Raw genomic sequence first — 72,089 nt, 5'->3', positions numbered from 1 at the left:
AAGGATGCTATGTTGTGAAGGAGCTCCGTGACATCTGGGAGGAGTAAAGAGTTCCAGGTGGCGTTGTTTTTGGGAGAGCGGCCCAAAAGGGAGGATATTGTCAAGGATTCTGCCAGCTCCACTGATCCTGTGGGAAGTTTCTTAGGTAACAAAGTTGGGGTGACCAGTAGTAGCTCCAACTCTATTTTAATTGTTTTTTCAGTGAAGTGAGCTGTGAAATCATCACTAGTGAGCAGGGATATCGGAGTAGAGATCTGGTTGGAAGACTGGTTAGATTGTTCCTTAATGATTTCATGAGTTTTTTGGGTCTATTTGTAGCTCCATTCAATTGAGTTCTGAAGTGGTTTGTTTTAGGCTGGCAGATGTGTTTGTTGTAGGAGCTTCTCACTTTTCTAAGTTGAGTGAGATTTGTGATGGAGGGCGTGTTTCTCCAGAGTCTCTCAGATAGTGTAAGATTGCGCCATTCATCATTTAGGGAACCATTGAACCAAGGTTTGGAAAGTTTGACAGGAATCCTTTTGAGCTGCTTTGCTGCCATAGAATCAAGAATGTTAGATAGAGTGTTAATGTAATAATCAGAGAGAATGTCAATGTTGGTCATATTAGGGGGGCTGTAGTCTATTTGTTGTGATTGAAGTTAGCACATTGATGTTGAGGTCTCTCATATTACGAGTCAGTTGTTTTGCTTTAAGGGGTTGACCCTGTCTACCCTTAACTCAGATGAGGAAGGTAATTTGGAAATGATCGGACCAGTCACAGGGTAAGATGTTGCCTAATTGTATGATGTTGTCTTTGGCAATGATAAGGTCTAGAGGGGTGTGAGAGGTTAAGATCAGAGAGGAAAGTCTTAAAGGAACAGACAATAGGATCATTTGTGTCACTCCAATGAAGGTTAAAGTCTCAGAGGAATGTGTGGCAGAGTTGATCCGAGCTTGAGCTAATGACCTCCATGATTTGCTCTATGAAGACCAGATTGTCACCAGGAGGGTGATAGATCGAGTGGAAAACACAGATCTTTAGTCCAGATTTAAGTGACTAGCTGTTCACAGGATAATAACACAGCACATATAGATTGTTTTACTGAGAGGTTGGAGCGATGAATGCAAGCAATGCCGCCCCTGTTTTACCAAGTCGATCACTTCTGAGAATGGAGTAGTCAGGGGGGATTAAGATTTCAAGAACTGGGGAAGAGGTTTCATTGAGCCAGGTTTCAGTGATGATCAGAAGGTCCAGTTTTTGCGCAATGCTGAGTTCTGAAATATCAGCTGCATGTTTCACCGCTGATCTACAGTTGAGTAGCATCGATTTGACGTGTTGATTGGAGGTGACCACTTCTTGAGGAGAGGTAGATATGTGAAGTAGGTTTTCTTTGTTCACTGTTCTGTGCTTAAGACTCGGATCCCTGTCAGGGTCCGCAATGATAGAGGGGATGTTGAGAGTAGAGTTAGAAGAGGAGACTGTCCTCAAGTCAGTGTAAGAGAAAAGAAGAGCGAGAATGTCCTCTTCAGATAGCTGAGGTAAGGGTCTGTGGGGCCTAGAGTTATGATTAGGTAGAGGTATGATAAGGGCTAGAGGTATGATAAGGCCTAGAGCTCCAGCTGGAACTAAGAGAGGAACAGCAAGAGAGATGGTCGATAGCTGAGTAGAACAGATTCTGTGAGTTCTAAATATCATTCCTCTGAGCGGGGGTGAGACCCAATGCTTCTCCATCTTCAAGGAGAACTGAAGTATGCTTTGCACCATCTCTTTGACAACCAATAGATCATGCTTGAGGTCTGCAATCTTCTCCTCAAGGCAGGGGATTACTCATGCACCTATTGGCAGAACTAACAAGCGATGGTAGGACTGGTTAAGCAGTGAGGGGGGTAATACCGTGTTGCAAAAGACCATTGGCCCAGTTACAGAGGGAGATAGAATGATGCTCGAGACAGGAATCAGAACCTGGATTGGGAATAGGGAGAGGCACAGTGGAATTAAGAGAGATAGAGGGTGAGGAAAGTAATGAGACTGTGTGTGAGTGACAGTTATTGGTCAATGGACTGGAGACGTCAACTAGGCTCCGGGCCCTGCAGTTGGAGTATCCAGGTCCTAAGGGAAGAACATCTGAGCCAACCTGGTTGTTAGAATTGGTAGGGTGCCCAGCATCTCCTTTATTGGAGCAAGCAGTAAGTGACGAAGGGGACTGTGGATAAGAGGGCGGGCAAGGTGAGGGAAGAACAGTGGTGGGGACAGCCACAAGGTGGGTGCTACTCAGGTCAGTTAAACCCTCGCCTACGCGAGGCAGAAAGTGGTTGTTTAGATTTGTAGTGTGGAAAATAAGAAAATCCTCTGTTAAGTTGGGTAGATCTGTGGGGTGCATGTTTACAGATTAGAGTGCGGGATAAGGTGGGGAGGGGCAGTCTATCACCTTGGGAGCAGAAAGTGTGGGTGACCCGGTCTAACAACGGGTGAATGGGTTAGATTTAGTTAGTGTGTTCTTAATCCTCAAGAAGGCATAGCTAAATCGCTTGAGGTTCAGGTACTAGGCTTGAATAAGAACATTAGCATTATTGTAAAGGGAGACAGTCAGCTCAGCCTTAAGGACTGGGCATGGAAGCACGGTTAAACGAAAGCCATGCAGAGTGTTGGTCAGCTGTTTAGAACGAAGCATAGAAGTGAGGGCCTTTCTCCACTGTGCGTTTCTGCGGGTGTAGAAGATGAGGTCTGTCACTATAATGCCCTTATTAGAGATATATGTGTCAGATATAAGCGTTTCAGGCCAACGTTTGAGGAGATTGTGTTTAAAGGTCTTCTTTGCATTAATCGATAAGTTGGGGGGTAGATGATCTTAAAAGAGTTCATGCCTGATTGAGCTAATAGATTAGAGGCCTGGTAAGTTTTTTGTGCCATGATGAGTACGGCGCGCAGGAGGAAGTGGTTAAGGGAGCAAAAAGGTTCAGGATGTAGATGTAAGAGATTGGGGGAGGAAAGGTAGACCCATTAAGAAGAGGGCCTGGTAAAAGGAAGGGGAGCGAGAGTCAGCTTGCCAATGCGTATTTATAACACAACTGCAAGGGTGAAACAGTAAGCGGAGGGGCGGTACATTGGGTATGGGGAGCACATTAAGTGATAGGGAATTAAAGCTGAGGAGGGTAAAACCCCAAAAAGGGAGTAGCCTTGGAAGAGTAGTCAAGTACCTCGTTCTTAAGTGAAGCATCCTACGAGAGCCCTAACAACGTAGGCAAAAGACTAGCAGAAAAGAAAGAAAGGAGGAAATAGGCACAAAAAGACCAGTACCATAAAGTTGACTGTGGGCTTCTGTTTTTTTTAATACTTTCTTCCCCCCTTTTTTCTTCCTTTTTCCCTTCCCTTCCTCTTCTTCTTTTCCTCCTCTTTCTTATCCTTTCTCTCTCATTTCGCCTCTCTTTCTCATTTTTCCACGTTTTGTTGAACAGGAATATGTATTGGCAGAAGTTTCAAGATGTGTCCAGATGGCAACTTCTTCGCACTCTAGGCCCCTCTAGGCTAGCAGTCCTCTTTCCCTTTCCAATCAAGACTGCCAGTCCTCTTTCTCTTTTCATTATTTCCCTACAGTGAAGCATAAATCGTCCATTTTGGTTCTCGACCATACCATACCAAAATCAAAAGCAAAAATAAATATATAGACATATTGGTGCAACGAGCCTGAACAGCAACTGTGCTGTCTGTTCCTGTAGGCTGAGTGCTGCCACGCCCTGAGCACTACTGTGTATGAAGTAGTAGGACCTCTCCAATAGAAGTCCAGAAACACAGATAGACTGAGTTGTCTCTGCGCTCTGTACGAGGGGGCTGCAGCCTCTACAACCGGCCTAGAAAACACTCCCTCCACTCCCGGCTGTTGTGGCAACCGCTGTTGGGGTCGGAGAAAACCCCAAAGTGTCAGTGGGTCTCCAGACCCGAATGGAGCACACCTAGAGAGCCCGCCTGCACCGCACTCACTTCAGCGCTATCCTCACCATTGGTAGAAGGTAGGCAAAGTAGGAGGGCTCCCTAGGCTGTGCAACATCCTTTCAGCTCGTAAAACATGGCACATGAGTATTTGAGAGGCTCCATAATAGCTATGTACAGAAGACATCAGAAGCTGTGCGACCGAATGACAGAGCAGAACTAAGAGATTTATCCACTGGTAGCCAAACCATCCAGGTTTTCAAGCTACCAGTTTCAGATAAATAAGACATGAGACAATAGATGTAGAAGTAGACACATACTTCACTTTCAAAAGCATGTAGAGGTATAAAATTGACCATGAAAAAACTGTATAATTTAAAGGAAAGAGAAAAGAGGAAATTAGATGAAGTGCAAAATTAACACTGAAGAAAAAGAATTCTGGTGAGAGAAGTAAAGAATTCATTAAAAGACTTTTACAGAATGTTAAGCAATTTAAAAATGTTGGAAAGAAAAAGAAAAATTCAACAACAAATCAGAAGGAAAGGAAAAAAGGAGATGATAAAAGAAAATCATGTTATGGGAAAACAATGCATGAAAAAAGCTGAAAGAACAAAAATAAATAAGGAAGAGAATGTATAGAAGTAGAGTACTAAAAAATGTATTGAAAGATTTTCAAAACTATAAAAGAAGATCAGCAGCTTATAAGAAAAAGAAACAGATTGAAAGTATAGTAGATAATGCTTTTGGAATTAAAAGAATATTATTTATTTTAATATTGAAGAGAATGAAAATATTGAATAAAATAATGCTGTATATGAAGGAGAAAAGCAAACAAAAAAGACTGGTTAATTGAAGTAACTTTTGTAAAACTTTTACTGGTGAATGGAAGCACACCTCTAGCACTGAGCATTTCTTTAATAAAGAAAGCTATTTTCAACAGAACATATTAGTTCATGCAGTTGACACTACTGGTAGATGCCATGAGATGAAAGATGGTTGTCCCATTGCAAAAGAAACAATGGTTCCTAGGAATGTGGAAGAAGTAATAGCTGAAGAAGTTCAAGGGAGGCATACACAAGCTCTGGTATATAAGTGGGATTGTAGTGGCATGCGCAGTATTTGACAGGAATCTATTGACATACTATGAATTGCTTTACGAGAATATGCCAAAAAAAGCCTTAAACAGAAGATTAAGATGTTACAAAGACTAGATCCTAGTAAAGTAAGAAAATACACTGAGTTGCAAGGTCATTCTCTGGCTTGTCTTTCAAGAAAAGTGTGTCAAAGTACTTTTCATCATTTAAGAATGTTAGCAGTACACCACTCAGAAATGCAAAAGTTAGTCAAGAGAATACTATGTAAAAAGTCCTAAATTATGTTTAAGTGAAATGAACACAGCTCTTTTGCACAGTTCAGTATCAGATGTAAAACAGTTTGTAATGATATAATGTTTCATTTTTTTGGGTTCACAAGAGGAGTGTATAGAAAGTGAGAGCCTAATAAATCTAGGTTTTGAAGAACAGGTGGAAGATATTAGTATTGATGAGTTTGCAGAGGATATTACAAAGTTTGACAGTTTCATCTGAAAACCAAACTATATTTGTATTTGTTGTCGACGTACTCACTATAGAAATCAAACTAGGAATGATAATTTATATTTAAAAATTTTAAATTGGGCAATGATAAGTGACAGCAATTTGGTGCTCATTTGTTGGTTTAAGGTCAGTTTGAGTCGAACACTGATTAACTTATTTGTAAATATTGTTACAACAAATTAGAAGAGAACAAAATGTCAGCTAGAGCAGTACATAACAAGTTAGAGTTGGTAGCTATTCCTCAGGAACTGGCAGATTTGAATGCATATGAGTCCATTCCTATTCAATCTGTGCACCAGTTTCAGGCTATAGTGCGTATGGAGCCTAAACAGGTAAGCTGCCACCAACAGATTTACAAAGAGGTCTCAAAGGAAGAGTTGTGTTCTTACCTTTAGATTTTAAGAAAAATATTGAAACTGTTGGTGTAGACAGGGAGGAAAAGGAGGCAGCAGTTATTCTAGTTAATGGTGTACCAACAAAGAGTTGAACAATATGGCAGGAGTTTGTTGATGTTAATAAACTTCAAAAGGCTACATTATTTCTGGGACAGAATAGCATTTATTATAAGAACGTAAATGTTGATGAACAGGTAAGATGCTTAGAAGATGAAACAGAAATTTCAAGAGGCCAAATAGAAAAATAGAAAAAGTAGAAGAGTCCAGGAGTGAAGAGATTTATGAACATTACACTATACATCCTCTACACTCAAAAGAAGTGATAGGAAATAGTATTGAAGTATTTCAAATGAAGAAAGCAAACGGAACTCCCATGATTGTATGGGAAAAAAGTTTAGAAGCTTCTTATTTTCCACAGCTATTCCCCACTGGAGAAGGTGGACGATTTGATGAGAGAGCTGTACAGATTTCAGCTTCAGAATACCGCTCAACACGATTTTATTCTGAAGATACAAAATTTCAACAGCGCATTCCATATATATTTCATTTTCTGTTTGAAAGTGACTTGTCTGCACTTTCATATGCAGTGAACCATATATTAAAACAGGAGTTCATCTTCCACATGTTTCTACAAAGGAATTCATGGACAAAGTTCAACAAAGAGAGGGACATTTAGAATTTCAGTTAATTATTTTGATGGCGTGTCAATGTGGTACCAATGAGTATTGGAATCATCGTCACAGAGAATTTAAATGTATGTTAAGAAACTTAGGTACTCCTACATGGTTTGTAATACTCGTGGGACAATTTACTTGAATTTCTACGAGAATGCAAATTCAAATGTTAAAAACATTGATTTGAAGACAGCTGGAGAACTCGGTTTCCTGGATCCTGTAAATGTCTGCAGGTATTTTAACAATAGGTTTCAAGCTATGATGTAATTTATCTGCAATAAAAATATTCCACCTCTTGGGGAGATAATAGATGAAGAAAGGGGTACCAAGCCAGAGTTGCTCCTCATATACACATGCTAATATTGATCAAGAATGCTCCAAAATTTGGAACTGATACTGATCAAAGTGTTTTGTCGTTTATCATACAGGATGTTACCTGTGCCATTCCAAGATAAGGAGGAGAAAAAAGTTTGAGACAACAAGTTTTACGGTTTCAAAGTCATCAATGTGGAAAATACTGTAGATGAAATACAAATCTAAAGGGAAATTTTATACGATATATCGTTTTGGATTCCCATGTCCAATAATTTCGAATGGAAGAGTAAATAGTTTTATGTCAGCAGTAAGGCATATAATAACTCAGAAATCACTGAAGAATACATACAACTTAAAAAGAGCCATAGATATAGATTCAAAGTATATTAATGACTACAATCCAGTGATTTTGAAAATGTGGAATGCACACATGGATATTCAGTATGTTGCAGATAATTCAATTACTGTTGCTCACTCTGTTACATCATTTATAACCAAATCTGAAAAGACAGAGATTAAAGAAATGTGGGTAGAAATTTCACAAGAAAAGAGTATCAGCAAGAAATTGCACGCTTCAGCTTGAAAATGCTTTCTCATCGCGAGATTGGATCCTATGACTATTCGGATCGCTTGAGCTCTGCCAGTTTATATTCAAACTCAAGAGGAATCATTCGGGTAAATCTAGGTCTTGCTGCCACATGAAATAGAGTATTGAAAACATTGCAAGAAATTGAATACATAGCACTGAATGAACCAGAAAGTACTGATATTATTAAAACTAATATGTTGGATACATACTATCCCAAAAGGAGTCCACATTTCAAAAATCTATGTCAGTATGAAATACTTCACCATTACAGCTTTAAAAGAAAAGTTACAGAAAATATAAAAGAAGAAAAATATGAAGTAATTGGATGTGACGGATGTTTGGTAAAACATGCCAAAGGAAATCTTATTACCACAGAAAACTGAGTTGTGAAAGTCTAGATAAGAGGGAATTTTTCAATTTAGCACTTCTGCAACTCTTTAAGGTTTAGCGTAGTGAAACAGAATTACTTGGAGATTTCACCTGCTATGAAGATTCTTTTAATACAAGTAAAGATAGTATTCAGTGCACAATTTTCTTCTATATATCTACAAATGTTAAATGATGAGATTGAACAAGAAAGTACTATTGCATCGGAAATAGCTAGAGAAAGCTTTCAAGATAGTCAAAGTTGTGGTCCACTAAGTCAAGATCCACTGGGATAACCAATAATTGAAAATGAATCAGCAATAGCCATGAATGAGGTAGAAACTGCAATGCAACAAGCAGTTAGGATAGTATTCAGTTGGAAAAGTTAGAAGAACAACTAAAAATTTAACAGAAATAAATATATCTACAAGTTAAAGAACAGATACAGCATGGTTTGCTACATGAACATAAAGAATGCCAATGTTCATCATTTAAACCTATTCTAATTTAATGTACATCAGTTGTCAAGCTGGAACAGGAAAACATTTCTTAATTAAAGGTTTGACCAGGTATCTACACAAAACTACAGAATCACATTTATCTTGTGTTGTAACAGTTCCAACTGGATTAGCAGCACACAACATTAAAAGGATTAGTTTACATCGATCACTTATGCTACCAGTTAAACATGATAATACATTGGAATATCAGAAGCTATCTGGAGAAACATCTTAAGAATTCTCAAAGAGTACTGAAGAAAATGAAACTTTTAATCATTGATGAGGTGAGCATGGTCTCAAATGTAATGCTTGCCTTTGTACATTTAAGAATGCAACAGATTTTATAAACAGATTACGATGTTCTGTTTAGAGGAAAACATTCAATTGTGTTCGGAGATCTACTACAACTTACTCCTGTAAAAGGACAACCTGTTTTTAAAAAACTTGTCTATGAAGACACTAGGAAAGCTTTGGGAAGTATTGGAAATGTGAACATTTGGTTACATTTTGAATATAAAGAACTTGTTAAGAATATGCTACAAGCAAGAGATGAAGGTTATGGAAATGTTCCTCAAGACATAAGACTTGGTGTTTTGATGAAAAATGGTAAACAAGCTTTAGAAAGTTGGCTACTAAGGAACTTGTTTACAACTGGAAACACAGTGGCTGAAGTAATGTACAATAAGCTTGGAGAAAAGAAGTCTATAATTTGCCTAATGCCTATGCTGCAAGAGTGTTCTACATTTAATCAAGAACTTTTGAAACTGGAAAAACAATAAATAATGGAAATTGAAGCTATTGATGAAATTGAACACCAGAGAGTGACTATTCTTCTTACAGAGAATCTACAGGCTAAATTACATTCTTTGGAAATGTCTGTATCTAAAACTGCAGGCTTAGAAAAGACTTTACATGTATGTATAAATTGTCGGGTAATTTTAAAGCATAATTTGAATGTAGAAGAAGGTTTAGTAAATGGAGTAAAAGGAAAAGTTGTTAATTTTGTAAAATTTCACAACAGAGATGGAGTAGAATCTTTGATGATAAAATTTGATCAGATTGGGCATTGTGTTGTATGTTTTCTGCTTGTAAATGACTTGTATCCTTGCAGAAAACAGTTTCCTCTGTCTTTAGCACATGCAGAAACTATTTATAAATCTCATAGTTTAAGTATAGACACTGCTTTTGTAAATATCAGAAGTACAGTGTTCAAAGCTGGAATGACATATGTTGCATTGTCTCGAGTAAGAATATTGTGTGGTTTGTATTTGATAGTTTTTGAAGTGAAAAGGATTAGTGTTGATACAAATTGTGTAAGAGAGTACAATCGTTTAAGAAGATTTTATGGTCCTGATTCAGGTGAATATCCCATATATGAGAAACATGTGTTGTGTCCAAAACGGAAATATGTCAAAGATGCAATTGAGGTTAAAAAAAGAGAACAAATTAAGATAAATTTGAATGTGTAAAGAAAAAGAAAATAGAATGTTTTAAGGACATTATGAGATACCAGTTAGAAAATAGTTCAGGTATCAAGTGTTATTCTAATGTGATTCTAAATGTTGTGTTTTATCTACGAGCTCTTCATCATGAAATCATGTAAAATTGTGAAAAAAGATTCAGTTCTTTACTATATTATGTATTTCAACAGTTGGTAACTGACAGAAGTTAAATTCATACTGCTTCTGGCATTCGGCATCTTTTAGATATTTGTAGTGATTTACTCTTAATATACAACAAGATGCACAAGAATTTCCAACCCTTATGATTGGAGTATTAGAACATGGAGGAATACAGATTGAAGAAATTTTTTGGACTAAGTTATCGATCGGATCATACATGTGAAGAGTGTTCATTTACTTCTACAACTAAAAGACAAACAGAACGATTCATATACTTGACGATACCAGACTGGAAATCAGTACCTTTTAACAAATTGATAAAAATAGCTAATCAGGACATGAGATGCTCACATTGTAGATGAGAGATGTTGTTTACATTACATATGGAAAGTTTTGGAAAATATCTAATTTTATTGCTACATCGCTGTGAAACAAATGGAAGAAAACTGGAAACAAAATTTAAAATTTTAATACAAAACAAATATTTATTTCAGGAAGAACTTTTATAGCAGTGGGTATTATTTTCCATGATGGACCTACTACATCTGAACACTATACTGTTTATTTAGAGTGTAATAAAGGATGGACACATTGCAATGATGTCCACTTGGAATTCAAAACTAGATTGCCTTATGAATTACCAAATTCATATTTTTAATTTTGAAGCCAAAGTTTTGAGTACATCATTGGGCCTATTGGGAAGATCGGAACAGAAAGTAGACAGGACTGTAAACTATTAGTATTTATAATTAGTGTTTGGAATATTATTTGTGCAAATTGATAATGCATTTGGAAAATTGTGTTTAAAAGAAAATACTTTATATATTTGTTTTCTATAATGTACCAGATGTAAATGAGAGTCTACATTTTGGAAAATGTATTTGAAAACATTCAGAGAGTTAATGTAGATGAAGGAAGTCATTAACAAAAGTGTAGATAGGAAAACACATAGCTACACATATTGATGTGGAAGCTCTACACTTATTTTTGTTTTCTACAATCAATTTGATTGTTTTTTTCCCCCGCTGTTCAATGATGATACTACATCAAAGTTACTGTGTATGGTGAAGTTAAGTGGAATATGAGAACAACAAAAGAGGGAATCGGAAAATGTTATGTAATTCTAAATTTATGTTGAGTTCTGAAAAATATAATATTATAATTTCGGTAATATATTATAAATAAATAACAGTTTTTCTTTTTCTTCTTTATAGTAGGTACAGTTGAAGTTTCAAAAGTGTTTTAATGATGTTTAGGAGAATACTATTCTAGAATAGTTCTTCTGAGTAATGTATCTAAATTACTTAAAAAGTAAGAATTCATAATATAATATGCATGATGACATGACATTTTTTGTAAAGTTTAATTGTTTGTTTTTTGTTTCTACTATAAATAATGTTAAACATTTACACTATTTGCAAACTATCATCATGTTGCTGATGTAATCAGCCAGGCAGTCATGCTTTCACACAAACACTACCTGTGCTCTCATCTATTCTCAGTAGCACAGCTATTTCACTAATAGGATAACCCAGGCATTATCCTTGCATTCTTCCTTTCAGACAGGCACAACCAATGCACTTATCCAATCATCCTGGCAGTACCCCTTTACTCATACATTCACTCAGGCACTACTCTTGCACTGAACATTTCACTCAGATGCAATCCATGCACTCATCCATTCTCGCAGGTACTAGACATGTACTCATGCAATCATCAAGGAATTTCTCTTTGTTGCACTTGGCCCTTTGGCAGGTTCACCCCTAAACTTTTTGCCTCTTCTGTGACCTGATATTACAAGTTTTTGGCCACTGCGCACTATAGCACTGTGTTCCAGTGTAAAGTGTGTGCGCACTATGAGTGCGTGTGGTGAGTTTGGCCTGCCCTCCCATAGGAATGCGTGGGGGAGATGTGTGTCCCTGATAATTCCTGGTATGAGAGGAGTGCAGGGGCGAGTTTAGTATGTGCGAACTCGTGAGAATAAATACTGCGCAATGGTGTGCGCAGATTTATGGTGACTGGTGGAGAAATGCCACTTTTAGAAGTTGGCATTTCTGTGTACTATGTGTCTGCCTGCCTGATGTGAATTGCATGTCTGGCTTGTGATTGACAGGTGCTGGATGGTGTGGTTGGCTCCAGGAGCCAGGATGAGTTTGCCCAGTGATGAATTGGGAGATCTGCATGTAGATGGGAGCAAGGAGTTGCACCTGGGATCTGAATAGGGCTGTGCCTTCCCTCCACAATACTTTCTCTGCCCCTTGTGGTGCATCTGAGCACCTAGCCCCCACCTGACAAAGGAGCGAAGAGCTGAGCACAACAAAGTGCTCCAAAGCTCCCCTATACCAGTTCTAACTGGTATCCCTAAACCCTGTGCTGTGACACAAAGAGGATATGTGCATTAATGGAGGGGCTGTGACCCCAGGGTTCTGTTGTGCATGTACTTACTTGGAGGGGACCCTCTGCCCGGAGGAACCGCTGTGGGACCCAGCTGCTGTTTCCTGGGGGTCCCTGCGTGCTGGCCTGCCTGGCTGCGCTTTGCTGGGGTCCCCCAGCACCAAGGAATCTTCCTTCTTGCCTTGCCAAGGACTTTGTGGCCTCTAGCGCCTGGGAGCGTTGTTGTGGTTTGGATTTCTCCAGGGGAGAGAGTAGCGCGGGCTTGGCAGTGCTGGGACTGCGATCATCCCCGAGGGAAACCTGATGTGGGAATTCCCCCAGGGCGTGGGTGGAGCCTACCCCGCGTTATACATTTGTGGACAGAAGCAGGAGCCCACCCCACAGTTGGGGAGAGAGAGAGAGAGCGGGTGCCCACCCCGCTCCCTGAATACTTAAAGGAAGCGGGTGCCCACTGCGCAGTTTTGTGCAATTCTGGTGGGTGCCTACCCCGCCTTGATTATTTAGGTGACGAGCGGGTGCCCACCCCGCATCACCACCAAAACCAAAGAAAAAACACCGCCACAGCCCAGGAGTGGTACAAACATGGCCGGGCTGCTGCCGTCGCGACCCAGAAACCAGGCGGCCCTGCCTAATTGTGGGTGGGGCCGCGTGGCGAAGACGAAGTTGCCAGCCAGTGATGATAGGGAGGAGGGGAGCCGACCCCACCTCCCAGGATGTCCCCGAGCCAGAAGAAGAGTCCAGGCGGGAGTCCACCCCACACTGGACGGTGCCTGAGGAAGCCTGCAATTAAGCGTGGCTCCCGTGTGGAGAAGAGAGCCCCGACGGCGAAGAGGAAGACCGGAGGAGCATCCCCGAGCCCGGTGACTGAGTGCTGGGGCAGATACTCTGACAGGCAGCTCGTTTCTATGAGCGGGCCCGCCATTGTGGGGCGCTCCAACGTCGTGTGCACAGTTGTCCCTAGGGCCAGTGGTGCCCGTGCTGGTTGAATGTGGAGGACCCTGCTCCTGCTGACAGAGCGGCCCAGCGGGCCGCTCCAACAGTCCCCGAATTGCTCTCAGAGCCCGTGGGGCTCCAACAAGGGGGGAAGAGGTAATTGAGGAGCCCCAGCAAGACCCGGAGGGCCAGTGGTGCCTAGGCCTATTTGCCTTTTTCTCCTGCTTCCCCGTTTGGCAGTGGGCAGCTGCAACAGTTCGGAACATTTGCAGGAACCACGTGAGGGTTCCCAGGGCACCATAGTGCCAAGGCATTTCCCCCCAGCTGCCCCGCGTGATAGAAGGCAGCTGCAATGTTGCGCAGTTCTGCTACATGGGGCACAGAGGGTGCCAGTGCCTATCTTGGTGATTACACAGCTGCCCAGCAAGGAGTGGGCAGCTGCCATGTTTAGGCTTGAGTCATTGCGCCTTCTGCTTTTGCTGCATGCGCAGCCAGCCCGGACATTCTGGACATTGGGCAATTGATCCCCTTTGAGAGGCCAGTTGGCCTGGGGCCAGGTTCAGTGCATTGCGCCCCCGATTGGGGCACAATGTTTTTATGCTAAATGTATTGCCTAAGGTGTTTACGCTTGTGATGCCTAATGTGATGCTATGGTGCTTATGCATAATGTATTTATGCCTCTGAGGCTTATGCAGGATACGCTTTATTTATTTATAAAGTTTTATATAGCGTGAACATGACCCAAGAGGGTATCAGAGCGCTTTACATTTAGGATTGTTGCGTTACAAGTTACATCAGATACAAGAGCATAGTAAGGTACAGTGCACATAAACAATGTTTCAATAATTCGTAGGAGGGAGGGGAGGAAGGAGTAAAAGCGGGGAGACGAAGAGGAACTATGGCCAATGTCCGGCTGGGTAGTTGACGGTCAAGGGGGAATCCAGGGCCAATCTCCTCATTAGCTGTCAAGCAGCTCCACCGGTAATCAGCCATGTTACTCAGGTCTCAGAGTTCAGGAAAAAACAGTTTTTAGTTTATTTGATTTGCGACGGTTATATAGCGCTTCTCTAGACCCGGAGGTATCAGAGCGCTTAACCAGGGGAACGTTGCTTTAGAAGGTACATCAAAAAGATTATAGAGCGCTGGCTAGAACCGTAGATATCAGAGCCCTATAACAGAGGAACATTGCGTTACAAATTACATCAGTTGCAATAACGTAATGCACAGTAAACAAACAACGCGGTTGAGTAAATTCCTAGGAAAGGGGGGAGGAAGGCGCCATAGCAGGGAAACGAGGAAGAACTGTGTCCAATGTCTGGCTAGGTAGGTGACGGTTGAGGGGGAAACCAGGGCCAATCTCCTCATTAGTTGTCTAGCAACTCCATCAGGCATCACCCATGTTGCTCAGGTCTCAACATTCGGGAAAACAGTTTATAATAGATGTATAGGCTACAAGGATAGAAATAAGAGAAGAAGGTAGGGGGGTATAGAAACAAGCCAGAGAGGGAGCTGAAGAGACAGCGGGGAGACAAGAGGAACTATGTCCAATGTCCAGGTGATGGTCAAGGGGGTGAAGCCCAGACCAATCTCCTCTACAGCTATCTATCAGCCATGTTGCTCAGGTCTCCTCGGTAGAGAAAAAACAAGAATAATCAATTTGGAGTAGGTCGATTAGCTAAAGGGGCATACACAGCAGGGAGACAGGGAGAAACAGTGCTAATGTGATAAAGCTGAAGTCATTATTGCGACAGAAATTACTGGTTGTGCTCTACATCTATAATTTGTGCTACAGTTAGTATATGTTCTACATTTGCTAATTTCTACTAAGTGATGATTCTGACGGTGGTCCATGTGGCCCTATTATGTGTATATAATCCCCTGTGAATATTGCCCGTTCCGGTTGGTGCAGTGTAAATGTGTGATTAGGTTTCTAATGTGTTTCTTATAATACAAAGGCTATTTTTTATATAACCTTGTGTGGAGTTCCTTTTGTAGTGTGCCTAATGTGTTGCTGTTGTGTGTGTGTGTTGCGCAAACGCTTTACACATTGCCTCCGGGATAAGCCTGACTGCTCGTGCCAAGCTACCAAGGGGATGAGCATGGATTATCTTGGTGTGTAACTCCCTTGCCCTGACTAGAGTGGTGGTCTCTGCCTGGCTTTGTCGCAAGCCTTAGCCAACCAGAGATCCCATTTCTAACACTCTTGTAGTCATCCTTTTATAAAGACACTACCCTTGCACTGATCTAAGCACCCACACATTACTCTTGTAGTTATGCAATCAACCAGACAGTATCTCTGCACTTAAAGAATTACCCATGCACTGCCCATGTACTCATCTTCTTTGCCACGTCGTTCTTACGTCATAAAGAGGAAACGGAAGTTTATTCCGCTTCCTCTCTTATGACACTGTTTTTTTCGGCACGGCGGGATCGTTTTTTTATGGGGGGGAGACCCCCCCAACCCCCTTTTTAATCCTTCGGTTTTTTTTTTCGTGGTAAATACGATCGTTGAAGGCATACGCGTTGGAAAGACGTTTACGTGGTAAGTGCCTCGTTGTAAACGTTACGCGTAGTACTGCCTTCGTTGTTAATGATGTTTCCCCTCTACAACTGCGGCTCCTGGCACGCTCTTGGTTGGGGAATGAAGTCCCCTCTGATGCTGAGGAGCCTTAGGGACCAACTAGCCCACCTGTTACCTTCAATAAGCCCCACACAGTGCATTTGAGGTGGTTAGAGGCCATGCCCTTTTTTACACCATTCTGCAAACGCACCTCTTGGCGCACTGCTGTGGGACGATGTGGCCGCCCTTGTGTCCTGAGGACCTCAAAACTAAGGTGGCCTTTAGCCCCCAAACAGCATTGCACCAGGATGGAACATTTGTTCATGTCATGATGTTCCTCCTCACCCTCAAAAGTTTCAATAAATACCATATTACACCCTGACGAACTGTATATGATTTGTGTAAATATATAGTTTAGGCAGATGTTTGTTTGTCTTAAAACAGTGTTTAAGCAAAGCTAGGATGCTGGGATTACATTTGAGTAGTAAACTAAAATCACTAAAAAACGAAGAGACCTCCTGACTTTGTGCTTCTACAGGTAAAGTAATTTTAACATGTACTATGTGATGCAATAAACATTGGTGCCTCATATCAGTTTGCTTTACTATATAATAAACTGCTATTTGATCTTTGCACATTAATAAATGCGTGAATGTGCATTTATTAGTAGATTTGCTCTAAATAAGATGTGTCATTGTGTGACCTTTATTTTTATTACAATGGCATAAGTATACACCAATAACCGAAATGTTCCCCCTGCAATCAGCCCATCTGAAAAGACTTCAAGTTTCATTGTAGTGGCTGTGAGGTTCAGAGACATAGTATCCTATTGCACTGTTTCGCAGTCTGTAGGCATCATTTCTGGTCTTTTACACAGCATGTGATAGTGCATCCACCTACACTTAGGCACTGCATCCTACAGAGTATAAGATTGTTCTCAGTGTTCTAATAAGTATATTTATGCAATAATATCTCTTTAAATAATATTTTACTTTGTTCCAAAAAAGTGTTTGTTTTTTGCAAAGTATTTCTTGTAATTTTAACCAGTGCCTTTCCTCACTGTCTTTCTCAAAAATTCAACCATAGCACCAGATTTATACTGACAGTAGTAGGAAAACCACTGGGATATTCTCAACGATGATCACTAGCAGGGAAAAATATTACTCAAGAATTGGCTTTATTAGGTTTAGTTTCTCTCAATGGCAGATCTGGAATAGGTATACCAGCATAAATCATGCAGAAGCCCAATTCTTGATTATATATGTCCAAGTGATTCTTTTTCATCACTGTGCAAACTTTCAGGTCATCCTTAGCCCCGAAAGAAACCAGCATCTTCTCAAGACTGCATTAAGTGGCATGGGTTCTTGACTTTCAATCACCCTGCTATCTTTCAAATGGGGATTTACTGTTGAAAACAAATGAGAAACATTTGGCCCAATCATGAACTTGGTCTTGCTATAGCATTATAATAGATTCAAAATTATTACTCCTTGCTCAGACTGATTTCAGAGCTAATTGCTCTACTGAAGATAATATTGCCTTGATTATTTTACTAACTCATGAGCCCATTAATAGGACTTTTCAAGCCTATATATCTGAAATATCTACTACACATCGATCTTTCATCTTTTTGACTGATCAAGACTCGGGTTAAAATAAAAAAAGCAATTGAGTATTCACACAATCTTTCTCCATATGTGTTTTTTTTCATGCAGACATATGAGGAGATTTTGGAATGCGACCTTTCATTGATCTTGTGTCATATTTAGGAATGCAGAATGGATGAATTAACATATCTTACTGTAAAGGACCCAGTTAGGCTTCTTCCCAGACTACTGACTATGTTGTGACAACCTAGCGGTATAGCATGAGAGAAGTAATGTGTTCCCTCCTGACTGGTATGCTTGAATTGTGGACTGGGATATGGGGCGAAGCCTCCAAAACTACCTAGACTCTCTAGGGTACCTTCTGTGAGTCGTCAGACCTTAGCTGTTGGTAGATGATGTGAATGCAGAGATTATATACAGCAAAACTTTATCAATAGGTAAGAAACTTTATTTCGGTCAATTTGACCATTAAAGTATATATACAATAACATACATTTAATTTGATTCAAAAATAAAACTTTATCATTACTTGCAATGAATATTAAATGTTCAGCCTTGGGTGTTACTTTGATAAATACAAATATTTTAATAACAATGTAAAGATTATCACACAGTCAAATGTAAAACAAACAATAACAATTACAAGTCATAATTTGCACACAACCAATACCAAACACTGTTTAGTGATACCTATAATATGATCATGATCACTATGCATTTCCTACGCTACTTTTCACAAGACTGCAATCATTTATCAGGGAACAAGGAGGACTAATGTTGTAAATACCGACTCTCCTGACACAACTGAAGAATAATTTAGCAATGTTTGACAACATAATCCAATATGATCAGTGAATTCACATTTGACATGAAATGTAATAAAACGTTAATAAAAACAATGTTTGCAGTTGTTTTTATGTGTCACCTGAGAGTACCAGAGCGTCTATAAGGCTACCTAGGGATTCAGTGGGCACAGTAAACAAAATCACACTTTCGTGGGCAAGGCATGTCATGGGTTAGTAAACTGGCAAGGTGTGGAATCTCAAAAGTTTAAATGTAAATATCTATTTTAAAATTTGGCGTGGTCAAGAAATTCAAATTAAATTTTGGTCAGTGATACTAGGGCTATCATTTGGCTTAGATATTCTGCCATCTTGTAATGTCATTTTAAGAAATGCCCTTTTTGCGTGGTCAACCCCACTTTTTACTAGAATTTATGATGTGCATGGACTCTGAACACTGGGCTGCTGCTGTCCACAACCCGCTGTATGTGCTCTGACCCCTAAAAAGATGTAGAAGTGGCTAATCCCTGATTGGAATATTTCACTAACCTATGAGTCCCTAGTAAATGGTGCTCTGTGTACACAGGGCCAGTAAAACCTGACTCTCAACCTGCCAATATAGCCTAGCTAGGCAGTTTTATAAACTGCCATATCGATCTGCACAAACAAATCTTTTGCCAGGCCTAAACCTTCCATTTTAATACCCATAAGTCATCACTACAGTAGGCTGTAAATGCCCGCATGGCAGTGTGCATGGTATTTAAATAGTAGTGCATGTGTACTTAAGTTTCAGAAGTCCTGTGAAAAAGGCCCCACGCCGTTTATCACTTTAGCAAGACTGGCTGTGCGTCTGAAAACACTGGGTTATTGTATTAAACTTAATAAAGCTAATTTCAGTTCGGCACAAGCTGAAAAAATATTTCAAACATTTATTTTTATTGTTAAACAAAGTCCTACTTAATGACAAATTTGAATTTTGTCGACCTATTTTAGACATAGGGCCTGATTTAGATCTTGGAGGTAATAGTCCTACTGTCACTTTTTCGATGGAATCACAGCACGCCTACTTGGTGGTCCGTCTGCTCTATTTAGAAGTTAGCGACAGCCGCAGTCCATGCAGGTAACGGTAGGATGGTGGAGCCGGGTTGGGGGAATTTTGATGGACGATGTTGAGGGAAAATTAAACAAATAATTAATTTCCCCTCTGCATCGTCCCTTGAAATCCCCCCCAACCCGGCTCCACCGCCCCACCACCATTAAGTGCATGGACCACAGCTCGTTGGCGGGTCCATGGATCAAAGACCGCCAGAGTCCTTCTGACTCTGTGATGAATTCTCACCCACGTCGACAGCGTCATAGGCAGAGGCAGCTGTTGGCGGGAGTCCAGCCAAGATGACTGCTGAGCTAATCACGATTTGGCTTTCCGTCAAGGCAACTGTGGTGGGAATACCTACTACTTTGAGTAGGCGGAATTGTAGGAAATGAGGTAAAAACTTCCTGTTTTCCCGTTTCCTCTTCCATTTCCATCTTGAACCCCATCGTCCAGATCTCATCTTTGGATCTTCAACTCCATCACGATTCCAAACAACTATGTTGTCACCGAGGGCCAAGGTAAGCAACTTTTACCAGTGTCTTACTGTGAATCATGTGTTGACAATTGCTGTAGCCTTGTGTATTTTTGTATTGACCTTACATACAATTTCTTCCTATGTGTAATGCAGTAGTGAAAATTTTCCAACTTTTCAAGGTAAAATGAACACATCTATGCTGACACTTAAATAAATATATTGTTTTTTTGCTGGTTGAGGGTGTTGTGCTTGTGGTGTCTGTGGGTGTGCATAACATAGTTTTTGTCTGCCATGCAATATGTAACAAAAAGGAGCATAACACATTACCTACATATGTTTGTGAGGCAAACACAACATGTATGTATATTGGCATGATAATAAGTTGTACTTACCAGTCTCCACTCCACCAGGGTCTCACACCATCAGCAGAAAATCTCTGGTACAACGTCAGCACAACAGGGACATCTAAACAGGCTCAGTGAAATACCGCTGGCTTGACAACAACAGAGCCAGCACACATCTAAATACAGCGGGCCAGACTCCGTCAACTTGACAGAGTACTTCAAACTACCACCAAGGAGGGACGGCAAGAGTACCGCCAAGATCTAACTCAGGCCCATAGTCATTTTAGAATGTCACTATTTTTTATCCTAAAGCCACTGGTAGCTTTTTCAGAGTAAATACCACCTCTCACCCAACAGCCTGCTGGACCCCTGCAAGGAGATGTAAATAGCTCTCAGGAAAGGTAACAAAAGGGCCTTGTGTTGCAAGAGGTGTGACAATCTCCTGACAGGGTGACCTTGGTGTTGTGCCCACCAAGACCATAAGCTTCAAAGGGTTGTCCCCTGTCACAGGCGGATACAACTCACACCCAGATCTCCCCATTCCTTTGCTTTGGTAGTCAGAATGGCACCAATCCTATTGGAAGAAAACCTTTTCCGGAACTGGTTGGCTGGGAGGATTTCTCAACTTCCTTTTTTTTTCTTTTTTTGTGGAGCTTTTATAGCAGCAGCAGAAAGAAACAACCAACAATGTTACAGAGAAATAGAGCACAGCATATTGCTGAATATACATGCATTTCCATTGTTAACATTACTTTGTTATCAATTAGCAATTGGGGACCATAAATTACGTCAAAAAGTTTTCTTTCTAATACCCTTCATTTTATATAGTGCAGTTTCAAACTGGTACATAGACAGAAGCTTACTTTGCCATGTAATAAGATTAGGTGGTTCCTCATCAAGCGTGATGTAATACATGAGCGATACACGGACATACAGATAAAATTAAATCCTTCGTCCTCATCTAGACCCGGGTTAGCCATATTCTCTACGCAAACATAGATAACCAATGGTGCTGTTAATTTAATTAAAATATCTAAACTTTCAGAGAGAAAACGTTCTACATCGGCAATGAATTGATCCAGTTTCGGGCAGAAAAAAAACATGTGAGCAGCATCCGCTGCAAAATAATTACACCGATTACAATTTGTCCCCCGCCCTGAACTCCATTTGGCTAATTTCTCTGGTGTGTAGTATAGCTCAAAATGTACATAAAATGCTGGCTTATCAATGGCCCATTCAACAAAACTTTACCGGCAATTGTGGTACTTCTCTCCAAATTGACACATTGAACATTTAATTTGTTTTGCCATCTAACAGCTCTTGCTTCTAAATCATTTTCTACACTTTCCAAAAGTAAATCATATAAAGGCCCTATTTTATGCGGGTGTTTAATTGCTTCAAAAATCGTGATTTTCCCCAAAACAATCATGGATTTTGATAATTTCTGTAAACAAAAACTTCGTATCTGAAGATACTTAAAGAAATCCGAGCGAGGAATATGGTAAGTATTCATTAGATATTCAAATGACACAAAGTCATTCCCCTGAAATAGGTCTCCAACCTTATTAATCCCTAAGTTAGACCACCTATGCATCACACCACCATGGAATATTTCTGGGAGAAGAGAGCAATTCTGCAAAGGGGTATACATATTTAAATTGGCGCCTAGCTGACGTCTCTTTTGAATGGTTTTCCATATAGCATAAGCCGTGTCAAAGATCTTGAATTTGGTTTTTTGTAGTAACTAGGCTCGATAATCCGATTTAAACACTGTTTAGCCTCAGAACCCAAGAGCATTTCGTAAATAGATGGCATCAGGAAGTCCTCTGAAGGAACATCCGGTAGTATTAAAACACCCATGTGCTGTAGTATCGCCATCCAATGATAAAATTGAAAGTTTGGGATACCCCATCCCATTCTCTCTAGAGGCAACATACAGCTTTTTAATGCTCTCCTAGACCGATGGTACCCCCAGAGAAATCTAGAACACATTAACTCAATACGAACAAAATAGCCAGAAGGTATCAGAAAGGGAATAGCACGAAATAAATATAAAAACTTTGGAAAAATAAGCATTTTTATCACATTGCTACGCCCTAAAAGTGAAAGCTTTAAATTGTTTAATCTTTCTAGAATTTTGTTAGAAGATGCGATAACAGGATCCAAGTTGATGGGAATGATTTCTACAGTATTGGCTGTGATCCTTATTCCCAAATTAATAGCCTCATTTTCTAGTTTTATATTCTCAGGGCGGCCTGTCACCGAATGGATAAGCTGTGTTTTGTCGACATTAAGTTTGCATCCGGAAAGTCGACCGAATTCCGCCGCGGATTCTACCATGATGGGTAGTGCTGTATTAATCTCGGCTGTTACCACTGCGATATCATCTGCGTAAGCACAGACTTTAAAATCATAGGTATGTAACTGAATTGGCCTAATTGCAAGATTCCTTTCTAGATTCGTAATAAATGGGTCGATATATAGTGCGAACAGCAAGGGCGAGCAGGGACACCCCTGTCTCGTTCCCCTTGCTATCCGCACTGCCCCCGACATCGTCCCTGAAACACGGACAGCAGCGGTCGGCTGAATATACAGCGTCCGTATTGCGTTAATAGATTCAACAGGGATCCCCTTTTTCCCTAGAACAGACCACAAAAAGGCCCATGTGACCCTGCCGAACGCTTTTTCGGCGTCCAACAGGGCCACACCAACCGAAGAGCAGGTCCCCTGTGCCCAATCCAGCAGAGATATAATACGTCTAATATGGTCTGTGGTATCTCTACCCTGTATAAATCCGTGTTGTCTTTTAGAGAAAAGCTCTGGCATCAAATCATTTAACCGATTGGCAATAAGTTTCGAGTAGATTTTGCTGTCCGAGTTCAGCAACGAAATTGGTCTATAAGACCCCATTTCTTCCGTTTTTTTGCCTTTCTTTTTAAACACAACTATTATTGCTTCCGCCCATGAACGCGGGGCCTTCCACAAAAATGCTTGCTGACAAACGTCCACTAGTTCCTTTTTTAACTGGTTTCTAACTATCCTGTAAAATTACAGCGGGATCTGGCCCCATGGCCTTACCCTGAGCCAACCCTAAAATCGCTATCTCGATCTCTTGCCAATCTGGGGGTGCCAATAGAGTCGATCGTTGAGCTTCAGATAAAGTTAACTGAGTCTCTTCCGTTAAATATTCGTCCAGCTCAGCCGGAACCAAAACCACATCCTCACTACAGAGTTGTTGATAAAACTCTTGAAAGGCCATTAATACCCCCTCATTGGTCTCCTGCACCACACCCTGCAGATCCTTAATTTTTGGAATCTCGTTATACGCCTGTTTCACCCTTGCCCTTTTAGCTAACATTCTGCCTGTTTTTTCCCCAAATTCATATGCCTCTTCCTTATGCTGAATATAATTGGCAGCAATTTGATCGGCAATACTGGTATAAACATTAGCTCTTTTAATAGAGAGATCTTTCTGAGCCTGATTACGTAGTTCTAACTCTGCTCCTTGCCTAAGGACCTCTGCCAGCTTCTCCTCCGCCCTCAAAACCTGTTCGAAATCCTGCCGTTGTTTAAGGAGGAGCTGATTACGTTTAAATACAGAAAAACTAAGGGTCTCTCCACGAACCACGGATTTGAACGTATCCCAAAAAACCTCCAGGGTTGCCGTACCCTTATTGATGGTAAAAAAATCCTCGATTGTTTTAGACATAAACTGGCAATATAGCTCATCCAATAGTAATTTCCGCTCAAAAGACCATTGTGGGAGTTCCTTTTTACCATCCAAGTCAAAAGCCAGTTTGAATAAAATAGGATTATGATCAGATACTAGTTTGGGGTGAATTTGAATTTTAGCTTTAGTTAGAAATGCGGATGTAGTAAAGAAATAGTCCAATCGCACAAATTTTGAGTTGGGGACTGGAAAAAACGTAAAACCCTGATCATTCGGATTCTTTACGTGCCACACATCATAGAGGCCGTGATCCGTGAGCAGTCTGCGTAGGGCCATATACACTAACTTCTTTCTCCCTTTATATACTGGTTTGGATCTAATATCCCAGCCTGTCCCAATGTTAATATTAAGGTCACCACACATTAACAATGGAGTAATCCGTTGTGCCAATTCTAAATTAAGGAAGTTAAAGACTTCTCCGTCGTCCAAATTTGGCCCATAAATATTGCAAAGTGTAAATCCTTGCTGCCCCACTTTGAATTCAGCAATTACCCAGCGACCCCACTTATCGGCAGCAGTCTTTACACAATCCACCAAACCCCTCTTTTTTAAGTATCGCCAGACCTCTTTTGACTCCAGTTTGCTTAGAGCAAACTACCAATTCCATTCCCATATTCTTTAAATATTCTCTATTGGCCCAAGCGATATGGGTTTCCTGCAGGCAAAGGATATCTATGCCCAGAATCTGAATAATCTTTGCTAAAATTTGGCGTTTCCTTGGGTCATTTAGGCCACAAATATTTAATGTGCAAATCTTTATTTTCCTATCCATTGCCCTCGTTGATCAAAGCCTATTCTTTGCAAAGATACATTTTTGATTATCTTACATCTTCTACTATTTTCTATCAGTTTTATACAGTGCTTATCTTGTTTCTTCTCCTGAACACACATTATACATTTAAAGAGCAGATCTGAGTTTCCTGCTGCTGCCGTTTCCCCCACCCTCAAAAACCCGTGCCCCACCCATACCCCCTCTCCTTCTATCCCTTCCTCCCCTCCCCCCACCCATCCTTCCCATCATATGAGGCCCAGGGACCATCCGTCCCTGCAGTGATGGCGTACCGTGTCCCCCTCCCCTCTATCCCCTAGGTCCAAGAACTCATTGCAAGAGAAAAATAAGACAACAGCCACGTAAAAAAAAAAACAACACACAGACCTAATCTAGGCCGTGTTCTTTCAACGTTACTCCAGGCTATTACCTACGCCCCCTCCCCCTACAAAGTTTCCAAGTACTCTTTAAGCTGGATCTCTGACAAAAAAACTTAGTTTGGCCTTTCATCATAACTTTGAGTTTGCCAGATTCTGCAGATACACCACAGCTCCTTTCTTTTGAAGGTCCGGTATAAGTGGCCGGAGATGCCACCTTTTAGAGACTGTGGCCTGACAGAAGTCCGGTCTAACAAAAAAGTTACAGTCCTTAGCTGTTGCTTTCTTATCAGGTCTTGCCAAAGCATAGATATCTTCACGGGCTAGGAAGTTGTTGAAGCAAACTAATATCGCCCTAGGAAGGCTCTCTTCTCCTTGACGGGGCTTTCTCACATTAAACGGAAACCTGTGTGCCCTTTGAATTTCCCGGGTCCATTCCCAAGTTGTCAGCTCCCGGAAGGCTTCTTTCAGAAGTTCAGCAATAAACTTACGAACATTTGGGCCTTCCAATCCCTCAGGGACCACAAGGAAGCGTAGGTTATTCCTACGAGAATTATTTTCAAGTTCCGCTAATTTGTGACTCAAGTCGTCACGGTGGGCCTTGACGGATTCCAATTCCTCTTTCTGTGCAGCGGCATGATCCTCGAGAGCTGATATTCGAGCCTCTGCTTCTGTGACTCTAACTGCAGTTTCAGCTCCTAATTTTATCGCCTGCCGCACTGCATTTTTTACTTTGCTGCAAGTAGCTTGTACTCGAACAATTTCAGCTTTACTCTCGGCTCTATGGCCCATCATAGTCTCATATATAGTTACCAAAGTAACTTCTTGTGGAGGTGGTATCTCTAATAAGCTTGGAATCTCCTTCTCACCTGCTCGAACTTTGCTTAAACCAGACATTTCCTTGGCAATTTCATTTGTAGCTGAGCTGGATATTTGTGAACAGTCTACTATAGACTGCAGCAACCTTTTTTTTTGTTGTTTTCTTTCTTATAGTAGTAGAACTGCAGTTAGGAGACATCTTGCTATCTCCTGAAGCCTCACCCAGGCTGCTGCCTTCACTCACGCACGCGTCATCCGCCCAGTCCTTACTCAGGTGTGAACCCTCATCCGCTGATTCTTCCGATAGTGAATAAAAGTTTTCAGTGGATTCTGGTACAGACAAAGCCTCCTGTGATCCCACCTCAAGAGCCAATAAGTTAGACTGCCTCAATAAAGTATAATCTTTTTCCTTGAATAAATCCCTTTGCGTGCAGGTATCAAAACTAATCCGCTCCACTTGTTCCACTTGAGGCTGCTCAGCAGTTGGCTCCGTAACAAACTCCTCGGATATTACAGGGACAACCGAAATATCCGTTACTGCTTCTATCAGAGAGACCGAGGGGTCTGGAATTAAGACAGCAGATGCTACCTCTGCTTCTGGGGGCTCAGCCACGGAATCAGCATTACGGGCACTCTGCCTCTCAAACATGACTGGAAGGGTCAAACTCTGCGTGCCTTGCTTCAACAAACGAATACTGACAACGCCCTTCCCCTTACTTTCTTCATTCTTTTTACGGGCCCCCTGAGCATTAGAATGAGTGTTATTCTGTTCGGTAACAGTCTCACCGTCTTTTTCAGCACCCCCGTTTGTTTTGCCAGCCATTCTTTCAGTATTTTCCCCGTACCTGTCTCTTTGTTCTTTACACTGCGGGTAGTAACTTTCGTAATCTCGTTCACTTTGGCAACACCTTTAGCCGGCATCTTTTTTCTCATGGCGCCTCCTCGGCCGCGGATTACCCTGCTGCGATATCCACTCAAGAGGGGGAAGAGGGGGAATCTCCAAAGTGGCGTGTTACGCCGGAAAGCTATCAGGTCTCCCAGCATCCGTAAATGACTCCAGGTAAGAATGACTTCCTCGTCGAAAATGTACAGCAGCTGCTGCCCTTTTTTTCTTTTTTTCCCCTTCACCACTGGAGAAGAGCACTCTCCGCAGGCTGACCGCCAAGCCCCGGATTCAGCCCAACTCCAGCTTCTTGCACCGCCTCCTGTACTGCCGCCGGAGCCCTCCGGGTCCTCCAAATCGCAGCTCGGCACACACCTTCCTGCAAAGCACCAGCCGGTTGAATCTTCCGAAAACTAACACAGCAGGTTAGTCTCGTACTTCATAAGGCTTCCTTCCTCTTTGCAAGGTTTTTGCTTCGGCTTCAACTGAAAAGGTTGGTCCGGGAACGGGAGAGAGGAACCGAGCTGTTACACAGCCCACGCCACGGACGCCATCTTGCCTCTCACTGAGGATTTCTCAACTTCCTAGACACATTTCAGAGGTATAGCCAGTAGTCTGATCAGGAGAAGAAAGGTTCTTCCATGTTGGATTTAGGCAGAGTAGGACACTATGCGATTGCTTAGGGCCAAACCCCCAGGATGTGATGTCAAAGTGTGTTGGACTTCCCCCAGACATTATTTTCCTATTGGTTAGGGAGTCTCTCCTATCCACAAGCTACTGCCAGACATAAAAGTGGAACTCATGGGTACATTCTTCAAAACACTGCTAGTCCTCAGGAAGATAGAAGATAGACTGCACCTGATGAACCCTTACTTCTGAAAAAAGACTGCACCCACGGTTTAGAGACATCCCAAGGGCTGGGACTGCTCTTACTTGGATCCAGCACAGAAGAGTGGACTCCAAGGGCTAGTTGGCTAGCCTTCTGTTCAGGTCCAAGAATACAAAAGCTGCAAGAATCCCAACTCTCTGTTGAATCCAGCTGAGCAGTTCCAACTTGACCCTCATGGTGGCTTCTGAAAGATTGAGTCCTAACCACCATGTGGTGTCCAAAAGATCCTGGACCTTTGGCTGGTTTCAGATTGTACTCTTTGTCCCTCTTAAATTGCAAGACTAGACACTTAGACCTTTTTCAGAACTTTTTGCAAAAAGAACCAGAGGGCACCACCAGATTACCATCAAGCCGCAGCCCCTGATGTCAAAATTCTAGTCAAACTTGCTGGTTTCCACTTCTGAAATAATTCAAATTTCCAGAAGAATTCTTTTTAATTTTTTTTTTCTAATTTTATTTGTAGAAAAAGTTTCAAGTCAGAAATGTTCAATACAAACAGTTCATAGAAGCAAATGCATACAGACTATTCCATACTATATATCTAGCAGAACATGGTCTGGAGCATTGAGATCACAAAAACTAACACATTTATATCAACAATTAACAATCATCTAAAGAAAAGCATAATCAATGGGATCATTCCACATGATAGTTTAAGGTTTCTATTTATTTGATTATGAATCCCAGCTAAAACCTACCCAGATTTATTCAAATTACCTCAAAGAAGAGGGGCCTCTACCCTTAGCCAAAGGCATCTCAGACTCATAAACACATCTTAGGAGGTCACACCGTTCAAATGCCTTTGGGGCAATACCAGAAATCCAGGCCCGGGCTATACATAATCGAGCACAAACAATCATTATTCTCAGTAAGGCCTTGATATCCCCATCATACTCAGACTTGACACCCATTATTTTCTCTTTAGGGGATAGTGAAACTTGGAAACCTAGGCCAGAGGACATCAGCTTTGTTACCTCATCTTAAAAATCCTTCAAGACTGGGCATATCGCAGACATATACACAATATGAGCAGTTAAGGGAGTACATTCGGCCCACCTGATTTTATCCCTAGACATATTTGCACACCATTTTAAAATCCTCTCAGGAGTGTAGTTTAAAAGACAAATGGTCTTGCAATTTGAAATTAATGGAGTGTACCAAGCAATCGACGACTTCTAATGCTTTCCCAAACTCAGAAGCAAGGATATCAGAGGATAAAACCTGACTGCATTTTGTTGCTAATACCTCATTATCATCAGTGGCATACTGAGAGAAGTCCTGATATATTATACTTATTGATGGTTTCCTATCTAATTTATATAGATGTAACATGAGATCTGTACCTCCATGACCCACCAGGTGCTTTGCATCCTGACAAAAAATATTCCCTCTCTTGTAAATACTTGAAGAAATAATGGTTAGGGAGCCCATAGATGGCCGGTAAACCGGCCAATGAGCAGAAGCCATTCAGATCGTACAACTACCCAATAGTCTGAATCCTTTATCTTGGTCAGGCCTTACATATAGAATCCTGCAATACTGATGGGAAGGCAGGATTATCCCATAGTGGTGTTTCTTTATTTAAAAAAGCTATTGAGAATGTATTACATATTTCCTGCCAGATACGAATGTCATCCTTCACAATCTTAAACCGGACCCTCTTCTAATGTTTAGGGTTGCCCAGCTGGTAGAAGAAAAGCCTATGCTCAGCCCTGAGCACTAGCTGGTAGCAAAAGGTTGCTGTATCAGGGTCAGCTTGGAACTATGCAGGTGCCCTATGAATGCTGCCCAAAAATATAACTTCAGATCAGGGATTGGAAGCCCCCCTGTTTAAATGGAAGCTTCATAAGTCCAATTGCTTGTGTTGCCCACTTATACACCCAAGTAAAACTTCCAATAACTCCTTACAAACTCCCAGAAAAAGAATCAGGGACCTCTAGTGGGGTCATCCTGAACAAATACAGAAGATTTGAAAGAATATTAATCTTAAAAATATTACATTGTCCAATAAGACTGAGGGGGAGTTTATTCCATGATTTTATCTTAGTAGTAACTTGGATCCCTAACCTCAGAACATAATTTAACTCCACAATATACAGCTTTCGAAGTTGCCCCTAAGAATGGGATATCTGGCTTGAAATTGAATAAAACCAGTGTTTTTAAAATGTTGAGTTTATACCCTGAAAATCTCCTCAATCATTAATAACCTGCCCCAATGCTACTTCTGGATTTAGGGCCCTATTAGGATGGCGGACAGACCTGCGTCCATCCGCCACCCCCGAGGAAGAGGGACCGTGCGCATGGGCAGCGGCGGTCCCTCCATGGCAATTAGGATGTGACCGCCACCCTGGCGGTCACATCCCCTACAGTTAACATTGCGGCAGATGCTGCTTCAAGCAGCACCCGCCGCAAGGTTAAAAAGTGCATGTTGACCTTTGCATGCACGAAGCGGCAGGCACCGCGTGGTGCCTGCCGCTTCGTGCACGCAAAGGCAGGGGGTACCACCGATGTGCAACCCCCATCCCCCCTTCACCCCTGGGGGCCCGCAACGGCCCCCCAAAGAAAAGACCGTATGCCTTTCCACGGCGGAAATGCCGCCGTGGAAAGGCATAGAACCGCCGACATCCTAATATGCCTGGCGGTGTCTGATAGACACCGCCAGCCATGTTAGAGCTTTTCCGCCACGGTCGGAAGGCGACCGTGGCGGAAAAGCTGCGGACGGAAAAAATGTCCCCCCGCCATCCTAATCTGACGGGGGGTATTTCTTCAGTCCGCAGCGGTTAATCTGCATCCTCCGGCCCGGCGGTGGCTTCCGCCGGCCCGAAGGATGCGGATTATCCGCAATCATAATCGGCCCCTTAATGCATAAACTGCAACATCGTCTGTGTATACACTAAGTTTAAGCTCATGCCCGGCTGGATAGCCATATTTATATGCAAAGATCGTAAATATGACTCCATATCAAGTGCAAGCAAAATGCGAGACAACGGGTTCCCCTGGCAGGTCCCGCAGGATATTAGATATGCATTTGAGTACCTCCCTGAATACGCCACCCTAGCCTGTGGAGTCTTATATAGTATTTTGACCAACTTAATGGATTTATCCCTGATTCCAAAAGCACCTATCATAGCCCAAATACACTCCCAGGTCATACGGTCAAAATCTTTTCCGCGTCTAATAGAATCATGCTTTCCGGTGTTGAATTTGCTGCAATTGCCGAGTCGGCAATGCAGCGAGTGCAAGGTGAGTGGTTTTCTTTTTACATTTTATTTTCCCTCGACGTCACCTGTCGACTCACTCCCTACCCTGCCTCACCGCTTTTACCTGCACCGGCCGCGGCTGACTAGGAGTATCCCTTCCTGATACAAACCTGTGCTGCTGTTGGGAAACTAGTACTGAAAGTACAGGGGCAAGTCACATAGCTAAAATCTTGCCAAACCACTGGGCATCCGAATTGATCAGAGATATAGATCGCTAAGACCCCGTGTCGGCTGGGGGCTTGCCTTTATTCAGGAATACCAAGATGTTAGTCAAATTGCAAGAATCTGGAACTTGCCCCTTCACATAAATATATTGAATCAGCCTTAGAAATTCACTGCCTATTAGATCTTTCAAAACTTTATAAAACTCTAAGGTAATTGTGTCTTTGCCCGCAAACTTACCTGACAGGAGAGCAACCAAGGAAGCCTCCATTTTTCCTAAGGAGAACTCGGCATGTAGTGCCCTGGTCTTGTCTTCCCCCAAATAGGGTAGCCTGCACAGATGAACATACTCAATGAACCCAGATTTATTCACTATTGGGGCTGAATGTATAGCTCTTGGTAAAACAAAGCAAACTGCTTCATAATAGTTTTGGGGTCCCAGTGAACCCTACAATGCAGGCCTTTTATAGAATTAATAATACTTTTAGACTGGATTTACAAATTAGATGGGCTAGCACACGACCAACCATATCTCCATAGTCATATTGCAGAGTTTTATTCTTAATATACTTAGCTGCTATCTGCTTCTTCAGACCGCACCCAAGTAAAGATCACTTTTTAATCAGTTGGAGATAGATTGCCGGCTCACCATCGCCACCTTGAAGAGTTTTTCGGGCATTTAAGATTTCCAGCTGAAGGATAGTTTCCCTCAATAAATGGATACCCTCCAGAGCAGTTCAATTTTGTTTAATAATATATTACAATGTAATTCCCTGAACATATGCCTTTATTGTATCCCAGACTAATGGGAGCACTGCTGTGCCTTAATTAGTTAGGAAAAAATCCCTTAATAGACCTGTTACATTCCTTCCATATTCGCCATTGGAAACACAGAGCAACTAGCTCTAGCCTCCATAAGACAGAATGTAAACCAAATTGCATTGTGATCAGACACGATCCTGGCACAAACCTCTATTTCTGCACTTACTAAAAGACCCCTATGAACAAGAACCATATCAATCCTGGAATAGGCTTTGTGTGGGCATGAATAGAAAGTTTATCCAGGATTGGTTGGATGGGCAGTCCTCCATGCATCACAGATCCCATGTAACTGGATAAAGTCATAAATTGAAGCCCTAGTTCTGGGCATAGGTGGAGTAGTGTTGCTCAATACACAATTAAAATCCATCATAATAATCAGTTTACCTGCCCAATCCAGCAACTCTAGTAAAAGCATGTCGAAAATATGTGGGTCATCAGCATTTGGGCCATAAACTGCACATATAACACATTTGTTGAAATATAATTCCAACTGTGCTAGTGCCTATCTCCCCCTGGAGTCCACTGCAGTTTTTAAGACCTTATATTTAAAATTCTTCTCAGATAAGATAGCTACCCGTGGATGGATATTGATTGTAAGGTACAAGTAATTGTAACATATCCCAGTTGTCTAAACAGTAAACAATCCTTGTATGCCATATGAATCTCTGTTAACACCAACAGTTGGGTTCTATACATCCCAATTTCCTCCTGCACCAACTGTTGCTTGCTTCATGAATTTAAGCCTGCCACATTCCAGTCCATACATTTTATCCTGGTCGTGATCCTATGAGATTAAACCAGGCAGCAACCCATACTCTGGATCATATTTTCTGAACAATTTAGAGAAAGAATACAAATACTGTTGAAGAGTTAAGAACATTCTGATATATTTTACTAACCTCCCCACCACCCCACCCTCCACGCCAGGCAATGTTCTTTGCTTATAGAGGCTGTCTTTTTTGGCCACCCCACTCCCCAACCCTCAGCCAACCTCCGTTTCCATGGGAAGAAATCATCTCTGTCCACTGAGCTGTTGATTGATTGACAGCCCTAATGAGACCGCAACCCTCCACTCTATGTCCTGACTCCCCCTCTGTCATCAACCACCAAACCACCAGAGCATATAAACCAGCAAGAAAACGGTACTACTGAAAAAAACAAGAAAGAAATCAACACACAAAAAAATAAAGAAAGAAAAGGAAAAGCACCAAGGAATTGTGTTAAGAGAAAGAGCAAAAGAGATGTTACAAAAGCTACATCACTGATAACTGTAGGCTAAAGTACTAACATGTTGAACCCCTCATAGAGCTCAGAGTATGTGAAGCATCTGTCTCTGAATAGCACATCAGGATCTGCCCATTGTTAATGATTTTAAGCGGGACTGGTTATTGCAAGAAAACCTGGGCCCCAACAGCTTTTATGGGAATAATACATTGCCATAGCTTCCATTGTTGATCCATAGTGGACTTGCAGAGATCTGAGTGAGCTATAATTGTCACTGCATCCACTGGGACAGGTGTATTAAGGCGTGCCTTAAGAGAGATTACCTGCCTTAGGAGAAAGTTCCAGACTTAGATTAGGATTGGATGGGTCTGTGGTGGTTTACCCAGATTATGATTAAGAGTCAGGTGGTGGGCACCCTGAATTTGCGCATCTAAGTCCCAATCCACCAAATCTGGAAAAGCTTTTGCATACAGTAGCTCAATGAATTGGCAAGGGTCCACCTCCTCCTTCTCCTCCAAATTCCAAATATCCTAACATTGTTTCTCCTCTGGTGATTCTCCATATCTTCCATTTTAATTTGTAGATACTCAAACTGACTGCTCAACTCCTAGAAGAATTAACTACAGCTGGCACCACCTCCTCCACATCAGACACTCGTTGCTGCGGCTCGGTGAACTCTGTAGCGAGGTGGGTAATCTTTCCAGATACTCCAGAGATTGATGACTGCATTTTCAGATTGTCTGACCATGACTGAGCATAATGCGACTGCGCCTCAGAACGCTGGACTTAGAGAAGTTGAAGAATTGCTATAAGAATCAGTTCTTGAGATAGTTCTTGAAAGTTATCCTCTATGCAGTCTTCCTGAGGGGCATTCGCAGTTGGAGGGGGTACCACAGGATAAATCAAAAGTTGATAGAGGGTGTGGGTTTGAGCCCTTAAGGGGAGAAAACTTCTCTGAAGGTTGTTTACCATCAGCTGGTCCAGTCTGAACCTCTTATAGATAGGGAAAAAAGTGCCCTCACCTCCCCCTTGGAGATAACCCATTTCCGCAGGGGACTGCTCTTAGCACCAGAGTCCCTGATCTTTCCAGGCTGCCGCAGCATCACAGGTTTACCAGACTGATGTGGTCTGAACCGCTCTGATAACTTCCTCTTAATATTACCCCACCTCTCCTGAGCAAGCTGGCCACCCTCCTCCTGACATCAGAGTTCATTGCTGCCAATATTACCTTCTGGATGTAGTCCAGAAATGTAAGAAACAAGGGGGTGCTCAGTCCCCAAAAACTGCCTGTCGTGGTTTTCCTGCCTGTTGTATGATTGGCCAGGTATTGGATTCTGGTGCACCAACATTTGAGCACCAATTTGTATCCCCTGCAGACCCCACCTGTTGCCACAAGGTATCTGTTACAGTACTCACTGCTTTTGTGCTGCCTTCCAGAACCTGCTGAGATACCGGATGGGATAGTTCATCTCTTCCTGAGGAAGGTGCAACTGGAAGATCACTATGACATCCATGTTCAAACTGGGGGCTGGTAGAGTGATGCATACTAGGCAGGTCTGCCATATCAATAGCAGGGTGATCTTCATCTGGCGCAGAGCCCACAGAGGATGGGGAGACCACTAAACCACCTCCAGTCATAGCTACTGCCATTAGTGTCTCTACCAACAAAGACCCTACACCAAAAATTGATTGCTCTTTAGCTGCCAATTGAAGACATTCTTTTGCTGCACCAGATTGCAGCAGTTTCAGGATAGAGCACCCAACCAGGGATTTTTCAAGAGAGGTAGCCATTGCTTGTGGGTTGACCGCGCCCTCCTCATTGAGTTGTTGCTCCTGACTCCGATTGTGGGTCTCTGCATTGTGTTCATTTGCTGCTCTGCAGCCCCCTCTCCCGATGCGGAGCTAACTCACTCGCTGTGGAGCCATTGTGGAAGAGTATGAACAGGCACTGCAAATCTGCGGCTAAGAGTAATATGCCGCAAGTCCACGCGATCGACTAGTTAGCCTCCATACATTTTGCAGCCTCCAATCGTGAAGCCACAGCAACAGCCAAGACGTCCCAATCCGTACACACTGCATGTGGCTATTTCTTGTATACCTCCTTCTCTGCTGGTAATGCTTGCCGCTGTGTCCCAAACCCGGTTGTGGGCGTCGTGGTCAAAGACACAGGAGAGATATGCGCTCTGTAATGAGATCAACCCGCCATCTTTCTTCCCCCATCCCAGAAAAGTTTCTAAGTCCAAACGTAGAAGATTTCACCAGGACCAATGCATAGAAGCACGCTAATGGTCCCCGACTTTGCTTGTCTAGAGCTTTGTTGTCATTGATGTAGAGATCCTTGAATATGATGCTCCCACCCAGGTCCTATGCTTTAGTTGGCTGCCATCGACGGGCCCTTCTTTGGATCCAGTCTGCACACCGAACAGCCAACAACCTCGTCGACAATTACTTTTCTCCAGAAAAATGAGTAAGCCACAATGAAAATTTCCACTTGGATGGACCTGGTCCTCCTATCCAACCCACACTCCCTTGTGGTCAGCCCTAACTTCTGGCTTTTATCCAATCTAGTGCGACCAGATAATCGTGATTAGGGCTTTGTGCTTTTTGGTGCTAGAACATCTAAACTTTTGCAGCATATCTCTAGTTCCCTCCATCAGATTGGTGTTGATTTGATATCTATTTGTTCATTAAAATGTTCTCTCTTTTTATAAATTGTAGTGGGATTCTTGTGTTGTATATTCTTCTTTCTAACTCTTTCGGTACAGAACAAAACTTTACATATTTGACCTACCTTAATCCTCTCTACTCTGTGCTACAGTTATTAAAGGTGGAGCTCAGCTTAAATTATTAAGACCTAACTGGACATGGTAAACAATAGTGCCATTATTTCTTAAAGAGGACCATAAATCCACTTCAACTAATAATCCACATTCTTACAGTCATTAATTATAAAAAAAACTGGCAAAGCACGATACCGCCCAAAAAGGGGAATCTGGCTCTTGCTGGTAGCAGAATCAAAAGACAAGGTTGTAATATGCCATGACCCTCCCCTCCTGCGCCCTATCTCTCACGAACCCTTCATGCACCCTATGTGCAGTGTTCTAGCATGTAGAGCTCATGTTGTATGACCTCTGTGGTGCTTTATGGCATGCTATGATACCATGACTGATGTTCCCCAGGACCTGTAATTCCATTGCGCATGAATCCCTGGAAGTGTTCCCAAAAACCCTTGAGCCAATAGATTATCTTGCACTCGCTGTTATTAGGGCCTTGGTGTGGTTTTAGATTGAATCCCTGCAAGCTTCCCCCGGAATCCCATGAGCCAATGGCAAGCCCTGCTCCTGCTGTTACTGGGACCTTGGTGTTGTTTTTCATTATGCATGTTCGAAGGAAAACAATACATTTGTTTTCAATCATCAAGTTTCACCTGCCCATTCTGTAAGTTCAAAGCGAGTGTGCTAACACGTTTTCATCAAGGGTCCGAGAACCTTCCAGCAAAAATGAGGTTCGTGAGAATTGCAAAGGAGGTTGCTTTCTAGGAAAGGGGACAGCTGATGATTAATTTAATTCATAAGAATTTTAATTGGTAGGGGAAGAAAGGAAATGGAGCACATATTACTAAGAAAGGTAGGATTGGCTAAAAGTTTTTTAATAGTGGTACAACAAAGGCTTCTAAAGGTAGACAGAGAAAAGATACATAGCTCAAACGTTACATAGCTATTGTAGTACTGGGTTGATTGTATTAGAAAGTGGGTGGCAGATGTGAGCAGGACAGGGATTACTAGGAGAATGGGATTTCATAGCATACAGAAGCTTGCCGTAGAGTTAAGGGATAGGGACATTAAAGCAGAGAGAATTGGGCTAGTCATTAATAAAACTGAAGGATAGAGAGGACAAATATTAAACTGAGGAAAAGTCCTCCCAAATATTATTGACATTATTATACCATTATTGAGATAGAGCTTTGGAAAGGGGCTTATGTATTAATAATTGTATAGTATTAAGTGCATGGGTAATGTAGTTAGCAAAAAAGATGGTGCAGGCAGAGCTAACTTTACAATAGCTAAATCAGCTTCACGACTGGTATGATACTAATTGTTACAACAAGTTCTTTGAACCCATTTGCACTGAAATTTGAGTTCTCTGATATTTTGGATATCAAGTGTCCAAAGTTAGACAGAGATCAGAGCTAATTGCTTTAAAGAAAATTAAAGAATCAAAAGCACTAGTAAGCCACAAATTATATTGATGGACTGCCTCATCAATCAAAGAATCAAGAGGACAGTTATTTTGACGTGAACTTTTAAGATCATTTTGATTGAGTTTGGATCCGATGTGCCTAGCTATACAGGATAGTGAAGTGGTATCAAAGTGTTGTGGAGAAGTGAGTATCCCTTTAAAGAATAGAGCAGAGCAACCAGATCAGGTCAGCAAATAGGAATGGAGAAAAGCAGCCTGGTTTGATGGAGGAAGGATCAAGTCGAATGTGTGACCGACAAGGTGAGTGGGGCCAATTACTAGTTGAGAGAGCCCAAGCGTGAATCCACAAAACTAGCTGTGTCCGGGGCGGTACTTGAATCTATCCACAGTTTAAATTATCTGATGAGATTAGGGGAATACTCTAAAACAAGGGATCTTAATGAAAAAGAAGGAGTCTTCACAAAAGGGTCCAGTGAGCACTCCATGAAACTGATCGCTGGACCAGGCAAGCCTTGTACTTGTTGAATAAAAGGTGAACAAAAAGGGAACAAGGCAAATCTGAGGCTGAGAAGCTAGTTATACAGGAATGGGTTAGTTAAGATGAACTAATAATACTGCTAATGAGGTTTTATGAATAACTGCCAGATCACCCTTAGTCCTCTCTTGGACAGGAAGATGGAGAGAGAGAGAGCTGGGAACTTGGGGGGTGGGGGAGGGGGCAAGAGCAACTTTAGGAGTGGAGGAATCCTGTGCCCTGGTCTCAGAAATGAATATTGAAACTCATATATAAACTCATCCCCAACACCAATGTGTTAGTAACAATGAGCGAATGGATCCAGTCTTATAAGAAATGGTTCCAACAGATTAAGGGGGTTGGAAAGGTTGTAACTCCACAAGATCAAATAGTACACAACATACATTGAAGGGTAACAGCCTTTACAAAAAGGTTTTCATCACATTGTGACTGTACCATGCATTTTTAAGCACACAGGTTTTTACAACATGTATGTTTTTAAAATAGATGCCTTTACCGTACATTGAAGGTAAATTGGAGGGTGTGGGGGTCTCCCCCCACAAAAACTTTGTTTTTAAATGAATAAACAATGGGTGGTAATGGCATCTGTTCTAAAAAAATATGCATGTTGTAAAAGAAATGCATGCTATAAAATGCATGGTTATGGCTTGCAACCTATTTCCCTGCGTCATTCCATTACACAACCCACATTGAAGCTCAAACTTAGAGCTGGGTTCTGAACCCCTGCACACCTTAGTAGAATCAGAGGTCTAGAGGAGGGGGGGGTATTAATTTAAACCTTGCCACATGTCTTTAGGTGCACCAGGGGTGCAGCAACCACCACTCTTACAGGATGACTGTCATGAGAAACTGGGTTGTTGATTGAATGGGGAGGGGGGTGACCCCTGTTCAGGCAGCAGTCACATTTCCACAAAAGTCTCTAAATTAACCTGGGCTTAACCCTCTGGTAGCTTGGCATAAAGGCAGTTAGGGTTAACTTAGAGGCAATGTACAAAAATTATTTTTACAGCACACAATGTGCAATAAAATGGACACACAACACATAAAAACCCGACACCAATTTAGAAAAATAGGGTAAACTATAATAATTAGTTTGACACCAAAACAACAAAAATCCAATTAGTAGAACTCAAAATATGAATTTATAAAATGTAAGATAAAAACTAATGAGTAAAAGATCAGTGCGCCAACCACTGATATCTAGTTGCACATTGCTGGGTCAAACCCGAAAAATATGTCCGACAATGCAGGAGCGCAAGTTGGATATTATAAGTGGATTGGGCCCAGTCGGTGCTTACCTTTTGACTCAGAAGAAATTTTGAAGAAAAGTGTTCTGAGAAGGTAAAGTTCAGCGGGGCATGGCTGCAAGCAGTGTCCGAGGAGGAGGCATTGTTGTTGAGGAGCCACTGGACGAAATCACATTTAGGATTTTCAATTCAGGCTTAGTCTCTTTTTTGGAAGTTGGAAATCTCCAGCCGGACAAGGCAGGAGGCTGTAACCACATGGCCGTATACCCCTTGGTTGAAAGACCGCTGAACAGAATTTGCTACTGCCAAGAATAACATAGCTAGAACTGCTGCAAAGTCAGGCTGACCTTGGGCAGGTTGATGAGCAGGTCAATCCCAGTCTCCTCTCAGAACAGTTTTTAGCCAAACATTTTCTAAATCCCAAGTTTTGGATTTTTGCTCTCTGAGCACCTTTAGTACCACCACCAAGGCTACAGGACTGGAGGAGGTTAGAACTAACTGAGGCTGCATCCAGGTGGTTGGAGCATTTTCTGTTTATAAGGCTCAGATCAGTAGGCCAGCCAAGTAGTTCTTGTAGTCACTCTGCTATTTTTGCATTCAAGTGATGAAACAAGGCTCAAGAAGCAGGGCAGGCCTCGAAGGGTTCTAGGCAGGCTCCAGGCAGCAAAACAGTCCTTTCAGGTGCAGATAGGCGGTCTAGTGGAGTATATAGCAGGCCACAGCAGCAGGAATTCCTCTGGGAATATATCTGCAGGTCCATAAAGTGAACTGAAGAGTGGAACAGAGTGTCATATTTTTATATCTGGTACCTTTTTTGGAATTGGAGAAGTTTCTAGAGAATCAACTTGGCAGTTCTTGAAGTTTCCTGACTCTCCTGCCCTTGTCCCAAGCTGGTTGCTTGAACAATGCATAGGTGACAAGTCCTTTGTGTGAAGGTAGAGCACAGCCTATTATGATGCAAGTTGGACTGTGCCTAGCTCCGTCCCCCATCCTGCAAGTTGATTGCCCATCCAGACAACCGTATCCCTCTATTGTGTGGCTGTTTGGAAGGAATAACCAAAGTTCAACTGCCAACTACACCCAGTCATGTGACTTAGGACAGGCAGCCGGCACCAAATGGTTAGGGAGGAAAATGGCAACTTTCCAAAAGTGGCAATGTCAAAATTGAAACTTAAAATTCGACTTTACTGTTTAAGAGGACGTTTACGTACAATATCTCAGACATCAACCATGGAGTGCTTACCTGTTCCTAATCAAACATTAGCACTTAATAAATTTAATAAGACAACCCAATTTTATTCTATAGGAGAGGTAGGCCTCACTGTAGTAAAAACGAGAATATAGAAGTTTTCCACTACCAGGATATGTAAAACCTTAAAATACAGGTCCAACTTTTTAATTACTATGCACCCTGCCCTTCGGGCTACCCAGGGCCTTCCTTAGGAGTGGCTTATTTGCAATAAAATGGGGTTTTGACAAGGGGATTAGAATGTCAAGTTGAACTGGCAGTTTAAAACTGCATTCCGGCTACGATGGCAGAGCTGGTATATGTTTTAATGGGCTACTTAAGTAGGTGGTACAATATGTGCTTTAGGCCTACTAGAAGCATTGAATTGAGCTCATAGATGTTTGAATTGGCAATACAGTGTCCAAGTGGTAAGAACACATGTAAAAGTAGGTAAAATATTTTATTCCTCGTTCATTTGTATCTGTGTAGATTGAAAACAAGCGTGGCTCAGTGGTTAGAGGCGGCAGACCCGGAAGCTGAGATCGACCGTGTACCAGGGTTTGATTCCCCGCCTCGGCGGGTCTCGGGCTCAAAATTCCACGGACTCGACAATTCTCGCTCCAGTGCCTACTTGACTCACGGGGTCACACTCTGCGACTCTGGGCAATAGCTTGCTTAATCTCCACTATGGCCCCTCGCGGCGGGATGCCTGGCTTTCACCTTGTGGACACCCTGCCGGGGTTTCTCACAGGGGAATACCAGGACGGGTTCCCTAAGCAAGCGCTTAGATACCGTGTCGGTGATTTGCGCTATATAAATACATGTACATTTACATCCCTGTGCAAAATGATATTTGTGCCAGGGTGTTTTTGTGCTTGAAATTCACAAATGAGTGTCAAAGAGTGTGTTGAAGAGGAAACGCATAGCTCTATGAGAGCATTAATTAATACAATATTGAACCTTCTAATTTAATTTGGACTTCTGTCATGTAACCTAGCAACAGTTCAGTGGCAACGACAAGTATATTTCTGATCGGAATAGTGATTAAAGGAAAGATATCAAGCATCTACAAAATCAAATTGCCCTCGCTGTGCAACAGTGACAGATGAACTCTATTTTAGGAATAATTACCTAAAAAAAGAATTACCAACATTATTATCCATAATCTACTAAAATATGCAGTTTTACAAAGTGTACTGTAAATATTCAGAAAAAGAGAATGCAAAAATCTTTAAGTTATTTGATGCTGTTCAACCTCCAAAAATGTTTTTGAAATAAAATTAAGAACTAATGGCAAACCTTGGTGATGGATATTTGAAAACAAGAACTACTCCTACTTGATATTACATTTTTTTACTCAACCAAATGAATGGTGGTAGTATGTCTTGGACATCACCAATGTCCCAGATGACTAAAATTATTTTTGTGCTAACATTTTGTTCTCAATCAAAATGTCACACATGAAAGTCATTATTTCTATTCCACCACTTTCTCTGCTATACTTGCAAGGTCATATTTGTCACCTTCTTGTACAACGTAGATCTGAGTCAACAGAGCGGGTCAGACACGCAAGTCACTGGCACGAGTCTTTAATCATTTGGTGATTGACTGTTACAACTTTTTATTTGGTGTTTCTGTCATACCTTTTATCAGCGCAACTTGTTTTTAATATAGTACATTTCAAGCAAACATCGAATCAAATGCTGTGAAACCCTTTGACAATGTCTTTATATTTCAGTTGACCTGCACATGTTTAAGACAACTATAACTTTCTAAACGTGTTCAAGTTGAAACACTAAGCTAAATTCTGAGCATTGAGATCCATCCAAAGGACACAAAAAACATTTTCACCCAATATTCGAATCCGAGTGGTGGTCAATTGCCCATGGTTTTCCACCTGGAGGTTTCACCAGTTCAGAATGAGGGAACACATGTATTAAAATCTTGCGGTAACACCCATCTTGCATTTATTTGCCCATGTGTCTTTCCACCCCATATATGATATAGCGTTGTTGTTGTGCTGGGTTATGTTATACTGTGTTCTGCTGTGGTATGTTAAAGAATGATGTGTTGAAATGTATTTGCGATGTGCACTGAGGTCATCTACATGGCATCTTGCTCCTTACTGTCGAAACATAGCAATGTTTGTACCTACTGCCCATGCAATACAGTAGTGTACATTTTTGGGACATTTTTAAGGTACAGTGTTTTTAAAAATCATTTTGTTTTGTTCTTCACGAATTTTGTTTTGGTTTGTTTTTTATTACTCAGATGCAGGAAGAGCGCTGATCATACCTTAAATGTCGTACTGTTGTCCCATTTTATATATTAGTAGAAGCCCTTTATAAACAGAGCTTTGAAAAAAACAGTGTCGTTGTCAGGCAGCACATAGCAAGTGTCACACTGGCCCAAACCAAACATGGTAAACTTAACTGATTTAAGTTATTTTAGCGCAGGGTGTGGTGAATTGTAAAGCACTTTAGGCCATTAAAAAGTGGCAAAAAAATTGAAACACCTTGACAGATGTTTTGTGGTCCATCCCCATCCCCAAGCTTTTTTCTGAAATGTGCTTGTAAATGGTGCATTTTAAAGTGCACTGAGACAGTGGGTTTGGTCAAAACAGTGTAGCATCTACAAGAAGTTTTACACTGAAAAATAGAGCTAATCAGTACACAAAAGAACGTATTGGTAATGTTGTGGCAAATGGTTCAATGTTATACTAAAGCAATAATACTGACCAAAGGTAGATATGATTGAAACAAGTCTACATATTGAATATCCCCAACCAAATATGTTTGGGGAAAAAGAATGGCAAACAGACACTTTAGAAGCAAATGTAACCACACATTCCAATGCTGAAAGCATGGGTCTTAAAAACAATGCCGCAAGGCTAGAAATTGAAAGGCAACTGATCTCATAACTGGTATATATCAAAGGAAAGTACTCATGTTCAAGTACCTCGTTCAAAAAGCCACACACCTAGTAACACTCATATCTGTCATATTTTTACAATACTGATTCTACTAGAATTCTACAGAGATGTACCATTTTCCCAGTCTCTACATCTCTGAAGTATTACACATATTTGCACAACATCAACAATGCTGTAGTAATATAGTTGATGCTTAGTTTTCCCAATGCACACAAATGCGTATCGCTGTTCAGTATTTCCTTTTATTACCGCCGCGGCGCTGGGGGGAGGGAGATCGCGCGGCGTCACCATGCTTGTGACAGAACCAGGTTCCGTCACGACTCCGCCCACTCAATAATTCGCCCGCACAGGCGGGGAATCAGTGCCGCGTGGGTGGAGTGGCCCCGGCATGACGGAACCACTTCGTCATGAGCGCACTCCACCCGTGGCTCGTGACGGAGTGGTCCCGTCACAAGCATGGAAGGGGTTAAGAAGCAACTTTTTCACATGTAATATCTGTGAAATAAGAAAGCATCTCAGATAAATAAAGAAACATACTAGACAATGGGGTAAAAGAAGTGGTGGAGAGAATTTCCTCATTTTTGCAAATTCAAAACATTTAACTGAAAAAGTGTTAATTTCATGCTGAATAACAGACATATAAAAAAAAATACAAATTTGTAGTAGGCAATCACACTTAGACATTAAAAGCACACAAATAATTTAACATAATTATTTGACTGATATTAGGCTGATTATTAATGCCAGAATAAATCTTGAGTTTGCTCGTTAGGATTAAGAGGCCTATTTTCACATTAAATTGTTGTCTTGCACAAGATGTTTTTCTCTTCCATTGCAGATGCTGCAACTTTCTAGAAGTCTTCTGTTACTTAGTGAATAGGCATTTGTTATATTGTTGCAGGGATTCTACACAAACACAGAACTGTGTGCAGAATTATGGTGTATAGGTACTGAGTCTTCCCACCACCTTCCTACCCACGAGCCCAGAACGACTAGCTATAGTGTCTCACTTGCTTTCCTACTCACTTACAGAGAAACAAATGATTAGACACCCCAGAACACAACACTCCCAGAACTCTCAGGAACCGCGGTAACAAGACACACCCTTTCGCCCACTCTCTTGTACTTGTCCAAAATCAAATCTGACAGAGACACTAAACAGTTTAAAATTGTTTATTTGAACTAACCTGTCGTAACATGCAGTATATGTGCCACAACACGCAGAAAAATGCATAGTACAAATACAGTCAGCATAGCAGCTAGTCCATACATCATGAAGGGAGATGTTATCATAAAAAGACAATGGAGAAAGGACTTTAGTGCCTAACCTCCCTCCCCTTGCTAAGAAGAAGTATTATTATATATTAGAAGTTCTCTGGGCTTTGTTAGCAGACCTCAGACCTTAGCCTTCAGATGGTAGATCTACATCATAGGTGCTCTCTTGCTCTTCTCCCTGGAAAGGTCCCTCTCCAAGTGTGTATTAACTATTCGGGTACTCCACTCAAAACCCAAGTACGTTGTCCAAACAACAGCTGCATCTGTATGTTTTGTCTAAGGGCTAAGGTTTGGCCAGAACGAAATAACAAGCGACATTGTTGTATGACTGTGCACATAATGTTCAGTTAAAATCCCAGGAACATGCAGAGAACGAACCCAGCGATGAGTTCTCATGTGAAAGCAGTCACTGAAAGTATTTCAAGAATAAAGGTCTGAAGTAACGTGCGCAAAACAGCAGGCAAGCTGCAACGTGCTCATGCTAAGTTAGTGAAAAACGACAATGTCCCTAAGGGCCACGTGACAAGATATTAGACAACTGATAGTGAGGGTCTCATGGGAGCAGAGGAGATGGCAGGAAATGCGACTCGTGAAAAGAACTGTCTGAACCACAAGATGTGATCAATGTAACTATTCAAGGACTCAATTCTGTACTCTGTTCTGAAGATGTTAGAAACTAGAGAGTTTACCTGCTCCCAGAGTTTGCTGGAAAGTGATTGGTCGATGGGAACAGGGAAGTGCAAGTTTTGTTTCTAATGATGTTTTGGTAGAATTATATGTGTATATGTTCTTAGGACAGGAGAGCACCCATCAGAGCCCTTCCCTTTCTCACTAAGGGGCCAATTACGATGTCGGGTGGAAAGCCTCCTCCCGACAGTCGGATTCTTCTCGACAATGTCGGAACCCTTCCGACCTACTCGGCTAGTTTACAATCCGCCCAACCAATTACCATGTCTGCGGTCGGAAGGTAAACCGTGTGGTCATTCCGAATCGGTTCTGACCAGCTCTCAGAGGATTCCTGTCAGTCACAACTGCATCGTACACCCCAATGGATAGCGTTTCCGACCTTGTGATTAGAATGTCAATTTCCAACAGCCATTCCGTGTCAGTCGGACTGACCCGAAAAGGCTGTCCGAAAGTGACTTTGGGGACCCCTGGCAGGGCTCCTTTCATCCTGTGGCCTCAGGTTGGGAGCCGAGAGGGTACCTGAGGGCCCCCTTGTAAAAGCCTGCATTGTGTAGCAGGCACCGTGGGGTGCCTGAGACAGGGTGCAGGGTTTTCCACACACAGTCCCTTTTCCCCATAGGAGACTGTGTTACAGCCTATTGTCGGGCGGAACATGAGCTCCCATAGGAAACAATGGGAATCCGACAACAGTATTCGGTCGCATTGTAGTCGGGCATGTGGAACTGCTGTCCATGAGTCGGTCGCTTCCCATTCTGAGTTGGTGTTGGGCAGAAAGTTCCCCCCAACATCGTAATGAGCCCCTAGGTATTCAGGTTAATTTACAGCTGAGAATACTTTGAAGCTTTTGCTAATTTCCACTGCTTAAGTGCTAAGGCTTCATGAAAATGCATTTTTAATCTCTCATTAAAACCCTTAATTTTGGTTACTGCAACTGACACCTTACCTTGCTTGTTTGAGAAATTAACATGAAATAAGGACACACACTACCGTTGTTCCAAGGTTGCTGTGTGTGGCGTGCTCTTGGGGCTTCACTTTCTAATCCACCAAGTGTTACAACGAAACCAACAGAGTCGCATCTCCTACAGAGGAGTTGTCCCCCAGTGCACAGCTCAAAGACCCATCAAGTGGGTAATCTTTAAATCATCAAGTAGTCCCGACCTATAAGTCAGTTTGTATATTCCACGTTCAAATTACATCAAAAATCATACATTTTCATTTGCTTTTTCATATGAAGATGTTCAGAATACAAATCATCATCAAAGTCTTTGAAGAATTAACAATCTAGAAATGGATAAATCAATTTCACGTCCATCCCGATGCATTTCGGGCAGCATGTGTGCCCTTCGTCAGGGGAACCCTCTATAAAGTAAACCAAAAATACACTTCCTACAGGAAGACAGACAAACCTGACAAATAAAAAAACTGTATTGAAAAAGCATGCTGTGTGCCTCTAAGCCCAGCTATTAGGCAGTGATATGTTGTTGAAAAATAGCAGAGCATCATTGTGCAATAAAAGGTGAACGGCGCTGTAGTATTGTGACGGACTTTGTTGCGGGTCACAACACCCGTATGCGCACAGGCAGACGCTGATGACTGAAGGACTGCAATTCCAGGCAGTCCTGCAGCGACGCATCACGTCGGATGCAGCGCGTCACACGTGATGCGGAAGCAGGAACTAAACGAGGCAGTGAGAAACGGAACGCTGCCGATTATTCTTTGGTTCAGTGTTGCTGCCGGTTACTAATCCCTGCCCCGGGTCGGGTAAGGGTGCCATTGGCACCAATCTTTTGTTATTTGGTTCGGACTCATCAAAGAAGGTACAAGCTCTTCATGGGGACTTTGAGATTACCGGAGCTTGGTGGTTGCTTAGTTTGGTGCTACTAATCCTTCGAGTAACACTGTGTGTGCGAGTTTTCTGGCGGACATTTCCTTTGGCCAAAATAACTTTGTATTATTTCTGGGCTTACCTTGGAGTGAAGATTTCCTTACGTTGGAGAACTTGTTTCTTACAGGTTCATGCGGGGGAAATCTTTCACTCATTTATTCCAAACAGAGACAATAGGGGATCCTGTTGAGTACTGTTTTTCTGATCTCATGATACGGGGAGAGTGATGTAACTCTTCTTGTTTGCTAGATATTACTGGCACTTGTGCTTTTGGATTCTGCTGATAATTAAGGAGTGATTACTTATGTGCATATTTATATTGCCCTTCACGCTGTCACCCATTCATTGCACTGTTGCTTTTCTCATTTAACTACAGGGGTGTTCAGACGGTGTGTCTATTGAGCCACTGAAAGTATCTCATAAATACAGGTAGACTCACAAGAACATGATGCAATGTTTAGAGTTAGATATGAGAACATTTGATCTGACAAACCTCTTTCTGTGTTACAGAATTATGTATGATATTTAGAGATACAAGCTCAACACCTCTGCATTGTTGGACTGCGTATTTTTTCTTTACAGGTCAGTGAAAGTATGGATGTCTACAGTAGATATATATAGGGAATTGGTAGATCATAGTACTTACTATTCTCTTACTTATTTTTGTGTCTCATTACAGGTCTCCCTCCCTGCTGTCCCCATCCTTTCCTTCCCCCGCTTAACCACCCTTTAGTCTGTGTGTACTTGTATCCAGACTTGGGGCCGGTTGGGAAGTGGACCCCTTAGAGCATCGGTTCGGTCCTGAGGATACGTTCAGGCCTGGGACAGACTTCAATGTGATAAAGTACATACTTAAAATCTTAATCCCCGTGATTTGGATGACGATAATCCCAATGGTGTCAGTGTAGTGCTCTGTGACTTTAACAGAACCGTTTTATCTCTGCGGTGCAACAAGCTGAAGAGCGTACTGTGAGGCGGATGGCAGACACGGCGCCGTGCAAGAAATGAAACGTGAAGCCCGCATATGACAAAAGTGTACGTCGGTTAAAAAAACATGCATGAGGAGGTATTTAAAAAAAACGTGCTCTTACTTTATAGTCGCTGGTAGAACAGACACGAATGACCTGCGAAAATAATGATCGAGTACAATCTATAAATACGCACTGTCAAAACAGCTGGCCATGTCATACACAAGTACTCGTAACAAGGTACTTACTGGAGATGTAACTGAAAAACGGTTCTCGCCGGGTATCGTTCTGATCTTCTCTCTGGAATAACTCGCTAAACATGGATACTACGCTGAGTGCTCATAAAGTTAATCACGCACGATCATGGAAGCGACCTCGTAGTGAAAATCAAATAAATCTGTTCTTGCAAGCACATCTGTTATAAGTAACACAAAAATTCCATTCTGTCGTTTAACCCATTGGGTTGCATCCTGCATAAAAAAACGTATCCAATGATTTTCTCTTTGTAATAGTCTGTTCTTGTTGTTCCATTCATCTCTTTTCTCCACCACTTCACTATGTATTTCACCCGTAGTAACTGTGAGTAAGGCAGATTGTTTTTCAAACTAGTTTTGTGAAAACTGTTGGAGTGCAGTATACTGTTACGATCTGTGTTTTTACGAAAAATATTGGTCATCAATCTTCCCTGGTTGATTCAAATTTGGACATCTAGAAAGTTTATCTGCTCCTTTTGGATCTCAAATGTGAATTGGATGCGACCGTCAATTTCATTTAGTTGCGCAATAGATTCTTTCAGAGTGTTTAGTGGACCAGACCACACAATAAAAATGTCGTCGATGAATCTGAGAAAGATTTTTTTGTGCTATAGCCAGGTGGGTTTTTTGAAAATATGTTGTTCCTCGAAATTATGCATAAACAGATTAGCATAAGATGGAGCTGCACAATTGCCCATGGAAGTACCACTGAGCTGAAGAAACCATTTGTCCTCACACCTTAAGTAACTCTGATAGATAGTGAACAGCAAAAGTTCCATGATGAACACTTGAAGGTTGATATCCAGTGTGGAACCAAGTAAGGCTCATTCAATTGCCCCTATTCCCAAGTCATGCAGGATTGAAGTGTACAGTGATTTGACATCCACTGTACACAGCCATAATTCATCCTCTAAGGAAATGGGAAGTTGATTGATTTTCATGATGAAATCCGTGGTGTCACGAATGTAAGTACTCGTGTTGATGACAAAAGACTGAAGATATTGATCAGTAAATTTGCCAACCGGCTCATGGATGCTGCCCCTGGTGGAGACGATTGGTCTAAACAGTGGCTTCTGTAAATCCTTATGGACTTTGGGAAGCATATAAAGAGAAGGAGACCGAGGGTTTTCTTGGGTCAAAAATCTTTTTGTTCTATCTGTGATTGTCCCATTGTCCACTGCTTTTTGAACTATAGTCATCAACATGGTTGCAAATTGTTGAGTTGGATTTTGATCAAGCAGAGCATAAATGTTGGTGTCACAGTGTGCGGTAACTTGTTCATGTTAAAAACTGCTGTCCATGATGACTAGGGCGCCTCCCTTGTCGGCATTATGACAAACTATGGTTTTGTTGTTAAGCAACTTTTTTATGCACGATGCAACCCAATGGGTTAAACGACAGAATGGAATTTTTGTGTTACTGATAACAGATGTGCTTGCAAGAACAGATTTATTTTTCTGTGCATACCTCATGACAACTTTTTCCCGTAGCCCTTTTTGAGTCACAATAGCTTGTTTCACACACTGGCTTCTTGTATTTCACTCCACTTAGGCACCCTTTCCAACATGGTGCCCACACTAATATATTTTAGTGCAACTTTGATTTTCACTACGAGGCCACTTCCGTGATCACACGTGATTAACTTTATCAACACTTAGCGTAGTATCCGTGTTTAGCGAGTTATTCCAGAGAGAAGTTCAGATCGATACACGGCGAGAACAGTTTTTCAGTTACATCTCCAGTAAGTACCTTGCTACGAGTACTTGCGTATGACATGGCCAGCTGTTTTCACAGTGCTTATTTATAGATTTTACTCGATCATTATTTTCGCAGGTCAGTAGCGTTTGTTCTACCAGCGACTGTAAAGTAAGAGAATGGTTTTTTTTTAAATACCTCCTCATGCATGTTTTTTAGCCCATGTATACTTTTGTCATATTGGGCTTCACGTTTCATTTCTTGCACCGCGCATTGTCTGGCATCTGCATCACAGTATGCTCGTCCATTTGTTGCACCGCAGAGATAACAGGGTTCTGTTAAAGTCACAGAGCATTTCATTGACACCATTGAGATTATCGTCATCCAAATCACAGGGATTTTGTTTTTAAGTATGGACTTTATCACATTGAAATCCATCTCGATACTACAGCGCCGTTCACCCTGTTATTGCACAATGATACTCAGCTATTTTTAAACAACATATCACTGCCTACTAGCTGGGCTTTGAGGCACACAACATGCTATTTTCAATACAGTTTTTAAATTTGTCAGGTTTGACTGTCTTCCTGTAAGAAGTGTATTTTTGGTTTACTTTAAAGAGGGGTTACCCTGACGAAGGGCACACATGCTGCCCGAAATGCATCGGGATGGACGTGAAATTGATTTATCCATTTCTGGATTGTTAATTCTTCAAAGCCTTTGATGATGATTTGTATTCTGAACATCTTCATATGAAAAAGCTAATGAAAATGTATGATTTTTGATGTAAATTAAACGTGGAATTTTCAAACTGCCTTGTAGGTTGGGACTAATTGATGATTTAAAGATTACCCACTTGATGGGTCTTTGAGCTGTGTACTGGAGGACAACTCCTCTGTAGGAGTTGCGACTCTGTTTATTTGAGAAATTGCCTTTTTATGCCTAAACCTCCGTTAATTTGTATTAGGGATTATGAACACACATGCTGTATTTTCTCCACTTCATTTGTAATTCTTACTAATGCAGCCGCTTAACTTGTTTAAAAATACTGACTCATTGATTGTTTGAATTGCCAATAATGATGACTAAATGATCTACTAAGTAAATAAATCGATTTGTTAATAAAACCCTTTAACCCACACTAACTTTCTTTATTGAATGGACTTCACTGTTTACGGTGTTTTTGTTAAACGAGAGCTCCCTTTCATCTCTCCTCATCAACGAACAAATCTCCATATGACCAATGGTGGGGTTTATGTAATGCTTATACTTGATGATTAAGTTACTATATTCCCTGCTCCAGCAAGTGGTAGCAGAGTGACAATTAATGTCACTGGAGAAATGGAGCTAATTATTATTTGAATTGCTCAAGTACAGAATTGTCCTAAAGTTCCTAGCCTGAGTTTGAAGACTGAGGGAGTTCGGCAGTTCAGAAACCATTTCGTAGTGGTGGAGGTGTGAGTATCAAAAGGGCTGTGCATCACAATAGTCTATGGAGAGCTATGCTATTGTGTTGAAGTTGTGTCTTGCATTTTAGTGGTCTACGATTTAATTGTACCAATGTGCATACATGTTTGAAGCTGAGAAATTGAATTTGCTATCAGACTTGGTGCTGTCTAAGATCCTGAGAGAGATAAGAGATTGTGTTATTACTTTTCTGCTAATGTTTTTGTGGTGTCAGTTTGTGAGGTATCATCAAATGCACAATTGACATAGGGACCATAACAGATTGTTGTTATCGCGCTTATAGAAATTGGCAGAATAGGTCGTATTATATAACTGCAGTCTCCATTTTGTTTGGTGCCCTTAAGCGCAGTTCTTGTAAGAACACTATTTGTGCATTATGCCACAGTAATTGAGAATGCACTCTATGTTGTTTGTGTAAAGGTCCCATACCTCTAATGTTCCATGTAATACAATTGTAATGTTGTACCTTACCCAACCTAGTCATTACATTGATTGAATGTATACCTGCTAGCACCTAGTGTCTGCAAATTACAGCCCGTCAGCTTCCCTGTTAAACACCCCTAAACATGGTCCAACTGTGAAACTTGGTTCGACCAAACTATTATAACAATATTTACTAACACAATGGATTTAACAATTGCTACTTCCTTGGGGGTCATCGCGGAATGTCTCTGCGGGGAGCTTCTGATATTCCTAAGAATAATCTCCCACAATCCAGAAAAAAAGGAAAAAGGATAAGAAGGGGGGGTGCCAGCTCCCGCCCACGGGGGCCCCCCAGCCCGCACCCTGAGTCAGTGTTCAAGTCACTTGGAACAAAAAGGAAGGCGGACATCCACCTCTAGCTGCAGGACCAGTATACATCCTTTGTCATGAATAGTAATTACCAGAATTTCTCAAGATAGTCTTACTTCCTGCGGCAGGGAAATCAAGGGGCCGTCTCCTCTGTTGTAGCGGCGGAACTTACCAACCACTTCTCTGGAAGTTTGGGCCAGTGACATAGGCTTGTTCACATGATTAGACTTCAATTGGCAATTTTAATTAAGAAGTGTGTTCACATTATTTGAGGATAGTGAGGAGCACAGTGGTGGACTCTGGTCTGGCTCCGATTGTACTGTATCTCCTGTAGATGACTCGTCTGTAGTTATTTTAACTTCTCTGAAGGTAGCAGCTAATGTGATAACTCTTCTCTGTTCCTCCAGTACTTGCACGGGAGTTGGAGTTGCATCTTCCTCATATCACTTGGGTTTAGAGCACAGACACTGCAATTGTCGTCTCCTGGGTAGGGACGCTTGTGTTTGTCGATGGGCTGAGTTGATAGGTAGGTCCAGGAATGTGTGTTCAATCCATTCCCACGCCTCTGTTGGGGTATCAAAATATTTGCTTTTCTGTTTGTGTATGATTTTCGCTGGGTACAAAAGTGCATATTTCAGATTTGTTGTTTGTATATGTTGTTTGACACCATGATATTGTGCCCTTTGCTTCTGGACTTGGAGAGTATAATCAGAGAAAAAGGAAATGCGTGCATTGTCTTTTGTGATTGGTGCTTTTTCCTATGCCACTTGTAATATCTGATCACGGTCTCTGTAATTGACCACTCTGGCTACAATAGGGTGAGGCGGCATACCTAGTATTCTTCTTTGGGTGTGAACCCTGTGGGCTCTCTCTATGCAGAAAGTGTCAGTTAGTCACCCTAGTGACATGAATGATTTGATCCAGGTTTCAACGTAAAGCGTTGCATTTTGACCTTCTGAGTTCTCTGGTATGGCAATAATGCACAAATTATTTCGACGTGACCGTCCTTCCACATCTACCCATTCTTGTAGAGTTGATATCTGAAGTTGCATTTGCTCCAGTATATTCGCGTTCTCTTTTTGCTTTGGTAGCAACTCCTGGACCGCCATTTTGCTGGCTGAAACCTTCTCAGCAAGTTTTTTATGGTCATCTCGTATTATTGCGATATCCGCTGTGAGGGAGCCCAATTGTTGCTCCATCAATGTGCGTGACTGTCTAAATTCTTGCAAGATGTGGTCTAATTTGTCTGGTTGTGTGCTTCCTGCTGTAGGAGGAACCATATCCATAGTTCCGGTATTTGAGGCTACGGTGGAGTCTTCTATATCCTGATTTTTACCCTTCGCACGTCCATTTTGGCTATCAGTCGGTAACAAAGATAAATGCTAAGTCGTGAAAACAGTACGCACTTGTGGTTATGGTCCCTGCAAAAACATTTCTGAGGCCGAGGCCCTTCCCATCAGGTCCCCTCCGGATAGGTCCGGCCCCTATCTCATTCATGACTGGCTCACCACAGAGGGAGACCACTCAGGCTCTTCAGAGTAGACGATGTTGGCGTAGATAGGTAAGGATCAGGAACGTTACCTTCGCCACAGTCTTTGGATATTCTGGAGTGGAGAATGCCCAAATCAAGAGAGGTGTACTCGTTTGACACCAGGGCTGAGGAGAGAAATCCTTTTCACAATAATCTCGTAGCCTGTGCTGGACGCCCTTCGATTTCCAACACGACCACAGGGAAGCCTTCGAGTCATCTGCTTCTTCGTACAGTAATATGAGGACAGTGGTGACCTAGTCTCACACCCCAGGAACTCCAACCGGACCACAGCCCCTATTGTCTCTGTGGAAACCAGCACCTCATGCCACCTCAAGTATGCTCTGTCACGGTGCTACAGGCCTCTCAATGTCCTCATCAATCAGCACTGGCTTGGGACTCCACAGTCACCATGGTGACCAGCCCGCTGCGGCCACAGCTAGATCTAGTCAAGACGTCCACTTCAAGTCTTAGTGTAGGCTTCGGGTTGGCGGGCTGCCTGGGTCTGCTCCTTGCACAAGTGAAGGTACTCTGGAAAACAGGAACAACTAGTCCCCTATAGTAGATCCCCCTTGGATCTCAGGCAGGAAATGAGGTGGGAAGGGGCAACCGGGCGGGGGGAACCCCGCTTATCAACATCAGGCAGGGTGAATAGGCAGTGGCTTATTCCTGTTCTGGGCGGTTTCATAGAAATGTCTTCTCTGTGCAGTAACACTTGGTAGGCACAGCTCCCGGTGGGGTCCCACCCCACTACTCACTTCCAGGATCTGACTGACTGAAAATATTTATAGAGTGCACTACTGCCGAGGCGTCTTGGTGCTAAAGAGAAGTGAAAAGACACCATGCATGACAAGTTTAATACTGAGCGAAAAGCCAGGTTTTAATTTCCTTCCTAAACAGCAGTCGATTAGATACCATTCTCAAGTGAACGGGAATTGAGTTCCATAACTTAGCTGCTAGGAAGGAAAAGTGTTTTCCTCCCCATCTAGCTCTTTTCATCTTGGGAAGTTTGACCAACCCAAGAGTGGCAGACCTCAGAGCACGCGTTGGTATGTATCAGGAAAACAGGGACTGCACATCCTCTGCCCCTCCACAGAACAAGCTTTATGAACCAAGCAGATTCATTTAAACTCAATGCGCCGCCGTACAGGGAGCCAATGGAGTTGTTTTAATGCTTGTGATATAGGGTGATGTTTCGGTAAATTAAGCAACACTCTGGCTGCCGCATTCTGAACTGATTGCAGTTTAGCCAATTGTGCAGCACCCGCTCCTAAATACAGAGCATTGCCATAATCAATTCTGGAGAGAATTGTGGCAATTATAACTGTTTTCCCAAAGAAGAGAGGAATGTACGGGAGGATCTTTCTCAAGCGTTTCAGCATAAAAAAGCAAGCAGATGATACTTGATTAATCTGAGCAGCCCAGGCTGAAACTTTGTCGAACATGAAGCCGAGATTCCTGGCTTTATTTACTGCCACTGGGCAAACTCCAGCTGAAGATGGCCACCAAAGCTGATTCCAGATCGAGGCTTTGTGACCAAACTCTAGGACTTCCGTTTTGTCAGTATTCAGTTTTAAAAAGTTAGAATTCATCCAAGTCATCAAAGCCGAGGTGCACTTGGAGAATTCCGCTGCCATAACATCCGCCACATGAGTTACAGACACTATCACCTTTAGCATATGACACCAGCGTGAAGCCATAACTTTTTATTAATTTTGCCAGTGGGGCAACATAGATGTTGAAAAGAGTGGGGATAAGGCAGAGCCCTGAGGGACTCCTCTCGGAAGTAGAAATTCCTCCAACTGATATCCATCCCAACAGATGACTTGTTCTCTAGATGATAGAAAAGAGGTGAGGAGGGCAAGAGCTGTACCCGAGATACCTATGTCCTGTAGCGTTTGTATTAGCACCACATGATTCACGGTATCAAAGGCTGCTGTTAAGTCAAGCAGGACTAGTATAGCCCTTCCTCCCTCGTCCATAACCTTGCGTATTTCTTCCGCTGCCATGATCAGTGCTGTCTCCGTGGAGTGTTTTGCACGGAAGCCATGTTGGGTATTATCAAGAATGTTGTTAGTTTCTCCCAGGTGCAACAAATCCATTTCACTAACCCCGCACGTCAGGACCAATGCAGGAGCGGCTCACCACCACATCACCTGTCTAAAATTCAAGTCATTCCCAGCATTCAAGTGGGTGGGGGCCTCTGGGCGAGACTTCGTAATTCAGCGACAACGGTGGGGTGCCGGTGATGGCTCCGGCTTATATGGTACACAGCTTTGGCAAGTCCAACCCGGGGACGTTGCTGCTCATCACCATTGTCTCTGAAAGGGGGTCCAAGGCACACTCCAAACCCCCAAGTCACTCCAAAGCATCAAAACCGCTTTAGGGCTCTCACCTGCCTGGGCTGCAGCAAGTCAAATAAATGATGCTGACATGCTAAGGTAGGCCTCACAAACACCAGGCTTACGTGGGAGCGGGCATCCGTTATGTCTTACCGGCTTGGACGCCGCCGATTTTCATAAGCCCCATCTCACCTCAGAGCTTTTCCTGTCGGATGCTCAGTAGCGTCGCAGATATATCCCTCATCCGGCAGCATTAACGAGAAGGTTAATGAGCGTCTCCGCCCCCCTCGGGATCGATGTACGGCACTTTCACCTCCGTCAACAATGGTTGGGAGTTGCCATTTTGGGCTCAGACGAGCTGCTGCACACTTCCTCCACAGCTGGCCCAAAACAACAGCTAAATGCCACTTCTGGATTTGGGGCGATGCTACAAGACTATTGCATCTGATTACGATACTTTAGTGGCACAGTTGACGCCTCAGTAAAGAAGTAAGGCGCAGTCGGGGTACCCCGGGCCGGGAGCTCCACTTTTACTCAACCGCCATGATTGGTGGTTGGCCATGCCCCTGGGTACGGTGCGCTCTTTGAGCTTTTTGCCAGGTGCTGTATCTGGGGGTCGAGCTAAGAAATTGCAGTGGCTGCAAAATGGCAGTGGTGGGCACAAGTTCCTCTTCTCAGTGCACTTCTTCAGTTGCTGCTGCATTTGGAGCACTGTTTATAGAGGAACAGCGGTCCCTTCCAACAGATTATTATGTAAAGATAAACATAGACATCAAATAGTTTCTATGACACAGTGATTGGATGAAGTAATAACAACATTTAGTTTATATGAGACAGGATAAAAGAAACCAAAATAATTAAAGTGGGAATCACACAAGATACCATATAAATTTGGGAACACAAATCAGACATTGACTAGTGACTAAAAAAACAATTGCCGTCACATCTATTGAGGTACCAATGCTATTGTTATTAACATAAATAGGACACTGTGATAGTCGTGGTACTACAGGTTGATGATGTTTCGATCCCATTTGAAAATCTATGGATCATCATCAGGACTAAGTAATATATGCCTGAGACAAGAAATGTCTGAATGGGAAAAGGGATTTGGAAGAAAAAAGGAGGAGAAAAAGAAAAGAAGGAAAAGATTAAATAGTGAAAGTAGCTGGACTTTAAAGTGCGACGGCCTCGCATACCATGCACAGATGTATAGACATCCAATTGTAGCTGGAGGGAAATGATCAGGAGCACGTGAGGCATCCATGCGGCATGCAAATGCTATTGGTGGAGGAGTAAGGTGGAAAGATACAGGTACGACACTGGGTATAGTGATGAATGGGGGCTCACCTGTGGAGCAAAGCCCACAGTACAATTAACAAGAATGGAGCCCAATTTTAAATGCTACTAGGCAGGAGTGCTAGTTCTGTTTGCATTTCACAAGAACAAAAGTATAAAAGATCACCTTGTTAGAGCTAGCCTTCCCTTGAGCAAACCATCCCAAACACTAGAAGCGCTTTAGGGGTTGCCCCCTAGGTTGTGACATTTCAAATTGGCAACTGCAGTGTCTGTCCATTTACTATTGAGACCAAGAATTTTGCGTAAAATCATGTAAACATTGTATAGGATCATTTTTAACCCTGTGCGTAGTTCGCGTAGTAGCGCTACGCGTAGCTACACGAAGTGCGCTACGCGTAGCTACGCGAACTGTGTAGTGCACTGTGCAGAATGCTGTTCGCACTGATTGCACAGTGCTGGATGCTTGTCCGCACTGTGCAATCATTGCAAACCGCATCTTGCACAGTGCAAGCGATCGTTTTCTGCCACTCGATTAGATTTGTACTCGAGCAGCAGCTTTCTTTTTGCAGACTGGTAGTTTCTCATCGCGAGCGGTCGCGAGCATATGCGACCACTCGCAATGAGAAACCTGACCTCCCCGCATTGAGAATCTCGCCGGGAGGTTTATTTTCCACACTCGCGATCGGTATCTTGATGTTGCTGATCGCGAACGAGGAAAAAGTCTCGCCGGGATGTTATTTTGCTCACTCGCTGTCGCCAACTTGACGTTGAGGACACGAGCAAGCAAAAAATGCACGCTACGCATTTTTGCACTGTGCTACATGCAATTCGCGTAGCGTGTAGTTGCGTAAACTACGCAAACTAGGCGAGTGTAGCATAGTCCTATGCCCAGGGTTAATCATTTTATTAACTGTAATGTCTGAGTTGTGTTACCCAATTTATATGGTGTCTTATGTGTTTCCTACTTTAATTGTGTTTGTTTTCCTTCCCCTTTCTTATATTAATTAAATGTTATTATTGCTTCATCCAATCAATGTTGTCATAGAAAATATTTGACTTCTATGTTTATCTTTACATGATAATCTGTTGGAAAGGGCCGCCTATTTCTCTATAAATAACCATGCCCATGGTCCCTGACATACCTTTGGGTTCCCTTGTCTATGAAAATATGCAGTTGGAGCACTGGACACTGCTCTTGCTGCCAAGGGGTTAAAGCGACCATAGACCCTAAAATCCAGGGTCTCACGTCCCCGCAGCGATGTGGCTACACCTATGCAGTTGAATGTCAATAAATACGGAAAAAAAGGGTAAGATGCATAAGAAAGAAACAACTCTGCATTTCTGTAAAGAGAATAATACTCACCGAGGCCCCGATTCACCACAAAAGTCAGAATATTGGCCTCTTACCGGTAGTTATAAGCAGTGACCCCCTGCGTCTCCAATATCTCAAAAATATTGGTACGTTTTGTGCTGAAGATGTATATAGCACTAACATATAGGTTTACCCACGAGAGTATTGAAAAATACTTTAATGTTGACTACATACATAATTTGCACTTGCTAACTTTCTGTGGTGAAAGCATTTTTTTCGCTCAGGGAAATTCCCTTGCCCTACATGCTACCGATTTTGTAGATATGCCCACGTGAAAAAATATTTACGCCTGTTCTTATGAGAAGTAATTTCTGAAGGGAAATAAATGACCTACAAAGATTTGGGGTATAGCCAGAATTAGTGTTCACTGGCGACTGCAGGTGCCCAGACCCTCGGATGTCTACAATCTGCTCCTGTAAGATTTACTCACTCATAAATTCCAAACCGTTAGTGTTCTTCGATATGTGAACTAAAGCATTCACAAGTGCAAATTCAAATTCTGTAAATAACACAGTAGAATTTTCACTTGTAAGAAAAACAGATGCACACTAATTTGCTACTTAGGTATGTGAATGATAGCTTTGCGAATCAGGTCCGTTAGGTCGCCACTCAAGCATTCATTAGTCATACTGACCGATGGGATATTGATACACCCAAATGAGTGCAAATATATTGATTGGCCTTTTCCTGCACGTGTCTGAGCTATCTAGAGAAATTTCTGACAAGGGTGGAAAATGTCTGTAGTGTTGCTTTTTAAAATATTTATCGCCGTACTTACACCAACTGGATTCAAAGCCACATCTATCCGAGAGCAGAAATGTCATAGTATCCTACACTCCTGAGGCGGAAAGCCGGGAGACTGTCTGCGCCAGCATTGTTTTAATACCTGCTGTTTATTTCTTTACTAAATCTTGTTTTGCGCCGCATTAGTGTATTTCTATAGCTGTGCCCATACCTGTTTTTGCTCCTTCTGAAGCCACGCACTCAGACGATTCAGGTACTGAGTGGTGGGGTGGTATTGTCGAGCAGAAAACCGGCGGCCATCTTAGGGGTAGACCCAGTACCAGCGCTCTAGCGCTCGAGGAATTAGGATAAAAACAGGAAACGCGCTGGTCCGTGTGATTTCCTACGCTCCTGAGGCGGAAAGCCGGGAGACTGTCTGCGCCAGCATTGTTTTAATACCTGCTGCACCCTGACCAAGAGGGCGAGTCGCTGGTTGGTAACAAAGCACGAGTGGTAAAACTGTTTTTTAATGCTACCGTGGATGCCCAATTTCAGACCTCTGGACATAATCCTTAATTTTTATTTCCCCATTGTTACTGAATTTGCGCCGAAATAACTGTGGGAAACAAACTTTTAAAACTGTATAATATTGTCACTGATTACTAGTGCCTCTCACCTGCCCAGACCCCGGTCTGCCGCGGCGTATGCCGTTTGTTGCGGAGGGTCACACAGGCAGCAGACTCACTTCTGGTTGTCAAAAACGGAGGAGACAGGTTAGCGCTCTAGCGTATCCGGCCCCCTTCCCTATTTAATCTACAGGGAGACGCGGACGCGCGCAGCGGCACCCTGACCAAGAGGGCGAGTCGCTGGTTAGTAACAAAGCACGAGTGGTAAAACTGTTTTTTAATGCTACTGTGGATGCCCAATTCCAGACCTCTGGACATAATCCTTAATTTTAATTTCCCCATTGTTACTGAATTTGCGCCGAAATAACTGTGGGAAACAATTTTTAAAACTGTATAATATTGTCATTGATTACTAGTGCCTCTCACCTGCTCAGACCCCGGTCCGCTGCGGCGTATGCCGTTTGTTGCGGAGGGTCACACAGGCAGCAGACTCACTTCCGGTTGCCAAAAACGGAGAAGACAGGTTAGCGCTCTAGCGTATCCGGCCCCCTTCCCTATTTAATCTACAGGGAGACGCGGACATGCGCAGCGGCGCGCCAAAGGCAAGCCCGTCCGCGCCAGAACGCTGCCAGCTGCCACACCATTATCGTCAGCTCCAGCCGGTCGTCACACCTACCCAGCTACCTTCGAAAATGGCCGCCACAACACCTCCTTACATCAGGTATACACGAAATGAACTTTTATCACTAAACTGTTCTCACTTTCTGGCATCAAAAACATTATCAACTGATCTTCGGAAGGCCCCCTTTGCTGTTACACTAGACCCACAAGTAAAGACCTGCACGAAAACAGATGACGTTCAGACTACTCCCATTTGCCCCACGCCAGCAAAATATACGGCCATATACTTCAATGCTAGATCCATTCCAAGACACGCCTTGGAGATATGGAGCCTCCTTGACCTTGAAAAGCCAGATTTGTGTTTTATATCTGTGACATGGCTACACGAGCACGCCATTCCTGACCTCCATATAGCCTTTCCCCAGCAATACTCTATAGTCAAGTTTGACAGAATAGGGGGAAGGGAAGGAGGAGTATTGATAGCAGCCAAGGAGAATATTAATGTCTACATCATAGAAAGCCTCATGATAAACGATTCTGAAATTTTAGTTTTCAGAGTGAATAACCTGGGAACAAAAGAAACATGGAAAGGGGCCTTGTTATATCGACCCCCAGGGAACAAAGGAGACTTTGCCAACTCCTTGCTTGAAACTATAGCCCCTCACGTACTGACAGCAGACTATTTTTTATTATTGGGTGATTTTAACTACCACGCCGACAACCTGTCAAATACTCACACAGAAAAATTAATCTCTTCCATGAACACCCTCAATCTGACTCAAAGGATCATAGGTCCCACCCATCAAGCTGGTCATACGCTTGATCTCTTATTCACTAACTGTCCTAATGTCTTGATAGCGAACCCTATTCCACTATTGCGATCACTATCTGGTGAAATTCGCCATAAATAGCTATAAACCAGAAGCGACAAGAAATAAAAATAAAAAATCTTGTAGAAATATGAAAAAGATCACCTTAGCCACCTTCTCTGAGAAGTTTTTGGCAGACCAAACTGACCCGAAGGAAAATGTTAATCTCGCAGCTATGTACTTGGAATCCGCCGTCAGCAAAGCACTGGATAAAATCGCCCCCCTGCGAATGGTCCAATGTAGGGAAAAAATCTCTCCCTGGTTCACTGACTACTAAAAAACCTTAAAACCTCTACAAGAAATGCCGAGAAAATCTGGCGGAAAACAAAAAATCCAACCGATCGTAAAATCTACCAAACCCTGCACACCAAATATATGAGGGAAATAAAAACAGCAAAAAGAACACACCTAGCTGAACGAATAACTAAAGCTGAGAATTCATCTAAAGAGCTTCACCACATTTTAAAGGAATTCACCTCCACTAATAGCCCACAATCAACACCAAAAACTGAAGAATGGACGGAAGACCTCTCTAAATTCTTAGATGATAAAATCATAATTATATGCAAATCCTTTGAATTTGAAAATACACCCCTTCAATATTTACAACAGGGCCCATATTCCAAAGAATCTGTATATACAAATGATTCTTCCCCCAGATGGGCCACTTTTGATCTGTTGGACAAAGAAAAAACTATGCGAGTAGGACGGAAAATCAAATCGGGTTCCACCAGTGACCAACTAACCTCCAAACTATTTGCCATCCTAGCCCCAGCACTAGTAGACCCTCTATCTGGCCTCTTAAACAAATCCCTGAAAGAAGCAGAGTTCCCAAAAATTTGGAAGACAGCAAGAGTCAAACCCATATTAAAAAAACCTGGCGCCGATGCAAATGCCTTTCTAAATTATCGCCCTATCTCCTTGCTGCCATACTCAGGGAAAGTGTTGGAAGCATTTGTAAACGAACAACCGGTAAACTACCTGGAGACAAACAACCTACTCGATCCTTCACAGTCAGGTTTCCGTGCTGCCCATTGCACGGAAACAGCACTGATCGAAGTTGTCGACAACATTAGGCTTGCTCTGGATAAACGTAAATCCGCCATTCTCCTCCTTTTAGATTTGTCAGCTGCCTTCGACACCATCTCCCACCAGGTCTTGATTAGAAGACTGGGAGTGTGGGGTCAGTGGGCAGGTTTTAAAATGGTTCATCAGTTACCTGACTAACCGTACAACCACACTACAGGTAGACAACACTCTGGCTAGCACCCTGCCCGTCACAAGAGGTGTGCCTCAGGGCTCCATCCTGAGCCCCTCACTTTTTAATGTTTATATGGCTCCCCTGGCCAACGTGATCATAGCTTTTTGGTTCGACGTGTTATCCTACGCGGATGATACGCAAATACTGGTCAAACTTGGCCCTGACGTAAATGACACTAAAAGGCGTTTTAAAATGTGCATGGTAGAGGTAAAAAATTGGATGGGCCATAATCATCTCCAGTTGAATGGTATCAAATCTGAAGTCATGCTATTTGGGCGAGCAAATGAACACTGGACCCAAGACTGGTGGCCTTCGAAATTAGGGGAGTGTCCTGTTCCAAAGGAATCAGTCCGCAATTTAGGATTCCGCATAGATAACAAGTTGTCTATGAGAGACCAAGTGAATCATACGGTGGGTACCTGTTTCGGAATTATGCGGAGTCTACGCAAGGTCTTTAAATGGCTACCAACTGAATCACGCAGAACTTTGGTCCAGGGCCTTATTGTAAACAGGCTTGATCATGGCAATTCTCTGTTTCTTTCCATAAATGAGTGCCATACCAGGAAACTGCAGGTCGTACAAAACACGGCCGCCCGTCTGATTCTAGGCCTACCCAGGCGATCCCCCTCTTTGCCAAGCCTGAAAACCCTACACTGGCTGCCTGTTAACAAAAGAACTATCTTCAAGACCATGTGCTTGGTTCATAAACACATGTACGGTCGAGGACCAAAATACTGGACCCAGAAACTGACATGGTATTCGCCTGGTCGACAGCTGAGATCAAGTACCAAATCACAGATCACGCCGCTTAGAGTTCAAACGGCCAGAACTGGTGGTCGTGCCTTCTCTTTCAGGGCACCATCCCTATGGAACGAACTTCCCCTTAGCCTACGTACAACAACTGAACATACCACTTTCCGCAAAAAACTGAAAACATGGCTCTTCTGCTAGTTCCATCCTCTGGCTCTTTCTCCCACCTCAGGATTGCCTGCATGCGCCATGAGACTCCCTCGGGATGTGATATGTTTGCGCAATACAAGTATCCAGACTAGACTAGACTAGACTAGACTGCTGTTTATTTCTTTACTAAATCTTGTTTTGCGCCGCATTAGTGTATTTCTATAGCTGTGCCCATACCTGTTTCTGCTCCTTCTGAAGCCACGCACTCAGACGATTCAGGTACTGAGTGGTGGGGTGGTATTGTCGAGCAGAAAACCGGTGGCCATCTTAGGGGTAGACCCAGTACCAGCGCTCTAGCGCTCGAGGAATTAGGATAAAAAGAGATGGCCATACTTTCGCGCAGCGGACGCGATCAGCAGACGCGCCATAGTCGCGCCTAAGTCCCGCCTAAGTCCCGCCTAAGTCCCGCCTAAGTCCCGCCTAAGTCCCGCCTAAGTCCCGCCTAAGTCCCGCCTAAGTCCCGCCTAAGTCCCGCCTAAGTCCTGCCCGTCTGCGCCCGTCCGCGGCCGGACGGGCCCAGGGCCCATGGATGCGGTCACTCCTCTCACCTACTCTCCCTCTGCCCTCAGGAATCTACAATCGGCACATTGCGTATTATCTCCGGCAAACCAACTGAAAATTGCTCCCTCCTGACCTATAAGTACTTTACTCGTAGGAATAATCTCTCCAACACAGGGCATATACTAACAGTATCTACACAAATTGTAAGTTTTTTTTCTCATTTTACTTTATTTCACAATAGGAAAATTCTTTTTTCTTTTTTTTGACATCATTTTACACTTATAACATTTAAAAATACATATATATACTTTTCCACATAAAAAATTATTTTTGAAACATATAATGTCACCACTATGAAACAGTGCAAATATATCTATGACTGATCAGATTCATATTAACACTAAATCAATAAATAATGCACAAAACAGGTAAAGAGCCGCACGCACACAACACATAAATTCTTCCTAAACATCCATTCCTTTACACAAACACATAATATATCCTATATCATTGAATCTGATGCCCAATAAATGATCAAGGTCATTATTTAAAAAGAGGGGAGATGGTCAAGCCTAGATCGTGTCTCATCACTCGGCATTGTGCGTAAAGCATCTTTCCCACGTTTTAGCTGCAAGTCCTCAGCCTGCTCCAGTACTAGCAAACACGCATCCGTGTATTATACCTAAACACACGTTCACTTGTAAAACACCAGGCTGATCTCTTTCTTCTCCTCTCCGATGAAAGCCCCGATATCCTTCTAATCACTGAGACCTGGCTGACTGATGATTCTCTCCCTGATATCCTGGCAGCATTGCCCCCTGACTACTATATGCTCAATATGAACCGACCCTCTGGTCGCGCTGGTGGCGGGGTGGCAGCTATCATACGAAAGGAGTTCTAATTCATCTCCACGTCTTCTTTCATCCTCGCTGATGTGGACAACCTCATCATCAGCCTGGAAACTGGAGAGGGAGCTCTCACCCTTATTGTTCTCTATCGCCCCCCCATTCCATGCCTTTGTTCCCCGTCACTTTCAGCTAACAGCTAGCCAACCTGATCACCTCATCTGCTCGAGTCGCTATCCTTGGCGACTTCAACTACTGGTACAATGACAGCGACGCTGGCCCCCATGCGGCTGAGCTGTTTGAAGTTCTCTCTAGCCTTAACATGACCCAACTTGTCTCTTCTCCCACCCATATCAGGGGCCATATTCTAGATCATATCTGGACCCACAACCTCACGCTCTCCTGCCCCGTGATCACTCCTTGCATCTGGTCAGACCATCATATGATCGACACAGTGATCACGGTCAGGGGCCTGTGTAAAGGTTCCTCCTCTGGCAGGTGGGGTCGCTCGTAAATGGAGCGCCCTTGATTCTCAAGGTTTTCTCTCGTTCTTGGCTGAGACTCGTCCCCCACCGCGCAGTGTCGCAACGGTCCATACACTGGAGGAGGATTTCTCCAGTTGGATTACCAAAGCCAGCGACCATTTCGCCCCTTCTCAAGATTCCCTCGCTCCCGGCACAGCAAGTCACACAGGTGGTTTAATACCACCCTGAAAAATCAGCAACTTGAGCTGCGTCAGATGGAACGCAGGTGGAGACGTAATTACTCGCCCACCGACAGAGAGTTATACGTCGCTGCACGGAAAAAATACAAAAGTGCAATTATAGCAGCAAAATCCTCACATATTTCTGAAAGGATCCTCACTGCTCCTAACAAGTCCAAGGAGATTTTCAGAGTCATGAGTGAGCTTACGTCTGACGCCATAACCCTCCCTTCTCAGGCCCCCACCCAAGAGTCCTGCAATGCCTTAAACAGCTTTTTCATCGAAAAAATTATTAAGATTAAGAATACTATTCCTTCCGCCTCTTCCGCTGCCATATTAGCCTCCTCTCCTGGAAACCCACTCTCACTATCATACTTCCCCGTCCTTGATGCTACCACTCTGGCCAAACTCGCTGCCCGAGTCAAATCTGGCTCGCCCAATGATTGTTGCCCCCCCTCTGTTCTTCAAGACATCTGCCTGGCTCAGCCGGATTCCATTTTGCCTTTGTTAAACACCTACCTTGAGACGGGCACGGTACCTAACTCCTTTAAGGAGGCTGTTTTGGTGCCCCTGCTGAAAACACCTGGAGCCGACCCAGAGGACCTTGCCAACTATCGGCCTATTTCCCTTTTGCCTTACCTATCCAAACTCTTGGAGGCACATGTCACCAGTCGCCTCTCTCAATTCATCGAGGGCTCCAACTACCTCGAACCTAATCAAGCCGGTTTCAGACCAGCCCACTCCACGAGGCTGTGATCCTGGCAGTTATGGATTCTCTAAGGGGTAATGCCGATAAAGGGGCACCTCAGGCGCTCGTCCTACTGGATCTGTCGGCGGCGTTCGACACGGTGGATCATAACATCCTTCTCCACCGTGTCAAGCAGGCCGGCATTCGGGGCCTGGCCTTTGCCTGGATTAAATCTTTCTTGTCGGACAGAACCCAGGCGGTCCGTTTAGGCCCTTTCACAGCCGCTAAGGAACCATCCACCTGCGGAGTGCCCCAGGGATCATCCCTGTCCCCTCTGCTTTTTAATCTCTACCTCCAACCACTCATCCACTCTTTGAAGAGATGGGACATCACCATCTTCAACTATGCAGACGATCTGCAAATCATTTTCCCCCTCAACACTCCCAACGCAGCTCTCGACTGTCAAGCGGTTATGTTACACACCCAGCAATGGATGAACTTCAACCAGCTCAAGCTGAACCCGGGGAAAACAGAGCTAATTCTTCCGGGCAACAGCCCCACTTACTGGGGTCCACAGTTCTGGCCGGTGGAGCTTGGCTCCCTACCTAAGTCAGCAAAGAGTCTTGGGGTCATCATTGACACGGAGCTCTCCCTCAAGCCTCAGGTGGGTGCTGTCGTGTCATCATGTATGTTCCAGCTTAGAAAAATCAGGAAAGTCTCTCACCTCCTTGCACCTGAGGCTCTGATACAAGTCTTGATTGCCCTGGTGCTCTCCCGCCTGGATTTCTAAAATTCTCTGTACCATGGCCTACACAAATTCCTCCTCCACAGACTCCAAATTGTGCAGAACCAGGCGGCTAGATTGGCCTATAAAACCCCAAAGTGGCAGTGTGCGAAACCATTACTCCGCAAACTTCATTGGCTGCCGGTTGAACAGAGAGCTGCGTTTAAGACCGGCTGCCTGACATTCAAAGCTGTGTTTGGGACTTCTCCCACCTTCCTTAAATCCTTGGTCACTCTCTACTGTCCGGCACGCAATCTACGGTCCTCTCATCGCCAGCTCTTTGCTGCCCCCCCAATCAAGCTTAAAAAATTCAGCGGCCGTGGATTTGTTCACTTGGCTCCCAAACTTTGGAACCCGCTGTCCCTTCCGCTTAAATCTTCCAACTCCCTTCTGGAATTCAGAAAACTCCTGAAAACCAGTCTTTTTAAACAGTCTGGCTAGACCCCCGTTTTTACACCTCTCAGCACCCAATCAGCGCCAGGAAACTTATGGTGTCAGAGCGCTATAGAAAACCCCCTTAAGAAAATAGTAAACAGTGTCTGGGAAGCTGAGGTTGTAATGACATGCCACAAATATAGTTCACACGAGAAGTCGAAACAGCACAAGACGCTAGACAATGTGAAAGTTATTGACAATACTTGCCCTTATCAAAAGTTACTTTTGTTTACTATATTAACGATTTCTATTGGCTTTCATGCAGCTGATTGGAATTACTCATTGTTCAGACATGTTTGCATATAAACGTGTCTACAGCTCTTCTGCATGCAAACTCGATAGTAAGCTTCTCACAGGCAGGGTCATGGTGGAATCCAATTGGACGAAGGGAAGCTAATTGTGAAAATCAATGGACGCATTAAAGCCCCTCTCCTTCTGTTGTACAATCTGAATGGAAAAGAGGAAACGACTGGGAAATGCATAGGGTTTGAAACTGCATTCCCTAAACAAATGAAATCGAATGACCTCGTTTGTGGGGCCATGGGCAAGTAGAGGCTACAGAGCCACAATCATGAGGCTAGGTCGAATGCATCTGATGCCGAGGCTCCCGCCCACTATGGTTCTGCAAATGGGCCAAGTACAGCCCCTTGAGCACTTGTCTCAGTGGTGGTGATGGTGGGCAGTCGAAGGCGTCTCAGGGAAGTGGATGTGCGCAAGTCTCAGCAGTCAGCCCGCAGGGCAATAACTGAATGTCCACCCCAGTGCTTTACTTTGGTAAAATAAAGTACTTTTATCTTCATGCTTAAAACATAATTCTTGTACTCATGCTTGGGCTACTATACCTTGTATTCTGCCTCACCAGTCCTATGTTTCAGTGGCCCCTCCCCCTTCCGGCAAGTTTAGGTAGGTCTGCCCCCTCCTCCCCGAGGTTAAGTGTCTCTCAGTCAAGTGTTAAGGTTTAGCTGCAGATAACTCTTAAGCTCAGTGTTTAGCACTCAGTACCTTTAGATTGTCACCATCTTAAAAAGTCGACGCCTTAGATTTTGATTCTGGCGGTGGCAGGGGCCTGCAGCACATGTCTCACTTTACTCTCACTTCTGAGAGAGATACAGAAGCTGCAGATTTGGCCTGTAATCCGAGGAGGACCACAGCAGAAAAACAGCAGCTGCTGAAATCCGACATCCAGCAAGGTGTCGAATCTGATTTGTACAAGACCCTCTTCTAGGTCACCGGTAGGTTTAGGATGGCAGGCTGCCAAGCTCAGAGGACCCAAAAGCATGAGGACAGCATCACTGCACTCCCCAGGTGCAGTCGTTGAAAAATGGCAACACAATACACCTTGGCACAAACGTGTGAATTGTGGTACACTCCACCTCAGCAATAAAATGTCTTGGTGGTGGTATGCTTTGCCAAGGGTAAAAGATTTTGGGGGGCAGCATCAACAACGATGGTCTGTGATTCCTCCAAACATTGTGTCCATGGAAAGTCTGTAGCCCCCATTCCTCATGGCATGCACATTGTTGTCCTCAGTCTTGCTGGGACCAGCGGGTCCACACAGCACTGGAGTCAAGCTGCTCTGGTTCTTCAGCTCAGTCACACCTCTGCAGCATTGACAGTTCCTTCCCTCTCTCAACAGCAGCTACGTGTCAAATATGAGATTAATCATCTTTCAGCACGGCTAGACTCCATGTTATGTTCCCTCACCTCTGAGAAGCTGTCTGTCAGGCAGATACCAGCTCCAATTGCACAGCTCCTCTGAGTACTCTGCGGTGCCCTCCCTTCCTTTGTACAAGAGAACCTCGAACTGGAACAAGTGTGTTAATGGCTCACACTTTTGAACACGTCATGCAGACAGGAGATGTGGAATCTCCATCTGAACTTTCAGAGCTGGTCTTGGTTCATTCTGATCTCCCCAGGCTGTTCTCTGGACACCGCCTTTCTGCAGAGTGATGCTCCATACCTAAAGTACCCGCAACAGACACAAATATAGGCGTGAGCTTTCTACATCCCTCTCATCTAAAGCCACACTGACATTGATTAGGAAAGAACAAAAAGCTGCCCCATCTAAAAGATGCTCTTCAGTCTGAACAACAAAAAGTGTAGTCCAACTCTTCACCCTACCATCTACCAAAAGGCAGTGCTCAGAGAAACTAATCTACAGCTCCTCTCAGCAAAATGACCTATTCAAATTTCTAACGAAGTCTTTTCTCCTCTTACCCACTTAGGTATCAGTGTCTCCTGATTCCTGCTTCAGGAATGTTAGCAATACACTTCCACTGTCTGAGAAACAACTGCAGCCCCATCTATTGCACAGCAATAGGTCAGGAGCTTCCAATACTCTAGCTCACTCATACACACACTGTATGCACTACACTGGCCACAGAGATCCATATGCATAATATACATCTGGGATGTCAGCAGAGATATCAGGGTAGTGCATAGAAGTGGAACTTTAATAAGTAGGCCAGGAGCCTCCAATCCAGTGACACAGAACACCATTTCTGGTCACAAGTACTGATTTACAAAACACAGTAAACTGCTCCCCGCTCCACATGCTAAACCAATGACAGGCATGGTAATCCTCTGTTGGTTAATTAAGGGCATGAGTTGCACACCACTCCAGGTCACCAGACAGGTCCGGAACATGACTCATGTCAAGGAGCAGGGCTAGGCCTTCACACACACCAGCTAGGCGTGAGCCATTATAAAAAAAATACAGATACAGCGGGGCACTTAGGGCACGTGACTGTACATCATGCAAGGGCATTCACATTCCAAAACTTTATTAAACATATTACTGAGTGCTATAAGTCAGCATGTTTTAGATACTGTGACTGTTAATACGCACTTGTTACTTGCAACTCTGTCTGTTTTGTACTAAAAGCTGAATTTTCCTTAAAGTATTAAGAGTTGTGACTTATGGACATATAAGAGTGGGAAAGTATCAGAGTACGCTTGGCAACTTGCAAACGAGATTGAGGAAAACTTTTTCTGCAGAAAATCGACAAGACATAAATGATGCAATTGCTGTTTGGCCGGCACAAGACGGGCAGTCAAACCGTTAAGCGCACTTGGGGAGTGCCTACTACTCTCCTCCCCTACTCTTTGGGTAGCTCAGCCCAACCCTGCACCGCATCTGGAGATCCTCTAGGGAAAAATATCATCATAATAACCTGACGTTATTAGCATTTATTTTTCTTGTAGGGCGATCCTCCTCAGCTTTAGCGGAGGTGCCACCATTGTACAAGTTCATAGAAGCAAACTCAACGACTAATTGAGTTGAGTTTCCAATGGCTGGGAGCACAGCCTTGTCAAAAGATCTGCAAGTTTAGTCAATCATGAAAAACTTAAGTTGTTAAGGGACCCCTTCCAGTACAAAACCTATTCTGCAGAGACTGCACACACCTTGCACTCTGGCACACAGTATGTGTGTTAGCGCATGGCTGCCAAAAGTGCGCCAGTGCATCAGGAGAGTCAAAATGCACCTTATCTTATTAGAGATGGGGCATTTTTTCTTTCCCCCATCGGCATAAGGCAGTGCAGCAACTGGTGCAGCAGTGCCTTGCATCAAAGAATAGTACATTTGGGCCTCAATCTCACACAATCTCACTCACTACATGTCACTTAACTCTCATTCACTTTCACTCATGCACATATGCTTACACATACATCTCTCACTTAAACACTTCTCACCTGCAAGCAACAACATACATTTAAAACCATTTTTACTAATCTGAGCTACCACCTTGGATCCTCAGATCGTAACATTTTTTATTACTCTAACAGTGATTAATATATTATTATTTAATATTAGTATAATGAAAAGCAGTCAGACAGCAAGGAATGTGGAGCTCTGGAGTGTTCTTGCCACTGATTTTCCCACCCGAGGCAGAGGTTGAAAAAAGGCAATTCCAATGGTTGCAAATGGCAGGACAGTGGTCGGAGCTGCAACCACTAATTGACATTCATGAGACCATTGTAAAACTGCCTGTGGCCAATATTTTACTTAAAATACTCTATAGAATTGGAGAATTGGAGAATAGGAGGGGGGTAGATGGCTCAATGTCTAACCGCAATTACATTTAAAATTTCAGTGTAATTTCCCTAATACTACTTAATATACACTTTAAAAGACAAGTTGAAAAGTAGTTCAAAGCTTGATGCTTAATTCTGTATTTTACTAATTTCATAATAAGAGAAAATAATCCAATTGTTAACAGCCAAATGAGGAACAGAAAATAGAAAGCCTCAAATCATGATCAAGGGGCTTACCCAAAGCTTA

Source organism: Lissotriton helveticus, chromosome 10, assembly GCF_964261635.1.
Source record: "Lissotriton helveticus chromosome 10, aLisHel1.1, whole genome shotgun sequence".
Taxonomy (NCBI): Eukaryota; Metazoa; Chordata; class Amphibia; order Caudata; family Salamandridae; genus Lissotriton; species Lissotriton helveticus.
The sequence above is the reverse complement of the archived record's forward strand: the minus strand, read 5'-3'. Positions refer to the sequence as shown.